At 35.4% G+C, this 59491-nt stretch overlaps 6 protein-coding genes across 7 annotated transcripts; 2 read left to right on the forward strand and 4 right to left on the reverse strand.

The window, feature by feature from the left end:
• Positions 1-4781: 4781 nt before the first annotated feature.
• Positions 4782-9832, reverse strand: LOC133860954 (probable alkaline/neutral invertase F). The gene is made up of 4 exons (XM_062296639.1): positions 9095-9832; positions 7597-8028; positions 6519-7077; positions 4782-5074 (listed from the first exon to the last, which is right to left on the reverse strand). The coding sequence occupies exons 1-4, from the start codon at positions 9830-9832 to the stop codon at positions 4785-4787; spliced, it is 2019 nt and encodes a 672-aa protein (XP_062152623.1). The 3' UTR covers positions 4782-4784.
• A 7289-nt stretch (positions 9833-17121) lies between these two features.
• LOC133879476 (uncharacterized) lies at positions 17122-17966 on the reverse strand. The gene is made up of 2 exons (XM_062318078.1): positions 17890-17966; positions 17122-17783 (listed from the first exon to the last, which is right to left on the reverse strand). The coding sequence occupies exon 2, from the start codon at positions 17780-17782 to the stop codon at positions 17192-17194; it is 591 nt and encodes a 196-aa protein (XP_062174062.1). The 5' UTR covers position 17783; positions 17890-17966; the 3' UTR covers positions 17122-17191.
• A 7787-nt stretch (positions 17967-25753) lies between these two features.
• On the reverse strand, positions 25754-29193 carry LOC133879838 (uncharacterized). Its single transcript, XM_062318646.1, has 3 exons — positions 28847-29193; positions 26802-27085; positions 25754-26164 (listed from the first exon to the last, which is right to left on the reverse strand). The coding sequence occupies exons 2-3, from the start codon at positions 27052-27054 to the stop codon at positions 26130-26132; spliced, it is 288 nt and encodes a 95-aa protein (XP_062174630.1). The 5' UTR covers positions 27055-27085; positions 28847-29193; the 3' UTR covers positions 25754-26129.
• Positions 29194-31701: 2508 nt separating this feature from the next.
• LOC133854246 (uncharacterized) lies at positions 31702-37088 on the forward strand. Its single transcript, XM_062290345.1, has 3 exons — positions 31702-31952; positions 34495-35455; positions 36483-37088. The coding sequence occupies exons 2-3, from the start codon at positions 34524-34526 to the stop codon at positions 37006-37008; spliced, it is 1458 nt and encodes a 485-aa protein (XP_062146329.1). The 5' UTR covers positions 31702-31952; positions 34495-34523; the 3' UTR covers positions 37009-37088.
• Positions 37089-37655: 567 nt separating this feature from the next.
• Positions 37656-38210, forward strand: LOC133860962 (uncharacterized). Its single transcript, XM_062296650.1, has one exon. It carries the CDS (start codon positions 37656-37658, stop codon positions 38208-38210), a length of 555 nt encoding a protein of 184 aa, XP_062152634.1.
• Positions 38211-38771: 561 nt separating this feature from the next.
• On the reverse strand, positions 38772-52467 carry LOC133854233 (oxysterol-binding protein-related protein 1C). 2 transcript variants are annotated; one of them, XM_062290333.1, is made up of 10 exons: positions 51354-52467; positions 50601-50957; positions 47367-47463; positions 46171-46616; positions 44809-44964; positions 43556-43723; positions 43342-43482; positions 40974-41204; positions 40424-40537; positions 38772-39220 (listed from the first exon to the last, which is right to left on the reverse strand). In XM_062290333.1, the coding sequence occupies exons 1-10, from the start codon at positions 51840-51842 to the stop codon at positions 39053-39055; spliced, it is 2367 nt and encodes a 788-aa protein (XP_062146317.1). In that variant the 5' UTR covers positions 51843-52467; the 3' UTR covers positions 38772-39052. The 2 variants fall into 2 exon arrangements, with proteins under 2 accessions (XP_062146317.1, XP_062146310.1); XM_062290326.1 differs by having other exon boundaries at positions 46171-46619.
• Between the last annotated feature and the right edge of the window lie 7024 nt (positions 52468-59491).

Consider the following 59491-nt stretch of genomic DNA (forward strand, 5'->3'; position numbering starts at 1 on the left):
TTTGGAGGGCATCTGGACAGTACACAGAAGTGAAATTATACCGTTTCCATTTCATAACTCTTAACAACTTTAGGATTTCAAGGAATGATCACTATACTTTTACATTATTATAAGCCATTCTAGGAATCTCTTTACCATGTACCCAATAAAAATGCAATGCAAACTTAAATCAAATAACTCTTTTAGTGCAGTTTTTCCATAACACCTAATTAAACAAAGAAAGTTGGTGTCAAATTGTAAACTCTCACTGAACTCATCAAAAAATACCTTCAGTCCAGGGGTGAGATCATTCAACGTGATGGCAAGATATCCCTTGCACTTCTCAGAAGAGTCTTCATTCATAGTACATGCTTTTATCCCACTCCATAAAGAGTTTCCGCCAGTGTTCTGTTCTGGTCTTGAACTATACCATGTATCTGAAAAATCAATCATGTTTGTATTAGCTAATAGTGCTCTTGACAATAGTTCTAGTAGGCACAAACACCAGAACGACAGCAATGAACTTGAAATTACATCATCCAGTAATATCCTACAACGCACCAATTCTATGATGCTATCATCTTGCGCTTAAAGAAGACTAAAAGTAAGTTGGAATCCAGTTTATCAGACGCAATGGTCAATGCTACAGAATGAACACGAGTAATGGCCACAAAATGCAACATAAGCAGCGAGGGACAAAAAAAAAAATACCATCTTTAGCGACCACCTCCCTTAGACAGATGGCAGATGCAGGTGGTGTGTGTACTCCACCTTATACAACCTAATATTTAGAGAACTAAGCCTTTGGCCATGGCATACTCAAAATGCTTTCCTTTGAAGAAGCTACTATCAAGGTTGTGATAAATACAGAAGATTACAGCATGGAATAAGATGTATTAGATTGTTACTAGCGAATCCCATCACATCCTTGGCAATTTGGAGTTTATATCCTGTAAGGATTTGGATTTGATTCAAAATCATTAGATTTATCAGGATTTAACTCTGATCATATTTTAAAATACTTGAGTTTACCTTTTAGTTTATCTATATACTATTTTATTATTGGATGAGATTGTTACTAGCGAATCCCATCACATCCATGGCAATTTGGAGTATATATCCTGTAAGGATTTGGATTTGATTCAAAATCATTAGATTTATCAGGATTTAACTTTGATCATATTTCAAAATACTTGAGCTTACCTTTTAGTTTATCTATATACTATTATATTATTGGATGAGTTAATGCAATCAATCATAAACTACCTTTTAGTTTATATTTTACTTTTATTTGCATCATAGCTTTAGCATCTTAGGCTTAATGGCACATGAAATGCAGTCAACTAGCAGAATCTGGCACTTTGAGGGTCTTTCCTATCAAATTACAAATGATTTTAGATAATACAGGAAAATATACCAAGGATTTGATGAAACTTACAAGCATATCCAGCAAATCTGAGCCCTTCATATTATAAACTTCTCTATCATCTTCCAAAAGGTATATATATATATATATAGAAAATATGACTCTAGGTTTTTGTCATTCCCTTCTATTTCCTCTTCTGCACTTCTTTTAATTTAATACCATCTTCTTAACATTACACCCTTTTCTTACCCACAAAAAAGAAAAAGAAAAAAAATACACGCTTCTGTTTTAAGTCCAAAATATTCCTATGTACTCGACAAGTAGTAGACCAGCTGAAAACACACATATTAGAAAGAAAACCAATTTGATTCAATGGATTATACTAAAATAAAGGTTCTGATAGCAAAATTGTGTATACTTGCTCTTCTCTAACTAATTAAACAATGTAAATGTTCAAACAACACTTCTTTTCCATTTTCATTAGCCATGATGTTGAACAACGTCTGCAACAATGGCAAAGCAACATGGAAAATCATCCTACATTCTCATATAAAAGATCTAAATGTTTAATCTTTCTATGAGAGTGGCAAATAAGCAGTCACTCCTCCAAATTTTTTTTGATAGGCAGGCGGCATCAACTCGGTGTCCTAGGATTGCTACTGCCCCCCGTAAGAAAAGATCAAAAGGAGAAACATCGAGAGATTCTAAACCTGCCATCAGAGACACCTCGCATTTTATGAGTGATAAAAAGATCAGAATTTCAATCAAATAAACCATTAAAGAAGGCAGATTCCGTACCTCAGAGTATGGAAACACACAGAAAAAGAACAAATCAAAAAACACAATGAAATTAAACATAGGAAGACAAGAAATACTCGATAAAACTATCCATTTGGAACACATTTAATTAACTTTAACCTGACATTATCCACAAACCAAAAGGAAACAGAGAAAAAAAATACACAATCTTGAAGAAATTAAATTCAGGCCCTACCTGAAATCGATTGAATATACAAAAATAATGCGATTCAACCCACAGATATCGCCACGATCAACGTCTTATTCTAATGAAACGTTATCATGAAAAATTTACCAAACAAAATTCAAATACAGCTCGAAATTTCTATGCAATTATACAGAATCAAGCATAATTTTCTTATATCATCATCACAAAGTGCGTACGGACGGTAATCCAAACAAAACCCTAGTTTCAGGGAGCAACAACGAAACCCCCCAAGACGCGGAATTACATGAGCGAAACAGAGAAAAATTACAAAGCCAAAAGAAACCCTAGACAGAAGATGAGAATCGGATGAACGGTGAATGAACACGGAATTTGGCAGGGGGCTAATCGGATTGGGAAGCGGGCGTGGTGGCGGGCTTGGCCTTGGGCTCGGGCTCCGTTTCGGGGAGGGAGATGGCCTTGGAGAGCATGAGAGGGCGGTCATCGTTTTCGTTGTCGAAATCGTCGTCGAGGTCGGTGGTGCTGAGGTTAATGCAGGAGCAGCGTTCCAGGGACGCGAAGAAGGCGGTGGCCACGTTGGAACCCACCCAGTATGCCACGCGGTCCAGCATCTCGCACGACAAGGAGCTCTGTTTGTTCTCCATCGTCCGATTTTCCTGACGATTTTATCAGAGACAGAGGAAGGAACGGGAACTTAAGCAAAGTTCGTTTCGACTGAAGCGCGCGGGGGGTTCCCAAATGTGGGATTGGAGTTATTTTATTTATTTTGTCATGGGGTTGGAGTTATTTAGTTCTAACAGTATTGTTGTTTGCAACTACATTTTTATAACAAATTTATTTCATAATGCTCATATTGCAACTACCGGCCACGTCAGTTTGTTGTGAGGCTGTTGTGAGAAATGAGTGTAAGGATCATTTCTCTTTTTAGAAAAAACAAAATAAAATTGTTTATTAGATATTGCGTGATAGAAATGTAGTTCTAACATTAATTTTAGTCCTAATCATTTCTCTAATTAAGTAATGCTATAAATAACACATCAATATCCCACAAATATTTTGCTATACTAATTATTGGATAGGTATATGTTTTAACAAAGGCTACCATTTAAATATTAGTACGGTATATTGCATTTCTCTCATTCAAAATATGCCTCGATACAAATTATATCAGAGTTTGTAAACAAAAATTAAAAAGAAATGCGCCAGGGACTTATGGATTTTTGGCACTTGGTAGTTGGCACAAAACCGATTAAGACGATTGACCGCCAGTTAAGGTGGTTAGAGATAATGTAACAGAGACGACACATCCAAAAGGTACGAGAAATGGCAAAACTTCAAAAGGTCCTTTAACTTTTCTCGAACTCCTACTAAGAAACAGTGGTAGCAGTGCATCGAAAAAATAACCGCAACGACAAGAAGGGCACTAAAGGAAGTTGGATTGAAGCCACCAGCGAGAGGCACCGGTGCGTTGTTTCCTTATCAGTTGCATTGCTAGGTTTTGGTGATTGATTGATTTCTATGTAAAGAAGATTTTGAGAGTACGTTGGTGAGTGAGTTTTCTTGTGAGAGTGATTATGATTACTCATTACCCTATATGCTTGACACATGATGGGCTAGCAACTCTCTGATTATTTTCCACTTAGTGGGTTGATTGGGTGAGCTTGGGGTAGTTTATATCCACTCTATTAGTATTAACTATGTGATCTAAAGGCAACTAAGTACTGATATTATGTTTAAAAAAATTTGGTGGGGCTTCAGAAAAGACAAAAAGAAGAACCTCACTCTCATATCCAGGAAAGTCCACTTTTGGATCTTCCTTTAGGCAGTGGCAATTGGCAAAGATCCTCCATAGTCCCTTTCAGTTTGGTTTGTAGCGGGTTTCCTCTTAGTTCTTTTCCCTTGTATTTTCCTCACGTTGTTTCCTGGGTGGTTGTTTCAGTTTGGTTGTTTGTCTGATAAAGTAGTTGTTATGGCTTGGGTTGTTTACGTTGGTTACTAGTGTACGTGCTGGTGTGGTATTCTAGTATAGGGCCTGCGTGGCTGTCCCCCTTTATATATCAGTTTTGTCTTCACTCCCAAAGTCATCATAATCATTGAAATGCACATATTGGGGCTAACCTGAATCAAGCAAACATTCACGTACAGAACGAATTCTTCATTCCTAAATCCTAAGTATGTTTAGCTAACGGAATAACCAAAATTATAAAATCAAATTAAAATGAAGACAAAATTTCTCCCAAAACTTTGAGATCATATCTCAACAACATAGAGCAACTAATCACCAAAACTGTTTCTCAATTGTAGATTGACAGTCTCAAAAACCAATCAGAAAAAAGAAAAGATAATAACCGGCTACTGAGATGCTAGCCACCCATGACATGACTAAGCAAGGCATCTGTAATAACCGAATGGCTGCTATTGCAATTCAACCTCTACCCCTAGCTTGGCCCTTGTCTCTGCGGTAGTGCCGCTTACTTAATATGAAGCAGAACGGGTATGCGTGCTGTTAGCTATCCTCTTGTCCTCTTCAAGAGATATAAGGAGATTGGCAGGATTCTCAATCATCATCTTAGCCACCAGGTAGCCGGAAATGCTCCATGTCTGGTACTTCCTAGCTTGCTTTCCAATGTAACGCCCAGTCTTACCATCATAATACTCAGGCCAGCCATCCTTGGAAAGGCGTTGCTCTGCCAGCTCAATCGCCCGCTTTGCAATTTGAGGCCTTCCAGTCTTGATGCATGCTGCTGTAAGTAGCCATAGCAAAACTACAAAAACACCCCAGACAACCAGATGATTAGTAATCATCAGTGGCACGAATTAAACATGATAAGCTACGTGAACAGGTATTTACTCGGCTATCAAAGGGCATGCTCATTTCCTAGTCATGGTTCCAGATTAATGGATTGTCTTCGAAGTGCCTAGGCAACATGGAAACCATGCCCCCAAAATGTTAGGGAATCACATGCTCACATATATGAAATGCTATTCTATGTCACGAGCATTGGATATGGGGAGGAGTCAGGTGGGCAAAAACAAAATTAATGTAAAATTTTCAAATAAAAATTGATATATTAAAATTAGGTTGAATATGTGTAATATGATTTCAATAAATTACAATCTGTGTGAGACTATATAATGTAAATTTAGTCTAAATGTAGTAAAGACACTGTTAATATGATAAAATAAAAGATGGATTCCTATATGATACAAAAAGTAATATAAACAAGAAGAAAACTTTTATCTTGTATTTTTTTTTTTTTTTAAACCTCTCAAGGTAGTTTCTAGAAAAAGAGAGAGCAAAAAGCTAATAGAACTGGTGAAGAATAAACAAAGAGACAACATTTAATTTATATAGTATTACAAGTCTAACGATATCTAGGAGAAATAAAATCACTAGTAAATTAGAAAGAGATCGAGAAGTTAGAAATTCAAAACCTAGTTTTTAAAAGAGTATATTTTGAATGAAAACTTATTCTTTAAAATGCTTGAATGTTTTGGTAAATTTTGACAAATAATATATATTGTGTATTTGACATCTAGCAAATTTATGAGATTATGCTTGAATAAAAATATTGGACATCTATGAGCATACATAGTTTTCTAAATATAAAGAGTAATGCTATAGGTTACCCCATGTCTTCATTATGTCTCTTCCAAAACTGATGTCTTCTAAAACCACAATTGAATTTGTGATAGGTCATTATTGATTAATTTTGATCAAATAGTAATTTGAAAAGCCACATTAGTTTTGTGAGGATATAAGGAAGACATGGTGTGACATTTAGAATTATTCAAATGTAAAACCTAATATATAACAAAATATAATCAAATATATGAGTTTAATATAACAAAATTCACAAAATATTTTTGAGTATTTAGAGGAGAAGGAAAGGAGGAATATTAATTCACTTTTTTCATGATGAAGGGTGAAGGCGACATTCTGGCTCGGCCCGATTTCGCTATCAATTAGAAAGTCTCGGTACCGGAACACTTGTTGTATGATTTTTGTGATGAGTGGTTAACTAAAATCCATTTCATGTTTTACTTACTTGAAATGCTACAAAGTTAAAACACAAGCATGAGGCAAGAAGCCCGGAATCACAGATGTAGTAAGGCTCCAAAGAGTCGGAAAATTTGACAGTAATCATTTAACACAAATAAGGTGCAGCAATGGAATTTCATTCTGAGATTTGTGTTCATGATATTCACCTGGCCAGGATCCTCCGTTATGGTAACTCCACCGTGTGTTCTTTGGATCAAAACCTGTGACAGATCTCCATTCATGTCCTTCCAATGCTGGGTAAACTATCTTCAAAGGCATCTCCCCAACCAAGTCCTCCCATCGCTCCTCAACAAGATCCATTATTGCAGTAGCTTGTGCACTTGTGGCTAGACAACTCAAAATGGCAATGCAATTTCCAACTAAAAACCATCGAAAGTCCATTCGAGCTGGGCTGACATTGCCAATCAAATACCCTCCTCGCAAGGGCATAAAATCAAACACCCAATCTGGAATAGACTCTGGGATGACATTAAATTTATTGACAGCAGTGTGTGAGTACTCCTCAGTTTTGTACCGGTATATGTTATTCAATTGTGTAAAGTCGAGCCAATAGTACTTCTGGATGTGAAAGCTGAGAGCTTTGATCCGCTTATCAATTCTCTCAATCAATTCCTTACCATCACGCTCTGCTTTCAGCATCTGCCTCGCACACCTTAGTGCAAAATAAAATAGGGCCTGTATCTCAATTGGATACCCATATATTCCCTGTTCCAAAAGCAAGGAAATGTGTTACCATTCAGAGTGAAAATTTCAAAACCTTCAAGCACAAGAACATCGCCACTTCTCTTGGAACCTCAACTATTGCCACTACTAATTGTTGAACATCAAGTTACAGAAATTTACACAGCCAATTAGCCATAAAAGTGAAATACATAGCTAAGATACCGTTGCTTCTCAGCCATAAAAGTGAAATATACACAACCAATTAGGTATATATAAAACTTCCTCTTTCCTGATGGTCAGGCTTTACTGGTGATGATACTTCATTGGTACAAAAAGGAGGAAAAAACTCTATCCCTCTTGAGGCACCAAGAAGCAATTTCAAATCAAACCCTTAGAATATAATAGGAATTTAGAAATACCATCCAATCCAAACAGGCATTCATATAAGGTTTCCTAACGCCTGGAACTTTGCCATTTTGTTTTAATCAATACCTGCAAACAAATTATAAATAAATACTGCCCTCAACACTACAGAAAACAACTAACAAACAAAAGACTTACCATCCTCCTGTCAATCATGCTACAGCCATCTGCACATAGAAGTGTTGGGAAAGTATCAAAGCCATCCGACAGGCAAAGATTGAGTATTAATTTCATTCCCCTCTGTACCTCAGGACGATCTGCCAATGTATGATCATGCGTGCACTTGGTATATGATCTTAGAAGTATAATCCACCAGAACCCTGAATCAACTGGTGCAACCCTTCCAATTGCACTGCCACCAAAATCTGCGACCAAAATTTCCTTTTGACGGTGAGGGTCAAAGAGAACTTTGAAACTTGCAGGCATCACCCCTTCTCCAAGAGTAAAGTTGTCAATCCTCTTCTCCCAACCTTGGAGGTGGAGGGTCTTCAAAAGGAAATGTTTTACAATATCATGTTCGTTTCTCATCAGGCAAGCTAAGCCACTAGGAACAAAATCTCTCACGAAAACCTGCAAGTTCAGGTGAAAAATATTTTTGGAACAAGTTCAGGTGAAGTGTCATGCAGAAGAAATGATGAACAAAATCAGCATTGAAGAATGTAAATAGGTAGAAAATGGCACGTTTTATGTCATGGTATATATCATATATGAGTAAGCCCACACATATTTTACTCATTCAAAGAGGGTCTTGGCACTTGGTTACTTTCACTCCATCACCACAGACTAATCCTCTAGTGAATCAAGTATTCAAAAGTTTTAAAAAAAATCTGATTTATTTTCAACAGTCCATTTAGTTTTATCAGAACTGTGGTTGAAACAAACAAATCAAGCTACTAATTAACACCTTTGATCCAGTGAAAATGAGCCATCAAAATGTTTGATCATAAATAATTTGCGTTCTCTTCTTAGCCCTTGTTTTCATGTAAGTATGACATGATAATCTGTACACCCTTATGATATTCTCTCAGTTATGTAGAGACCAGAGAACTGTGAGATGTCCAAGCAAAACCACATAAATTGACAAAGACACCGGAACTTGAAAATCACAGAGAATCAATCAAAATAAGCACATAACAAACCAAGTCTTGTCCACAAATTTATTTGTGCAATAATAGCTTGACGCCTAGTGGACAAATTGCATGGCAATGCCAAAATTCCTAACACATTCTAATACACAATATATCTTACACCACTCAATGAAAAGAAAGCACAGAAATGCCAAAATTCAAATGTCATATACAGATCAGAATAGACAAACTAGAGCAAACAGCCTCTGAGATAATTCAAGAACAAGCAGATTCAATGGCATCGAGATGATCCTTTGAAACGCGCATGCAAACTTATTATCATCAATAAATCAATGAATTGTTCACACAACGACAAAAAGGCTCTTAAGAATTTCAAAAGAAAAGTCATTATTTTAGTGGCGCCAAAAGCATCATTTCAAGAACATTACACCTATATAAGTAGTATCACCAAGAAACAGAGGGAACTACTGCATTGCTCACATGTAACGTAAAACCAAGATAATGCCTCAAATTCTCAAGAAAATCCAAGAAAGCACATTATTTAGTACCTGATTGTAGTTCAAATCCTCAGCGCTTGGATCCATAGCCGCGAGCGTCCCCACGGGCTGTCCTTTGAAGTACACGTAGGATTTCTTGAGCCTCTCCCAGGCCTCCTCCATCATAGCACAACCGTTCGGCGAATTGTCTATCAAATCCAAAAAGTCAAGGTTCGTGCTAACACTCGGATACGGCCTCAGCGTCGCGATCTTCGTCAAACTCGGATTCTCGGAAAATGCCACGTCCTCGTCGCTCATTGTCACACTCTTCTTCCCCTTAGATTTTGATAACTCTACATTCTCTGAAGAATCCGATGGTTTCATTGGTTTCTCTTTTAATTCATCCGAATCAGAAATTAGAGATTTCTCATCGGATTTCGAAGATGGACTAAAGACTATATAGTCGAACGATTTTTCGATCAATTGCAGACCGTCTTTTTCCAGAGAATCCAACTCTTCCTCAGGCGACGTTGACTCCTTTTCAGTTTCCGAAAGCGAATTTGATGGCTCAGCTTCAGAGATTGAACTGACCATAGGATCGAGGAACGATTCCGCGAGCTTATTCTCTCCGTTCGGTGACTCTGATTGCGACATTTCATTTTCAGACCGGCCATTCGAACTTTCCGGCAAATCTTGGAGATACGTAGGAGTTCCGGTGTCGGAGGTACCGCTCACCGTTGCAGGCCGCGGAGACAGAGATGCCTCTTCTTCCCTAGCAGCGGCGAGAAGTTGTAGCAGAGTTTGAGTCATTCTATAGAGAGAAAATGGCAGAGTACGACTTTAGAGAGAGAATATACATTCTAGAGAGAGAATAGAGAAAGTTACCTTTAGAGACGTTCGTCGGTGTCGAACCAAAAGAGTGTGCCCGTACAGATTAGAGAGAGACTTCTGAGCGAGAGTGTCCGTACAGTGTACAGAGAGAGGAATTCGCAGCAAAAAGAGAGGGAAGGAGAGTGGGAGCGAAGGCTATTTATTGGCCCAGCTAGGATTTTCAGAGGATCGGAAGGCATGGTGCAGTTTGTTGCAGTTTCAGTTTTGGCGGTTGGGGAGAGAAATTCAAGAAGTCTGAGCGTATACTGTGGTGAATTAGGCCTGTTTCTATAAATATTTACGAAGATGCCAAGAGAATCATAGATTGGAAACGGATGCTCTCCCTTTCCCTTGAAATGGGCCTGTTAATGTATTTAGAAGGGTAAAGTGGTTATTTAGAAGAGCCGGTTAATGCATTTTTGACCTGTGGGGGAGCCGGTAGGGCTGTAGATGAACAGAATCACTCGTTAATAGACTTGGGCTTAGCTCAGGATCTTCATTTAATAAACAAGCAGAACTTAAACAAAAATTTATGGTGATTTTTTAAATGAGCTGAAAACTTATATAAATTTGACTAGACTTATATAACTTTGTTTTTATTATTTTTAATTTTGTAACGAAAACATATTAAGTACTTAAAAAATTATCTTTGTAATGTAATAAATATTGCTTGAATTATTATAATTGTGAGCCTTAATATATATATATATATATATATATATATATATAAAATGTGTGTGTACGAGTAAATTTATGTGTGTATGTATGTATGTATATATGTACGTATATAATGAATATATATAAATATATACTATAAGACAAACATATAAATTCGAGATTAGATTGTTTAAGAATGGAGTTAATTTATCTAATTAATTAAATAATAAATATTAAAAAATAATTCAATAACTAATAATTAGTATGATATTTTAAAAAAAATAAATAAAAAAAATTAAACAATCACCGCATTTACTTTATGAGATTATATTAATATTTAAGATAAGAGTTAACTTATCTAATTACTCAAATAATAAAATTTTCTTAATAAACAATGATCTCATTGTGTAATTTTCTTATTTTAAATTTTAAAATTTTAATATATATATATATATATATATATATATATATATATATATATATATATATATATATACCCGGTTACCGGTTATAATTGAATATATATAATTGTTAAAACCAATAACCGCTCCGATAGAGCCGGTTATCGATTTTTTCTAACTGGATACCAAATCGATTTTCTGGTTAGTATCCAAACTACTGGTTACTGGCTGAATATAATCGGTTGGATTTACACCCCTAGTCACTCATGCTTTGTCTTTTAGTTTCAAAGGCGAGACTATAAATGTACAGACGAACGGTTATATTTATACGTAGGGAAGTACCTTATTTTTACCACTTGTACTCCTTTGGAAATCTTACTGGTATCACATTAATTCTGTGAGATACTAAACTAATTTGGGGACGAGTTACATACTATTTGGATTGGTGTTTAATGTTTATGCTCATTTTCTCGAGTCAGTTAGGATGGGTAAAATTGATCAGTTATATAATTAACTAATTTCTAAAAATCTAATAGGATTTTAATAAAAAATAATTAAAATCCACCTAGGAGCTATAGACGTACAGCTAATGCGTCAATTTGGTGATGATAATAATTCTAGCAATTATGAGATAATTAACGTGAGCTTACTTTAATTTATATCCTCTTAGTACGGAATTTGGGGTTCAGCTTAATTAGAACTTGGAGAACTCATGAGGAATTGAGGTTGAAGCTGGATTGAAACAAATTAATCAACTTATACTAGATTTGTCACGTAATGTCAAGGAGTCATAAAAAAAAAAAAAACAAAACAAAACAAAACAAATTAAAACAAAACAAAACAAACACTACAAAAAAAAAAGCATATTCTAGACGGTTTAAAACCGTCTAGAAATGCAGAAAAACCGTCCGGAATCAATTCCGGGCGGTTTTTTCTAGACGGTTTAAAACCGTCTGGGAAGATATGTCGCTAATTAAGGTTCGGGAAGGTTTGGGTCAAACCGTCCGCAATTCCAGACGGTTTGGTCAAACCGTCTAGAACTGGTTCTGGACGGTTTTGGGTAAAACCGTCCATAAAATTTTGGACGGTTTTGCCCAAAACCGTCCATAAAATTTTGGACGGTTTTGCCCAAAATCGTCCAGAATTTGTCTTTTTTTTTTTTTTTTTTTTCTTTTTTAAATTATAATTATAATTATTATTTTAATATAATTATTGTTCTTATTTTTATGTCCGGTGCAGTGGAGCTTCGTCTACCGGCGTAAATCAGCTCCGGTTCCACCGGAAATCCATCGGAAAGACAGGCTTCCACTGGTCCTTCTTCGACTTCTTCGGTCACTGCCGGAAATCCATCGGTCAAACCCAAGAATCACAAAACAAAGGAAAATTAATTCCCAAAAAAATCCCAAAAATCCCACCGCCACCGTTCCATCAGCTTCTTCTCCAATCCACCACACCCATGCTCTCGTACTACCCATCAGACATTAATTCCAAACCCAAAACAAACACAATCCAAAAAAAAAGAAAAAACAAAGAGGGGAAGAGAGAACTGGGCGGAAATCCATGTATTCCGGCCGGATCTCTCTCTGCATTCCGGCCCCAGATCCGGCCTAGCGTGGATTTTGGTTGGATCCGGCCGGATCTGTCAAACCCACGCACATAAACCGGCGTCGGTTTGACAGATCCGACCGGATCTGGCTGAAAACTAATTCTCTCCAGCCGCACATCCAGTCACCGACTCCGGCCATGTCCAGATCCTGTCGTCCCGCTCCCATCGCCTGTCTCAGTCGCCGGACGGAGAGAGAAGAAGAAGAACGAGAGGGAGAGAGAGATTTTTTATTTTTTTTTTATATGAAGGGCCGGATCTGATCGAGTCTTTCTTTTAAAATAAAGAAAAAGAACAAAAAAAAAAAAAAAAAAACAGAACCAAAAAAGAAGTTCAGAGACGGTTTTAGGAAAACGTCTAGAAATTTCCATAGTTTAAGAGACGGTTTTCCTAAAACCGTCTCAAAATTTTAAGACGGTTTTTTTAAAACCGTTTGAAAAATAAAAAAATAAAAAAATTCAGACGGTTGTTTTTAAAAACCGTCTGGAAAAAAAAAAACAAAGAAAAAAATTCAGACCTTTTTTTTAAAACCGTCGGTAAATTTACAGACGGTTTTTTTAAAACCGTCTGAAAATTTAAATTTCTAGACGGTTTTTCCAAACCGTCTAAAAATTTACAGACGGTTTAATTAAAACCGCCGTAATTTTTTAGTTTACGGACGGTTTCCAAAAAACCGTCAGTAAATTTTATTAAAACCGTCTAGAAAAAAACCGTCAATAAATGTTAATTTTTTAGTAGTGAAAAATTTCTTACAAATAAATTTGTAGGAAATTTTAGACAACCCACATATAAAAGTGACATGTGTCATTTAAACATGTGAAAAATACATGTTTTTTTTATTAATGCTATTAAAAAAGCATGTGAGAAACACATGCTATTAAAACAACATGTTATTCCCACATGCCATGGAACACATGTCAATCTTATACGTAGGTTGTATGAAATTTTCTACAAATCAGTTTGTAGGAAATTTCTGTCAAAAAAAAATAAAGCATGGAAAGAAAAGAGGAGAGAACGGAATAGAATCTTCTCAATTTCTAATGAAATGGAAATTATCCATAAATAAGATTTTGTTTTAATGTATATAACAGTATATATGGTGTCATGTTATTTAAAAAAAAATTTATATTGTAAAAATATATTCATTATGTGGCAATATCTAATACATATGAATCATAAAATAAATCATCTCAATTTCATCGCTTGATCCGAGAAGAACAAGTTTTGATCTAATTCTTCTCATGTCTATGGGCCGAATTGGGTCAACTGTGGTCCAAAAGACAATTATCCAAGTTGTATTAATTGTGTTAACAGATCGGTGAAACAATTAACCCTCCTTTTTTCTTTTCTTCTTCTTCTTCTTCTTCTTTTTTTTTTTTTTTTTTTTTTTTTTTTTTAATTTTTTTAATTTTTTTAATTTTTTTTTAAAAAAAATTATTTGTGGGAGAAATGTGCTATTAGGAGTGAAAATGTAGGCAAATAATAATCGTCCGCATCTGTTATCCGTCATTCGCATATGCGGACACAGATAGTAGTTTTAAAAAATGTAGGCAAATATAGGTGTAGTTAAATATATATATATATTTAATTAAATTCATTAAAACGTCGTTTTAGATTTGATAAGTTTATGACTTTTAGGTTATGTTAAGTTTTTTTTTTTCACTATCATCTCAAAGTCATACCTCATTACATTTACTTTTTTTTTTTTTTTTTTTTTTTTTTTTTTGTTTTTTGTGTAATCTGAATTCCGATTACTCTATGAAACAACGACCATCTATGACTGATAATCGTGAATTGTGTAAAAAATAAAATATTAATTTATTTAAGCTTGTATATAATCTTAACCTTATTATTTAATATTAAATAAAGATTTAGATAATAATTTAAAACGCTCATTACCTCATATGCGGATAGCGGATAACAATCACATTCAAACATCGTAATAACCATGCGAATGCGGATACCCGAAACTGATAACTGCATTACGCGGATGTGGATGCACATATTGCTAATATTGGCATCCATATTTTCACCCGTAGGTGCTACTACGATTTGGCGAGATGATTCTGGCCGGGGTAGCATGATTGTGACCAAAAAAAAAAAAAACTGATGGCTGTGTTTGTTCACTTTGTTGAGACTTGGCTATTGTTTTGTTGAGAGACAGTTGATTAATTTGGCATGGTGTGGGAGAGATGTACTGGTGCAGAGAAGGGAGACTGAGGTTTTTTTCGAAAAAAGTCGCAGAGAGGCAGCAGACCAAAGAAGTAGTGGCATTGGTTGTTTTAGGTTTGATACCATGTAAACAATTATAATAAGTGAAAAAAATAAATAAATAGACTCCAAAATAACTACAACTGAAAAATTAACAAAATATGTACGTAAAACAGTTGACATAAATATTTGGTTACGAAGTGTAAACTCTTTGAACTCAAAGAAGAAAATCACTTTGGAGTAGCCAAACTTAGAAAATCAATTAACCACGAAAAATAACGAATTACAAAATGTTAATACTCACAAAATCTTTATAGTTGTCACACTCTTGAATTACAACAAAGGACCCACTTATCTCATTCTCTCTCAAAATCTCTTAAAAGTTCTTATTTTTTATCTCCTTAACTGGACTTCAGTTAACTTCAATTGTTAAGGATGATGGTAAACCAAAAACCAAAACTATAAGAGAGATGTTAACACTTCAGGTTTAAAACCATCTCTTAACACACTAAATTCTATAGTAGCTGTCTAGACATGCACGAATAAAGGAATTCTAGCTTGGAAGATTTAACCATCCGAACACCGTCTAGTTGTCTAGACACGGCTTTTGGCTGTTCAGATACAAAGGTTGTTTGAGTATTTTATCAGTTCAATATTCATACTATTGATATGTCTTCTTTTAGTATAATCTTTATACTGAGCTTAGACTTGAGACTTACAACAAAATATATTTTGATACTGAATTAGTCAGCCACACTAAAAAGCTAACATAAGGTGTAAATAGAAGATAGTAAAGCAAAAAGATATTTTGGTGGTTCGGCCATAGAGGCGAACATCCACCACTAAGTAATTGCTCTAAAGATTAGATTTTGCTCTTATTATCATGAATATTCTTACAATACAAATGACCCATTTTAATTAATACAGGAAATATATAAGTTAGATGAAGTGGAACAAGAAAGGTAATCAATATTCCCTAGAATTTGTCCTAAGAGCATGAGAATGGAGGTTATATATGTAACTAGATTTTTAGGAAGCATTCCCCACTCAGGGATGGAACTAAGAATTGAACTTGAGGAGGGCTGGATTGTATTAAATTTTTTTAAATTAAACAATAATGTTTTGTGAAGATTCGGTCACTACGTACGTGTAATATTCAATTAATTCTCCAGATTTCAGATACTAAACCTCAAACCGCCTAAAAAGATCAAGCTTATACAGATACAATGTATGTGCAACATAGATGCCAAGCTTAATTAACTCTTTAGCACTAAAACAATTTTCAGCTTTCTTTGCAGCCTTGGTATCGATCATTAAGTAACCTTTCAAGAGTACGGGGAGAAATTGAGAGTACGTACAAACAGGTCAAGCTGCTAATTATTAACATATTTGATGTTTTGATCCACCAGAAATGAACCATCGAACTCTCTCAGAGTCTCAGTTATGTAGGACCAAACGTAACGCAACTTATTTGATTATCGGTAAACATCAAAGAAGAATCGACAATCATTTTTTATGAAAATATGTTTTTGTGTTTTTTTTTTAATCTAAGTGCATAATTATATATATTTCCACACTCTTTTTTATTAGCTAATTGACAAAAAATAAATGATAATTTAATAAAAGTCTCTATTTACAAACTTTCAAAGCATAGATCTTAAAATAATCAGATTATAAATTAGATATTTTCCCTTTATTTAGCCCTTGCTTTCCTTTCCCTGATTGCATCTTTAAGATACTCTCTCAGTTATGTAGCGAAGAACTCTTCTTCGTATATAAAACCATATAATTGCAAATAAATTTATGTATATATATACTAATCAAGTTGTGAATTCAATTGACCACGTAATCATAATATGCAAATAACAAACCAAGTAGTACTGTCCAGTGTCGACAGATTTGTTCATCCATATATGCAAGCAAACAAAATATCATATAATTTCTTTTACAACAATCAATAAAGAGCTGGCCGGCATAGTGGCCAGGAGAAACGCTGAGAGGAATCTGAAGAAATCGTAAATTCTTTACACATTTTAATACACAATATATCTTACACCAATCAATATTTAAAAGAAATGCCAATAGGTTGATCGATCAGACGTTCAGTGATGAAAAAGAGTATTAGAGTATATATTCAAAGGTAATAAACCGAGTGAATCTGTTTTAATTGTTATCGTCAAGAAATCAACGAGAAACAGGATCCGTGATCGACTTAAGAATTGCAAAAACAAATTCATCATCTCAGTGGCGCCAAAATCATCGTTTCAAGAACATATTAATACGCCCAAAAAAAAAAAAAAAAGAAGGAAAAAAAAGAACAATACACCTATCATTAAGAAACAGGAAAATTACTGTATTGCTCAATGTCCATGAAGAGCGCATTGTTTTTACCTTTAATGTACGTACGTAGTTGAAAATTCAAGAAATTCAGATAATATTTTTCTCGGATCCATCGCTGTGAGCGCCCTCGCCGGCCTCTTCCGTCATCGCACTGCTCTCTTCCTCATTCACCTGATGGCCATGACCACCAGCCGGTGAACTCTCTATCATACCAATGTTCAAAAGGCTCAAATCAAAGTCAAAAATGGCCACGTTCTCCTTGTTCTTTTCCTCAGATTTTGAAGCCTGATCTCCTTTCTTCGGAGAATCTTGACATTTCACAGCCGAACTTGCGCTTCCTTTCTCCGAATCAGATATTAGAAATTTCTCATCGGTTTCGGAAGCTTTACCCCAAGCATCGTTTGATCTGAATGCCGCCAAATTGTCACGCTTATAAAAGCACTGAACCTCCAGATCAATTTCGCAAACGCTCAGGTCCAAATTCAGATCCCTGGACACGACCACACTGTGATCATTTCTCTCCATCGTGACCGGTTCCCGCGCTTGAGGAAGATTAGTCTCCGTTGTGGCGGGTGCCTGCGGCTCTGGAGGAAGATCAGTATCCGTTGTGGCCGGTGCCGGTTCTTTAGTCCGAGAGAGCTCTTCTTCCTCCGCATCGAGGAAATTAGGTGGATTCATTCTAGAGAGAGAGAAAGATACTAAAGAGAGTGAAATATACACATTCTAAAGAGAGGACGAAATACAATATGCATCCGAGAGAGAGAGAGAGAGAGAGAGAGAGAAACCTGGAGTTCGAAGTGTTTCCGTACAGATAAGAGAGAGAAAGTTCTCAGCGAGAGTGTCCGTACAGTTTACACAGAGAAGCTCGCAGAAAAGAGAGGGAGAAGGAGAGAGAGGGAGTACGGTATTTATAGGCGAGTGGATAGAGTTGCCAGCTGGGATTTCGAGAGCATTCGGAAGCATGGTAGTTTGTTGCGGATAGATTCAGTTTTGGCAGTTAAGAAGTTTGACTTGTAGTATACAGATCTGGCGTCTGGAAAGGAAATTCAAGAAGTCTGAGTAGGGATGTAATCGAGCCGAGTTGAGTTCTAAGATTTCAAGACTGGCTCGTTTATGAGTCGAGCCTAAATAGTCGAGCTCGAATTCGAGCCGAGCTATAAATTACATGTTCAAGCTCGGCTCATTTAAAATTCGGGCGAGCTCGAGTTCAAGCTCGAGTTCGTTGAAAATGACATTCGAGCCGAGCCGGGTTACTGGACAAGCTCGGCTCAACTAGAGCTCGATGTAAACTATTAAATTTTTCAATGAGTGATCAAAGCAGATTCAAGCCCAAATTTATGAACAACCTCTATGCATTTATTAATAACATAAATATATAATATGTAAGTATATAAGGCATATTATAAAATATATTACATAACTATAGTTTATAAGTAACAAATTAATAATATGTTATTATATATAACTACATAGTATAAACAATGGTATATGTATAATGTGAACAAATAGTAAATCTAATATATTCTATATAACTAAGTAACTATAATATAAGTATAATATATAACTATTGTTAACCATGTGTGATGTGATATATGTGTTTATATATATATATATGCTAACTATTTAATATTGTTATATTGTTATACTAACTATTAATAACTTAATATGTTAATTTAACATACTCAATATTGTTATCAAAGTATTATAATTAATATGTAATACTATATATATTATACTATGTTTACTATTTACTAATATATATGTAAGATATGAACGAGCTAACGAGTCGAACTAACGAGTCGGGCGAGCGATCCGGTCGAGCTTTAAACGAGTTGAGCTCGCGAGCCCCCATCGAGTTTTGTCGAGCGAGTCGGGTATGTATCACTTACTAATCGAGCGGGTTTCAACAGTAACGATCGAGTTTCTACAGTATCGAGCTCGAGTTCGGATCGGGCTAAACCGAGCGGGTATCGAGCGGGCTGTCGAACGGACTGGCTTATTTACATCCCTAAGTCTGAGCGTGCAACTTTGGTGAATGAGGCACGTTTTTTTATTGTTAGACGTTACGAAGATGCTTCAACTAATCGGATTGACTCTTTATTCTTTTTTACAATTATATCTTATATAAAATTATATTCATAATTTATTTTAAAGTAATATTATTTAATAGACTATTATACGACTTATACAATTAATACGATGTGATAGTGAGAATTATTCATTAAATCAATACTTACAAAAAAAAAAAAAAAAAAATGAATAATTGACTCTCACTGCAATGTTATCTCACTTCTATGAAAATTGTATAGCAGTATATTAAATAGGAGAAATGATTCCTATACTCATTTTTCACAACAGCCCCACAACAAGCTGATGTGGCTGGTAATATTTTATTATTTTTTTACAAAAAGAAAAAAAAATAAAACAAAAAAAATAATAAAATATTACCAGCCACGTCAGCTTGTTGTGAGGCTGTTGTGAAAAATGAGTGTAGAGATCATTTCTCATTAAATAGTGTTAGTATAAAATAAGTCGTTGTGCTTTCCATGCTTGCCAATTGCACATATCACGGTATCACCCATATATGGATCTATACTATGGATCCCCTATACTAAACTATATAAAATAATTGAGATTATATGACCCTAGTTAACATACGCATTATCAAATTAATATCAGGTTCAAGTAACTTCATATATAAGACGTAACTTTCTGTTAATACTAAAAACCTAGCACGCGTTTGTTGAGAAAATTATGTACTCCACACGTATTATTTAGTTGTTTGCTTGCTTTATTCAGAAGTACTTAATTAGAGATAAAAAATTTTTACAAACTGATTTATAAAAAATTTCATACAAATCAACTTTTAATAATGACATGTACGTGTCATCTGCATGTGAGAAAAACATATTTTTTAATTACATATAAGTACTTCTTACATATTTTTAATAGCTTAAATAACACGTGTCGTTTTTAATTATTGGTTTGTATGAATTTTCTATAAATATTTCTTGCTTTATTCGAAAGTACCCAACTAGCCGAATCAAATGGCAGTTGATTTGATTTGACCCTGATTGGTTTTTTACGTTGATTGGCTCGGTTTTGGTGGCCAAAATTAGTCACAAGAGTATGTACGATAGAATAACTTATTTGTCAACAGACCAAAATATGCCATGATTTTTATTTTGATAATTATTGTCTCAAAAGTCTCTAAATGTGATAAATACATATACGATGAATATATATATATATATATATATTTTTTTTGTTTTAAAAAAAGATTATATATTTTTTATAATGTCAATATAGCATTGTGATGTGATCAATTTAGATACATGTACACATTTTTATTGGTACGATGTAGACAATATGGCAGCTGTCAAGTCTTGTACGTGTTAGAAATTAGATGGAAAACATATATAAGAGATAATTTATTTGTCACAACAGTAAAACTCGGACCATTTAATTGTCAAAATTAAAATTTTGGTCATTATTACAAAGGCAAAATTTATGGACTTTTTGAACAACTTCCTCTGTTTTTTTTTTTTCAAAAATAAAATAAAAATTCAGATCATTATTTTCACGAGTGCATTAATTATCTCCATTGCACATGATCAAATTGAACCATCTTAAATGACCTAAATTATCTTTTGCTCAGTAGAAACCATCTTTCTTTATCTTATCTTTCCCTGTATTTCTACATACATTTATCTTTTTTCTTGTATTCCTAGCTACATGCCCATGCTCTTAACATCCCTTAAAAGATCCATCCATAAAAATTGAGTAAATTTGATGCACGTTAGCGTCAACCTACTGCAACCCCTCCCTCCTATATATTTTCAGGCTTAATGGAGCTGACAGTATAGAAAACAAAATACTAACACGTACGTTCAGGGATATTTAAGGAGCATAATAATGATTATAGTATTAATTATGTGATGGTTACTTAGTAGATGTCCTAGTTGTGGTACGTAACGTGTTGGTAGTTTTACAAAAAAATATATACCCACTTTATTGCTGCTTATTTTACGTTTAAGGTATTAGCAATAACACTCTAGGTTAATTAATTATTACCAAAAAAAAAAAATCAATTTAATTAAAGAAGTTTTGACATGAACTAAACCCATAATTTACGAGTTGATTGTTCAAGTTTAAAGTTTAGGAAAAATATTACAATTAATTGACCTCATAGTTTACTCAAAATATAACTAGAAATGAGAGTGGGTCTCATAATCCGTGATCACCACGGGCAGGTGCGGGCAACCAAGTGTTCATATCAACAATATCTTACTGACCCAGCCACAGCGGAGGCATTTGCAGCTAGACTGGGGGCTGATTTCTGTAGAAATTTGGGATTCCAGTCGGTTTGGATGGAAGGAGATGCTCAGGCTATCGTATCAGCAATTCGTTCAGACGGGGACTGTCCAGAGAGTTACAGGAGTTTGAAAGTTTCATTATAGACACAAGGGGAATGCTTTGTCAATTTACCTCTTGGAAGATCAGCTACGTCAGGAGAATAGACAACGGAGCAGCCCATAAATTGGCCGGCAAGAATGGCAGTAACTCAGAAGGTAAACCAGGTCTGTATTGAGACGGCCTATCCATCCGGACTCAATCTCAGCTATTGTACGACATGATCGAGAACTTTCCCGTATTGTTTAATGAAATTTAAGACAATTCTCAAAAAAAAAAAAAAATTGAGACGTAAATATAAATTTAGTTGTAATTTTGATGAGAATTCTACCCAATATATTATTTATTATGATCACATAGTTCAGACTTGAGACTCACGAGTCACGACAGTATTAAAAAAATATACAAAACAAGACACTAGCTAGCACAGGCATATATAGTTAAAGAATACGTTCATGCAGATCGAGACGCATGCCACTCACATGAGTCCATCGTCATCTTTTGATTTTGCTGTCGTTTGAATCGATCATGTGAGTTATCGGTGACCGGCGCGTGGTTATCACACGTCAGGGAGGTCTTCCTCTTGAGCAACGTATGATGGTCACTCTCCGCCTTTTTTCACTGTGCAAAGGTGGCACCTAGGACAAGGAGGCCGATCCGCTGTTTGGTAGCTCCGAGGGCGGCGCATGCCGTACACGCGCGGGCCTTCGGCAATGACAGTGCCCCTACAGCCTAATCTGTTTTTTTTTGTTAGTTGTGTTTGTGTATTCATTTGTTTTTATGTATGGTTCAATTTTTATTGGAATTTTTATTGTAAGAGGAGCTTAAATGTAATTCTAATGAGATTTGTGATTCTGCTTAGGCAGTTGTTTTTTAAGTCAGATCTTTCTGGCTTAGAGTGTGGAAGGTCTTATCGACGTCCCTCATTTTTCAAGTTGTATACCTTCGGGCTTTCTAGTATCAATAATAGCACATGCTATTTGTTCAAAAAAGAAAAAGAAAAGAATATGTTCATGCTACATGCAAAAATGATATAAGTATATACCGTCAAATATTCAAGCATAGTAGAGAAGGCTACTAATTAGGATTCGTTTGAGTTTACAATTTTTAAAAGTGATTTTTAAAAGTGTAATTAAACGTTTGATAAAATTGTAGTTTGACATTTAAAATCGTATATTAGTCTTTAAAATTTACGTTTTTAAAAAAATATCCGCTTATTTACAATTTGAAAAAGTAAATTTTGTGTTTTTAAATCATAATTTTTTTAAAGCACAATTTTTAAATAATTCTTTTTTTGCTAGTAAGTTTAAAAACACATTTTTTTTTACGTAATCGCAAGATCGATAAGAAATACCGAACAGAAACAAATCTTTTCCAGTACTGAATGCACAAAGAAAACATGCAAGTCCTCAAAACGATCGATATTCCTTCGTACTCTTTAAGGAAAACAACTTTAGAACAGATCGATGCAAACGTGTGCAACATAAATGATATTTTCAGCTTTCTTTACAGCATTGGTATCATCAAGTAATCGCCCAAAAGATGGGGGAGAAATTGAAAAGATATGCTACCCAGGCTTGCACCAGTAGTACTTGTCGATCGATCGAACTGAATTCGCATATGATGCCTCCATCCTCTGCAATAGAATAGGAATTGTAGCTATTTTCCAATTTATTATTATTATTCTTAATTATAACGTAAAAAAGAAAAAGAATGAGAAAAGGTTTACCGGGAACGGGGTAGGGACAAGTAGCAACTAGCAAGGGTTTTATAGTAATCTTCGCTATTATTTAGACCCAAACTGATCTCTCTCATGATCTTCTTCGTCCCCACAATACCCTCCATTGTTGTTCTCCACTTCTTCACTATTCTCATTGTTGTTTTCCTTCGATTTAGAACACTCTCCTTTCTCCCAAAAAACTCGAAATTTCACAAGCAGATTTGGAAGACTCTCCGAATCAGATGTTGCAGAATATTTCTCATCGGATATGCAAGCTTTATCCACGTTCTTATTTTTCTCCGTTGTGACCGGTGCTGCCTCTGTAAGAAGATTAGTCTCTCCTTTCTCCCAAAAAGCTCGGCATTTCACGAGCAGACTTGGAAGACTCTCCGAATCAGATGTTAGAGAATATTCCTCGTCGGATTCGCAAGCCTTAGCCGCGTCTTTATTTTTCTCCGTTGTGATCAGTGCCGCCTTTGGAGGAAGATTAGTCTCCGTCACCGTTGCCGGCTGTGAAGCAAGATTATTCTCCATTGTGGCCAGTGCCGGCTCTGGAGGAAGATTAGTCTCGGCCGTAGTGATCACCAGTGCCGGTTGTGAAGGAAGATTACTTTCCGTTGTGGCCAGTGCCGCCGGCTCTGGAGGAAGATTTCTCGCCGTTGTGGCCGGTGCCGGTTCTTGAGGCCGAGAGGCCTCTTCTTCCTCCGCATCGAGGCAAGGTGGATTCTTTCTAAAGATCCTAAAAAGACACATTCTAGTCTCTAGAGAGAGAGCTTTAGAGTTCGAAGCGATCGAGGGAGTGTTTCCGTACACAGAGAGAGATCAGGGACAGTGTCCGTACAGTTTATTCAGAAAGAAATTCGCAGCAAAGTGATTGGAGAGAGAAATGGTTCATGTGCGGCGTGCCAGCTGGGATTTCCAGAGTATCGGAAAGTATGGTAGTTTGTTGCAGTTTCAGTTTTGGCGGTTGGAGAGGAAATTCGACGAGTTTGAGCGGGCAATTGTGATAAAATCAGGCATTTTTTGGGTATTTACGAAGATGCCATTGTGTGCTTCAATTGAGTTGTGACAGACGGCCTTTGCGCTCCTGCCCCCTCTTGAGAATTTGGATCCTCTATTTAGTGTAAAAATAGGGTATAATTGTTTTTTCATATGAAAAGATAATTATATCTTTCCTATTTAACTAAAATGAGAGAATTTCATTTATTTGAAATCGAGACAATTCTTGTCCACCTCTTGGCAAGTAGGCTGATGACTTGATAAATAGAGCGAAGCTCTTACCCTTGCCATGTATGCTTCGCCATATCACAAGCCACATCACTTAACACGTTATGAGAAAAGAGGTCCACACATTTCTTAGCGCAAGCAAAGCACCAAGTATAAGGACAGGCTTAGAAATTCGAGTTGGCGGGTTGGGTTCGTGTCAACCCACCGAGTCGGAGTGCGGCCCGATTAACAACCTGATTAATAATCGGGTTGGAATGGGTCAACCCGATTGTGATTTTTTTTTTTTTTTTTTTTAAATAATAATAATAATTCAAAAAAAATGCCATAGACGGGTTAGCGGATCGTAAACGGGTTGGTGGGTTAGAAAAATTTTAATCGGGTCACGATCGAGTTGACCCGCCAGCCACGATCCTAATCGGGTCATAATCAAGTTGACCCGATTATGACCCGAACTCAATTAGCCCAAACTTAAACCTTATATTTTCGTGTTGTGTTCGTGTCGAGTTCGCGGATCGTGTCAAAAATTGTCAACCCTATATAAAGAGTTCCCTATTAATATAAAAAGAGGATGGATGAAAGAAAGGTCGTTCTTAAAATGTGTCTAGACGTAACGTAATCATCCAAAAAGTATGAGCTTCAAAAAAAAAAATAGCGTCATTCATCTATTCGCACCTTTATAATCAATCATTTCACGGGATATGCGTGATATTTCTGAAGGTATTTTCCTCTTAAATAAAACATCATTGTTGCCTGTATTTTAAGGGACATAAATCAATTCAAATTTGCCTGTATTTTAAGTAAAATACAAATGACCCAATCAATTAATTAATCAGAATGGACTACCTATATTTATTTATTTTTAATCATTTTATCTTATCCAAAATCATTCTCTTATGGTTCGTTTAGTACACACAAAATACAACATAAAATAAAATAGTTATTTCATTAGTGGGTTGCATCTTTTTTTGCGAGACATCTATTCAAGGGTTCAGAATCCCATGGAATTCCTCTCTCTCGAGAGAGAGGGGGTCTCGAGCTCGAAGTGCCTCAAAGCAGATAAGCCCCGCACCCTAGGCTGACGGGAGCTACTGAGCACTCCAAACCCTGCACTCCCCTCTCTCATTCCATGCTCAAATTCGCTAGAATCAGGCAAAGAATTCTAGGGGATCGGAATCCCTTTTCAAGAGCGGGTAAATTTAACATTGTTGTCAACCTATCACAACCCTCCTTTTTTGGGGGGCTGAGACTATATACAAAATATAGAACACAAAGTACCAACACATGCGGAGTTAAGGAATATAATTATGCCACAAAAATTATTTATAAATCCAAAGAATATTCCACTATAGAGAAAGAGAGGAAGAATTGGTTGGTGACCAATAAACTAGTTAAACTGAATGCACAAAGAAATAAAGTCCCCAAAACAATCAAGGCAAACCTGTAATTCAATTTTCCGAATTTAAATCAAGCTTCAAGCTGAATAAAAGGGCAAACTTAGGATAGATAGGAAGTGTGTGCAATATAAATGCTAAGACCAACTCTTTAGCACTAAAACCATTCTCAGCTTTCTTTACAGCCGTCATATCATGAAGTAACCCTCCAGAAGGAGGAGAAATTAAAAAGAAAAGATGGTCTAGAGGGGACTCTTGGAATGCTATCCAGGCTCTACTTGTCGAACTCCCATATGATGCCTCCATCCTCTACAATAGAAGAACAATAATACGTTGCCATAAGATCTATCTCAAAGCACAAATGTAGAATAAGGTAATGACAAAATTTCCAACAATGAAAAAAATACAGGCCGATTTATACAACAGATAATTAAATCTGAGGAATATTTCCAGAATTTCCCACGTTAAACTGAAATTTTTGTTTGAGAAAAGAAAATATAAGAGTTTTCATGCATAAAAGGATGTAGCTTCCGTGATTCTATGAATAAAGCTATTTTCCAAATTGTACAATTCCTGTCAATTTAGTATCATGCATAACGAAAATAGCAGACAATATCATCATTCTTATAGTAGGAATATGTCTCTATTTGTTACAATTCAGAAGAAGACTGTAATTCTAAGCAATACAATGTGAAGATTTACACTGCCTGTCATCTTTTCTTTTTCTACTTTCTTTAATTCTCAAAATTTCAAGTTAGCATTTATGAGCTACCAAGTGCAGCAATACCCTCTCACTAGTTCTCAACAGATTGGTTTCTAATGCTAGAAATGCAGAGAATAAGTTGTCTTGATCAGAAAGTGAATCTCTGACCACTGCTTGGAAGACAAGATGGGTTCAATCCTACATTAAAAGGAAGGAATTAAGAATCAGAAGTCAGGGGCATACCTTTAACTTTCTTATTTATCCAGATCTCCAACAGCATACCAGCACCAACTCCACTCGCAATACATGCTCCATAGAAGGCAATGGCAGATGGTAGGGACCTTCGAGGAAGGAAATAGCATTCTGGAATCTGTCTAATCTTTTTTGGCAGCCGCTTCTTTATAACTGGTTTAGCACCAGGATCCTTCTGCAAGTCATTACCGACGGCTTTCCAGTCAACCCCTTTGAATGGGTCTTTTGCCTCTTCAGTTCCCATGGTATCCTGTAGTTTGCCTTACAGCTCAAGTCTGCAAAACCAAAGAATCGTATGTGAAGTCCAGAAACTGAGGTGGGACAGAAACACAGCAGAAAAAGAACCAGAAATTATGACAGTGACAAAAGAAACTCAAAGTTAACATTCACACACAAATGAGCAGGTGCTGGCAGCATAAGTGCCCAATAACTGCAACTTTATAAGGCAATATCTGTAAAAGCTGAAGGATTTCTTTTTGGATAAGTGTTAGAAAATTAATTAAATGATCAAATTAATTATTTTTTATTAGCTTAAACTTTTGGGACAAGTAATAATTTAACATGATACAAGAGCAACATTATAAGGCAATATCTGTAATAGCTGAGGATTTCTTTTTAGGATAAGTGTGAGAATATTAATTAAATGGTCAAATTTACCATTTCCTATCAACTTAAGTTTTTAGAACAAGTGTTGATTAACATGGTATAAGAGTAGTAGTCATGAGTTCAAGCTCCAACTCTGTAATGTATATCTTATTTCAATTAAATATCAATCGTAATCTATGGTTCCGCACATGAAGAAGAGTAATATAATATTAATTAAATGATTAACTCACAATTTCTTCTCAGCTTAAATTTTGGGATAATTAGTAATTTAATAAGTAACAAATTTTATTAGAAGAGCACAAGAAAGGTGTGCCACCCTAGTATATAGGAAGCATCCCAGAGTAATAAGAAAAACATAATTCAAATTAGAAATGAAGTTTAGGGACTCCAAAAGATCTAATGTATTAGAAAAGGGGGGGAAAAAACCCCGTTTTTGCATTCCAATCATATAGTTTTCCAAGAAAGGGAAGCTTCATATCCAAAATTGAACTTTCATATCCCTCAAATGTACAAAGTTTTTAATCTAATTTACTGTCTTTATTTTCAACAAATGAAATGCCTTCTCCAGAAGGTCATAGACATTTTAATTTTACCGTGAGAAAGTATCATGTAGAATTAATCTCTCAAGGTCTTGCTGGCTGGCAACATGGGTACCCGACACGACCCGTTAAGACCGGCAACCCATTTAAGCTAGACCCAAACACGACTTGTTTATGTTTACGGGTCGGAACTCCAAACACGACACGAACACGATAATTTAAATTGAACTTTCAATCATATAGTTTTCCAAGAAAGGGAAGCTTCATATCCAAAATTGAACTTTCATATCCCTCAAATGTACAAAGTTTTTAATCTAATTTACTGTCTTTATTTTCAACAAATGAAATGCCTTCTCCAGAAGGTCATAGACATTTTAATTTTACCGTGAGAAAGTATCATGTAGAATTAATCTCTCAAGGTCTTGCTGGCTGGCAACATGGGTACCCGACACGACCCGTTAAGACCGGCAACCCATTTAAGCTAGACCCAAACACGACTTGTTTATGTTTACGGGTCGGAACTCCAAACACGACACGAACACGATAATTTCACAGGTCACCCGACACCCCGTGAAACTCGGTTAACATAATATGTCGAATCGGGTCACCACGGCCCGTTTGACCTGTTTAGATTAAAAATGCTATCCATGTTCCTTTTAATGGTGAGAAAAATCAGAAAATCACTCTCTCTCTCAGTCTCTCTTTACAGTTTACACAAACCATTTCATAGATTAAAATGGCAATCACTTTTCTTTTTTCTTTTCTTTTTTCTGTTCTATGCATAAAAAAAATGAGATCACTTAATTACAAAAGAAAATTACTATAAAATCAAATAATCAAATCATTTCATGTCAAAATGCTATAAAAATGGAAATCCAACTATTAACATACCGGCAGTACCGACATCGGTGGAAGAGAGAGAGAGAGAGAGCGGCAGAGAGACGGGGAGAGCGATGGCAGTCGGCAGCGAGCGCCGAGCGGAGAGCAGAGACTAGAGAGGCTGCGAGAGAGAGCGTCGACTCGAGCGGGTCCAGCCTCCAGGCGTCCAGCGGGACTGAGGGAGGAAGAAGAAGGGGCGGCGGCGGCGCGGCACGGAGCTGAAGATGAAGAAAATGGAAGAAGAAGAGAAGGGCGGCGGGCTCCGGGTCTCGGGCGGAGCTGATTTTGTTGAACTGCTGAAGGAAAAAGTGAAAAACCGAAAAAGAAAAAGTTTAGGGCTTTTAGTTTTGATTCTTTTGATTTTTGAATGTTTTGTCACTTTTGTGAGTTCACTGAGTTTGTGTTTTCGAATTTTGGGCCAACTCAGAAAATGGTATTCGGCTATGGCCCATTTGCCGCTATTCCCAATTTCCCCCACCCTCTCCAAAAAAAAATAAATAAATAAATAAATAATCGTGTCTGACGGGTCACTCACGTTAAACAGGTCATAAACAGAACTCATTAATTTTATATCGAATTATCGAGTCGTATCAAAATTACCGGCCTTAAAAATTCTTACTTGACAATATGAAAAAGTGTCCGTAGAGATACATCAATTTTGCAGCCTTAAAATGTGGAAGACATAGCAAATATTGCTAGTACTCATCATAAATTTTCATCCCTGATCACCCTAAACCTGCTTCACATGAAGAAGACAAACGAAGCAATCCAAAACTACATAGCAATCGGTTGGATCCTTTATACTCAGATCTCCCAATAAGGAAAAGCCCGGGACAATTGTACATCACATGTGAACCCTTTCAACATATTTTTTCAAGATTCAAGTTCCATAAGGGAACCCAAAAGCATTCTCAATTAGCTCAAGTTATTTAGAAAGCTACGAAGTGAGTGACTGCGTCAATAAAAATACTGCCACTAAAAAGTAGAAGGCAACCTGTGCCCATTTGTGCAACCATGTTTGGCCACAACATGATTGTAGGCTAATAGCCCTAAGACACCAAAAGGACACTTTAAATAATGAAAGAATTTCACTTAAAAAAAAAAAAGTAAGAATTTGACGGACTCCAAAAGTATTCATTAAGAATTTACCAGAGCATTAAAATGGTACCGCAATCTTTACTAACTTTTGATAAAACATCGAGAATCAGATAATTTTGAAGTTGCCAACCAGCGTTCTATTAACGATCTTAGTGATAGCAAGGTTGAGATGAAACACATATATTTTATGGAAACAAATGTGTGCTTTGTTTTTCTCTTCAAATAATGGGACTTCAAATGAGAAATCTAAAGATGATTTAAACTCAATCTATGTTCGTCAAAACGGCGAGTCAGAGTCTTCAAGTGGCGTAGTGAACTCTTGGTCTTTGCAGTATTCAAATTGCTTATATATATAGTTTTTTTTTCCGTTTATATTTCATGTTTCATCTTCTTCTACAGAACTGTGAAGTGTTCTCTGCGCTACAATGGGCATTGACTAGAAATATCCCAAAAACCCAAGAACCAACGAACTGGGTAATGTTAGATAGCATAGAGTTTTCGTTATTCTACCATTTACATGTCAAAACAAACAACCTCAAAATAATCAAGAACGTGGCATTTACCTCAAAATAAGGTGGCTGAAGGAAGGTTTGTGGTGGCTCGAACCGGCGGCTGGTGGTGAGCGTTGGCTTTACTTTTTCTTTTGGATTTACTGATTTTTATTTTGCATTCTAAGACATTAAACCCTTTTTTTTTTTTTTTTTTTTTTTTTTTAATGTAAGGCTTCTTCTAAAATGTGTTTGGGCATCGTTGAGCTTACGGGTCAGATCTCATGGCTTAAGCATGTGTTGAAAATTACAATTTCGCAAGGAAAAGTAGTAGGATTTTAAATTAAATGGTAGAAAATAAATTGATTGAAAATTATATTTTTAAAAATATTGATTTAAGAAAATATTTTTTTATTTTTATTTTTTCAAATTGCAAGCAAAGTAGTGTTTTTTTAAAAATGCAAAATTTTAAAGATTAACTTACGATTTTAAAGGTCAAACTGCGATTTTGCCAAACGTTTAACTGCATTTTTAAAAATAAAATTTTCAAAGTAGGGAGTGAATAAAAGTCGATACCGAAATCCTAGACTCAAAAGCCACATTTTTTGATCCTTTAGGCCGTAATCACCCAATCAAAGGGAATTCGTATTGACTCATTCTATCTTGATAGAGACATTTCAAATTCGTCGAAATTAAGCACGGAGTGCCCGCTACTTATGAAAAATCGTACATTTTAAAATCGCAAACTCAAACGGACTATAAATCATTTCATTTTTACTTAAAATTTTAAAAATAAATGGGCTTATATTGGGCTGAGCTGAGCATGGCCAAGTTAAATCAGCTAAGTCCAGTCAGCTCGGGCCGTGCTGAACTTTGGGCTGCAGATCCTGAGAAAGCTCATCCGTGCCCAAATGAGAGAGAGAGAGAGAGAGAGAGAGAGAGAGAGAGAGAGATTTCTATGGGCATAAAAAAATAATAAAAAATAAAAAAAAAATAAATTGGAACATGAAAGAGCATATGATAAATACGAGGAAGAGCCGAAAATAGTGGTTGAACAGCTGATCGTGACCCCATATTTGTAAAGTTGCTGTAGTTAAATTATCTCTTATCACTTATCAGCAACCTACTGGTACCACATTTGCCAGATGCAGCAGGTAGCCCCACCATTAGAAAACGACAAGGTGAATAATGTCGAATGCGGAAACGACGCCGTATTCTAGCTCTCTCTCGCCGTATTTAAGTGTAGGAGAAATATAAAACGCTGTCCATGCAACTGCAAACTGACACAACGGAGAACGGAATGATAACTGACAAGTGACAAACAAAAAAGGAGAGCCAAAGCCAAGGCCTGGTCTGACGATTGACATGCCTCATCTTCACCTTACTCCTGGAATTGGATCTCTAAACCTCCGAAACGTTGCTGTTTTATACTTCCTATAGGTTCAAATTGATCCTATCTATGCTTACCCACCTGCCCATCTTCATCAAACTTTATCCAATCCAATTCAATCTCACTCACTATCTCTCTCTTGGTTTGTTCTCCGTCTTTCTCTGTCTTCCATCTGTTGATTTTTTTTTTTTTTTTTTTTTTTTTAAAGTATGCATTTATTTCTTAGCTTTTGTGGGATTATTTTAGTTTATCATGAGTTTTTTTTTTTTTTCCTTGGGTTATTTGAGTCTGTTTTTTGTAGATAGCAACAATAATTATAACATCAATTGGGTTCTTTCTTTGACACAAAGATCTGGATGCATTTAGGAAATTTGATTCTTTTTTTTCTTTTTTTTTTTGGGTTTTTGCTTTTGTTTCAATTTCTAATTCTGTATTTGGTGGTCATGCTTCGAATGGTGATGTGTTGTGTCATTAAGCTCTTAGCTTGCAGTCTTATATGACCTTGTTGGTCATTTCCAAATTTATTTGTAGTCCGAGCTGTCTTACTTGGGATGGTGGTTTCTTAAAGAAGAAAGTTTTATGCTTTCTGTGCAGAAGATAGAAGGGATCCTTTCCTGTAGAAAATTTAAACTTTAGCCCACTGTTATGAACATAAAAAGTCATTTGCTTTCATTACAAGATCTATGAACTGTGTGTGTTAGGTGGGGTTATCATGCGATTTAGTAATTGCATTGGGGTTTCTCATAACAATACGTGAATTGAAGATTTGAAGATTTGAAGTTTTCTTCCTAGGAAATATACTTCTTTTTCTTTATATCTGATTGGTTGGTCAAACTTTTTGATATCATGTTTTTCTCTCAAGCAAACAGTTTCCCGTTTTGAAGGGTTGGCTAATTCTTTGGCGGCTCATTTTCTTCTCAGACAAAAACTTGTTTAGTCCTATTTTGAACTCCTTAAATTGTATAGTTACTGCTCGGGCTAATATTTTCAATGTCAATTTTCAACCCTCAGTTATTTCTTGATATCTAATTAACAGTATATTATACAGTCTGCGTGTACTTCAGGGGAAATACCAGTTCTCTGTGAATTTTCATGCATCTTTTGGTCTGCGTGTGTGTGTGTGAATTACATGCATCTAAAGTCCTGATAATGATTCTCTTTCTTTTTCGCAATGCCCATTAGAGCTGGTTTTAATAATATACTAGCCTGTGCTGTGCACTTGACCATGTTGTTAACCATTCTGGATCTTTTAAGTTTTTTAATATATGTTTTTTTTCTATTTGCTTTGGTTCTTTTAAGCTTGTCTTCTACTTATGCTGCTCTCCAATTTGTTGGCAGATCCATTTGATGTTTGCTTTAATCATATCTCGTTTTGATTTCTATGTCCATTTAGTAACTGGAGATAGCATGTCTGTCACTTATATAGCAAAGATAAACTTTTCTAAACAGGGTTTCCTCTATGAGAGATAGCATATAAGTGAAGTATGCACCTGGCTCTCCTTTATGAGAGATAGGGGCTTGTGTGGTAAAGGTTACGGATTAGATTTTCTTATTCACTGCTTTTGCATAAGACTTATAACAAGGGTGTGGTGGGGTTGCAGATCCTTGACTAAAGAAACATTTTGGCTGTAGTTAAAGTGATTGGCTTGTCCCTGGTTGGCCAGAAAAGCCAGCCTTACCAGGATGCCAAAAGATTGCCAGCTTCATAAGGCCGAGCATTGTAAGCCACTGGTTGGGAGAGCTTAGCTCCTTTAAACTTCTATCTAATCACACTCATCAATCTCTTTACACTCGATTTCTTTTTTTGAGATTTTCTTTTAACAGTTCAGAATTTGATAAGCACATATTCTGATGAAGCATCATCTGTAAATTTGTAATGAAGGATGCCGTCTGGTTAATTTAAACGAGTTAGTAGTTTGTTTACCAATTTCTAGGCCTTATACTATTTCCACGACCATTAAGTCTTGCTTATGAAGTCAACATGATGACTTGCTGGGAAACATAAAGGAGGGTTGGAATTAGAGTTACTGGAAGTATAGTGAATGGTTTCGTTATGTTGAAATATCTTGAGTGCTAGATCATTAGGGAATAGGAACAGAAAACTGGAGAACTCGTGCTTGACGGTGATTAAAAAATTTCCAGATTTCATTCTAATTTCTCAATTTCACCCGTCACCACTTAGACTTATATCCACTCTGAGAGAGCAAGAAGTTGTAGAAAAGGTGGAAAATTGTTACATCTTATTCTTAGTTACTCATCAAATATGTTTAAATGATAGTAGACACGGTCAAAAGCATTTAAAAAACAATTTGTTCTGGCGTGGTCTGACAATGGTCCTAACTAGTAAGCTAAAGACTTCCCCCATGTGCTAAAACCTCTACTTCTTTTTTCACCGAAGTTTAGAACCTCACCTTTCATACTTTCTTTTCCATTTTGATTGTTTTTTTTTTCTTCTTCTTTGTTAATTCTTCTGGGATTAGCGATATTGGAGGAGTAGGATCATTTTTGTCCTCTACTACTGAAGACATATTTCCTAGTGCAAGTTTTGTCTAAATGTTCAGTCGACAAGTAACTTTCTACTTTGTTCTGATCAAGGAAGAAACTTTTACATGTTTTGTACTTGGAGGGATTATATTCCTATTTGGATTATAGTTATCAAATCTTAACAAATTCTAGTTTTACAGAGTAAAATGTGTCAAAGAAAAGGAGAGTGATGGCGGCAGCAGAACTGAGAGCAGCATGGCAGAGAACAGCTAATCGGTGCTTTGTCCAAGAAGATGCCAAAAGAGCTCCCAAGTTTGCTTGCTGCCAGTCATCATCTTCAGCATTTAAACAGGTTGATGCTGAACCTACCAATGCAGTAGGTGGGCCAGATCATCCTGCCATAGGTTTTATGCCTCTTAATAGGAATCCTTCGTTTTCTAAACTACTCCCTGACACACGATGGTACCAAAAGGATGTAACATATGAACAGGTTAATGAATTGGAGGCAAAAGTGGAAATCTTAAGAGGAGCTGGCACTGTAAATTCAACAACTAAGTTTGATGAGGTCCAGCAGCTAAAAGGAGACATTGTTCATGTTGATGATCACAAGAACTGTGAGTCTTCTCTTGATATGCAGTGTGGTTTCTCTGGTTCTTGTATGAAAAAGGCCCCTGAAGCCAGAAAACAAGAGGTGAAGGCTCTGTATAGTAAGAAATCCGAGGAATATCTTGAACTAATGGACATGAGGGAGAAATATGAACTTAGGCATTTGGACCCTGTTGGTTGTCCAGTTTCCAAACAAGGCAATGAGTTTTGCGAAGATCCAGAGTGGTTAAGGGTTGATAAGACAGAGCCATGGTGGCGAGCAACGAATAAAGACGAATTGGCCTCATTGGTCACGAAGAAGTCACATAACCATATTGAGAATTGTGATCTTCCCCCACCACAGAAAATGTATGTTAGGAGACACCCATATGCTCATATTGGGTGCTTTGACGACGATGATGCATTGGCGTCATCTTTTGATCAGAAGGCCCAAAGTGGTGGTATTTCCAATAGGACTCATGCACAGGGTTGTCATGTTTCTGAGAAAACACATGGAGACCAGGGGGCTTCATGTGAAGAAGGGTGTTCACAATATGGTTCTGAGAAGTCATTCAGGTATTGGTTTAGATTAACGTCAATTTACTCTGGCATGACATCATTTTGTATATTAGTAATCGTACCATGTTCAGTTTTTTAGTCAAGCTTATATACCTTGATATATTGTCTGCATCAGCGCCGGCTCGCCGGCTCGCTCAAATCTTAGGCGAGTTAGGCGTTCTTCTAAGGCCCCCAAAAATCCAAATGGTAGTAGACTAGTAGTAATGACGGAAAAAAAATCTTAGTGTTAGTCCATAAAAAAAAAAATTAAAGAAATCCAAAAATGCGAGTTAAATCTACTCATCTTTAATTGACAACACCATATACGAAGAGATTTGTTGTTATTCTCTTCTCTCTGTTTGTGACTTTCCATAAAAAAACAATTAGAGAAATCTAAAGAGATGAACTAAAAGGCGGCTCAGGCAACACCTTTCTACAAAGAGATTTGGAGTAAATCCACTGCAGTTATTCCCTCTCTCTCTTTATAACTTTCCATATTTCTCTTTTTCCTCTCTTAAAATCTCAATCTCTCATTGAATTCTTTTTCAACTTCATGTTTTTCTTTTGTTTCACGTTTTAGGTCCCTCTACTTTGAAAAGTGAAAACCAGTCATGACTCATTCGTATCTGATAAAAAGGTTAAGGGTTAGTAAATGCACTCTAATTATCAAAATCACACTCATAATCAGCCACTTGCATTAGTTTCTTTTTTGTTTGATTATCATGAATTTTTGGATTTCTTTATGTATTCGTTGCTGCTAATTGATGTTATGTTAGGGAAATGTCTTTCCTTGTGCAAGTTGGAAAAACTTGAGTATTAGTAATTTTGGGAGCATCCCGAAAACAGAGAAAATTAATTTTTAAACAGAAAAATATAATATAGAAATTAAAAAAAAAAAAAATCATTTAATTAATATTTAAATATAATAAAAATGCCTCATCTAAATTTATTGCATTAGGCCTCAAAACTTATCAAGCCAGCCTGGTGTGCATGTTATGTATATATTGTTATATTCATTAGCTTAGATTTTTCATGGTACTTGCAGTTCTAGAACAAACAGCAAGGATATGACAGGGATGCCGCAAGTCTCTGAAGGTGGCAGTAGCAAAGCTCAGCTGATGGAAGCACTCCGCCATTGTCAAACTCGTGCAAGGGAAGCCGAGAAGACAGCAAAGCAGGTTTACGCTGAGAAGGAGCACATTCTTAAACTCTTCTTCAGACAAACCGCACAAATTTTTGCCTATAAGAAGTGCTTCCAACTTCTGCAGCTAGAAACCCTTTATATCCGGATTAAGAATAATGAGAAGTCAATTTCCACTCTCATCCCTGTGGTCCTTCCATGGATGCTGTACAAAGGTCGAAAACAGCGGAAGAGCTGGCACAAGGCTACCGGGGGGAAAAGAGTAAAGCGAGGACGACCGAGACATGAAATCGCTAAATTTGCTGTTGCTTTTTCATTGGGATTGAGTCTTGTTGGAGCTGGCTTGCTCGTGGGATGGACTGTAGGATATAGTGTACATAGGTGGCAAAACCCTGCATCTTGTGGAAGATTGATTTACCGGGGGAAGTAGCTGCTATGATTTTGTATTCTATGCATGTATTCACTTTGATTCTTAGAAGGGGAAATGTTCTACGCCACAGCACTCACAAATCAACGTACCAAATCTTGCGAGCGAACCCCATCAAATTTCTAAAGTGCCAACTCAAAATCGGCCGAAAAGAAAGCTGGAAATCAATGAAAAGAACACCTGAAAGCGATGATATATCCAAATTTGGGAGCTTTATCAAGAGGACGATGACGACATTTTCAGGACCCGGAAATCAGGAGTAAATAGCATTCGAGGGGACGCATGCGATGATTTATTCACATTGAACTGCTAATTATGCTAGCTTTTACCAAAGTTAATAAACAGAATAGCTTTCCAAAAGAAGGGAAGAAGAAACTCTTTTGCATGCTTTGTGGTCTTGTCCGGCTTCCCAAGATGTTTGGGGTGATAACCTTTCATGCTTCCATAAATGTAACTCCAATTTGACAAGTTTTGTTCATCTTCTGGAATACAGCCTCCAAAGATTCAGCTGTGAAAAAGTGGAGCTTTTGACAGTTGTAGCTAGAAAAGTTTGGCTCCGTAGGAACTCTTTGATTTTTGAAGGGTTTTTTTAACCTCCTAGGAAGATTTGGGAAGAAGCTCTCTCCTCTTTAGAAGATTTCAAGTCCAGTATGATTTCTGATAGAAGCCCTTTATTTTGTCTAGAAGCTGGCTCTCCTTCCAGGTTCTCTTCTTGGAAGCCCCCTCCACATGGTAAAGTTAAAGTGAATTGGGATGCTTCTATTAATCCCAAGGAGAAATGTATTGGGGTGGGAATTGTTGCAAGGGATAGTAGAGGGGAGTTTATGGGTGCTCAATGTTACTGGCTTCTTTTGGATACTGATCCTAGAACTGCAGAATCCTTAGCAGCCTTATATGCAGCCTTGTTTAGTAAGAGTTTTGGTTTCTTGGAGGTTGTTTTTGAAGGGGATGCTTCTCAGGTAATTTCTGATATCAACTCCCCCCCTCCTCATTTTTCCAAGGCTGGTCAGTTCACGAAAAGTGTTTTATCGGAATCAAAAAGCTTGCGGTTTGTTTCCTTTGTTCATGCTCCGAGAGAGTTAAATGTAGTTGCTCATGTGTTAGCAAAGACTGCAATAGGGCGTAAGTTAAATTTCTGTTGGAGGGAAGAAGTCCCAGATTGTATTTCCAATTTGATTCTTATGGAGAAAGAGTTTCATCCCTAGATCCCTGTTATTGGGATCATGATTTGTATTTTCTTTGAGCAGTTAGCAATGAAGTTGTTCTTCTTTGTTTCAAAAAAAAAAAAAGAAAAAGAATAGCTTTCCAAAAATACAAAACCCCCCTCTGAGTTACCATTTTGGGAGGAATCGAACAGATATGCTAGTGTTATGATTTTAATCCATTATCCATCAATATTACCAGCATCAAGATGAGAATGTTTCAAATAAGCGAGAAAACTAAAGAATTAATCAAATGAGGGACAAAAATGGTCTCATAGCCTTTTAAATTAAACCATATAAACAAAAGGATTAAATGTGAGCACTTCATCCCCAAATCCTACTACTCGTCAATATTTATGGGGGGGAAAAAGCACCCTCTCATACGGCAATTCCTGGCCATCTGAAAATCTTTAAAAACCAAAGGAATGCCTACCAAACATATCTTCACATTCATGCGTGATGTAACAGTTGGAGCTGCTCCATTAGACATGATGGGCGGCACAACATTGTATGTTCGTTCCACATTTAATCTCCAACTGGAGTTCTGGAAATATTGCCTATGAATTGTATCAACAGTTCTATGAATTCTCATTCTGGGTGGTTGTTTGCTAAATCAACCCAACTGTAGCAACATTCATGTTACACCAGGATCGTGCCCATATCTTGAATACTCAATACAATGTAAAGACAGATTGGGGAAAAAAATTCTATTATTACCTTGAACTACCTTTTGTCTAATTTACATGCCCGACATGGGACAGCTAAACTGCTCGGGTCGCAATCATTTGCCACCCATCGGATAAAAATGAGAAAGAATCGACAAACCAAAAGAACAACAATTGAACTTACTCAGACAGCTGATCAGATGGGATTTGGCCAAAGATATCAGGACATGAGTCCCAATTTCCCCGTTCTCTGGCTTCCCAATACCCACCAATATAGCGGTATGAATCACTTTCTTTATCTTTTGCAAACCACTGCGGTTTCCAACCCTGCTCTTGCATCTTTCGGGCCTGAATCCCAATTGAAACAATACCCCATCAATAACCATCAATGTCAAATTACTTATTTTGGAAGCATTTAAAATATTGAACATAATATCCTAACCTAAAAACCTAGCGACCTAATTTAACAGACTTAAGAATTGCCTAACTGGCTGGGCAATGGAAATTTTGTCACATACCATCCATGATACGGTCAGCATTGCATTTTCCATACATTCAATAAAACAATGTAAGAATACAAAGCTAAAGTATTCAAATTACACAACTTATCGATACCATGATTTAAGGCATTAAAATCCAGAAGAACTATCTAAATTCAATTGAACTGTTGAAACCAACCACTTGAAACAAGCAATGAACCATATATATATGATTCCCTCTAGAAAGATTTAGAACAAACTCAAGTAACTGCACCTATACATTCCCGTCAAGGGGCAACTCATTCCACCAATAAAACAAAAGGAAAAGGCGAAAGAGGGAGAGGGAGAGAGAGTCCACTTCTGGGCATTTTAGTAGCATTAATTATTCATCCACAATGTCAGTTAGGCTTTTATTTGAATTCCAGATTAAGAAAATTGAAAATCCCACACAAATTGCCCATCTACAATACTAGATTCACCTTTCCTTGGATACTGGATTACAAGATGAACAACTTTGTGAAAGTAATTTATCCAACCTCACCTAGTCGAGGTCATTGGCCAGAAATAGCAAGTTCCACATGAAGATTCTATCTTCATGGTTAAACATTTATACTGGATCCTATCAGTCAACAGGGGATCTTATCAAGTTCCGTATGCTCTTGCACTTAGCAAGTAATGAGAGAGGACAATCTTCAATTTGCCAGTGTCTTCACTGCTGGAGGCAGTGGACATCTTTCCCAGATCACCATTGACAACTTTCTATTGCAAGGGTATCTAGAAACATGCCAAACGCAAGCCAGACTCGGAAAGATGTCATGTAAGGAAATGGTTTTCTTAATGATTTACCAACAGATAATAGATTGGGTGTCTAAAATTCACCATGATAAGCACAGCCTTTTAGCTCAATTTATCCAATTTAAAGAGAAGGGTATGACGGGTGGCCTATGGAAGTGATGTGTTACCCACATACATAATTTTACCCAAGTACTAATATCTATTCGTGGAGTTGACGTAATTACTAATATCTATTCCTGGAGTTCACAACGCAATAAAAATGCAACATAAAGTTTACCTGCCGTTGCCGCTGCTCTAAACGCAACTTTTCTGCATTTGCCATTTCGTACTCTCCATTTTCCAAATATCTTTGGTCAGGTCTTAGCCTTGAATCCGTAGGTGGCAATTTTTCCTGATTATATATGTATTGTATATATGTAAGATAGAGAAATAAATATGCCCATAAAAAAAAAAAAAAAAAAAAAAAAAAAAAAAAAAAAAAAAAAAAAAACAAAGAAAGAAAGAAAGAAGAAGAAGAAGAAGAAAGAAAAAGTGGGAGGGCTTCTGAGCAGTAGACCAAAGAAAAATTGCCCCACTTCCATTTCATGAGTTTTAACAGAAGCTAAATTTTATCATTACCATATCATATGTCCTTTAGGATTCCAGGAATCAATATTAGTTTTAAGTTATTATAAAGCATTCCAGAAATCTCTTTTGCACGTATCCACAAAAATGCAATGGAAACTATACCAAATAACGTTCCTTCAGTGCAGTGTTTCTATACCACCAAATTAAACAAATAAGGTTGGAATCAAATTGGAAACTTCAGTGAACTCATCGAAAAGTACCTTCAATCCAGGGGAGAGCTCATTCAAAGTGATGGCAAAGCGTGTTAAGTTATATCTGGTGATAAATTTGGGAGGTTTGCTTCGCTTCCAGAGCAGACGGGCATCTGACAAAGGCTCGTATCCTTTTCCCTTCCCAGAAGAGTCTCCATTTACAAAATACATGCTTTCATCCCATTTTCCATAAAGAGTCGCCATTGTTTTTCCATTCCTGTCTTGAACTATACCATGTACCTGAAAGAACAATCATTTTTGTATCAGCCAATAATGCTCCTGACAACAGTTCTAGTAGGTACAAATACCACGACAATAGCAGGAACTTGAAATTATACCATCCAATAACATACTAAAGTCACCAATTCTATGATGCTATCATCTATTACTTGAATAAAAAGTCTTTGAACAAGAGTAATATTGAAATCCAGTTGATCAGCCAAAGGGGTCAACTACATGCTCAGAAATAGCATGAACAATAACCACAAAATGAAAGGAGGTTACTTCCCAGCAGAGATAAATATTACATCTTTAGTGAAAATTTGTCTCTTTGTTCATAATAAAAATATAAAACATCAACATAAAAATGTGATATTCTATGAATCCTCAAAAAACTAACCCTGGGTAAATACTCCCTTTTTTCCACCAAGACATTTTACAATAGCAAGCAACATAAACCAGAAAGATAAGAAAAGGAGTTCTGTGCAGAAAAATATATTTGAGTAGGTAGCACTCAGAAGATGCAGATGGGGTCTATGCTCACCTTAGACAACCTACTACCTCAGAGAAAGAGGCAACAAATTAGCAATATCTAGTATTTAGGGAACCAAGACTTTGGCCATTGCATATGCAAGCTACTTTCTCTTAAGAAACTTCTGCTGAGTCTGTCATAACTACGAAGATTACAGCATGGAATAAGATGCACTAGATCGTTACTAACTAATCACATCACATCCTTGACAATGTAGGTATTATAATTTGATTTGAGATGATTAGATACTTATTAGGATTTGACTAGGAAAGTATTTCAAGATACTTTAGCTTACCTCTTATGGCTTATTTATGTCTTCGTTTAATACATATTTGAATGGGTCAACAAAATCAACATAACCTAATCTTACTTTTTACTGTATTTTCCTTTGGTATAAGAGCTTTAGGGTCCTAGGTTCTATGGCACAATCATGCAGTCACTCAGCGGAACCTGAAATTTGAGGGTCTTTCCTCTCAGGTTACCGTTGATTTCAAAAAGATGTAGGACAATATATCAAGGATGTGATGAAATTCACAAGAAACATCCAGAAAATCTCAGTCCACGTTATAAAGTTCTCCTGTATTTTACAACAGGTTGGATGACAATGATTACATCAATCCAAGCTTGTATTATAATGATAACTTATAACCCAGGTCCAAACGAGATGGAACTTTCTTTCATTTAAGAATGAGCCAAAAATAAACCGGACTTTTTATACTTGCAAGATAACTTATAGCTTTCAGCTAGATGGTGCTCGTAACAAGGGAAACTGAAAAATTTTGGGGCATAGATTCTGCAGATATGGGCATGTGATTTAATTTGGCCAACTTGGAGGGGATTCACTAAAGGTGAGATTTATCCACAAATTGATCTCATTCACAATCACTTTGGTACTCCCACAGCAGAGGTTATTTTCGTTTGTGTTTGTGTGTGTGTGTGTGTGTGTATAGACACGTGCACATATATAAATGCACTCACAAAGACAGACATATGGATTAGGCTTAGGTGTTGTAAAAAAACTACAACATAGGAGCATAGTTGCTGTAGTTTTTTCAATGGTCAAGATCTAACTTCATTTTCTCTTTTTTTTCTTATAAAACACTTAAAACTAGACCCTGACCGTTGAAAAAACTACAACACCTATGCTATAGTTTTTTTACAATACCAAAGCCAAATCCTATATGTATACATGTGCTATACAATTTTATTTAAAAAAAAAAAAAAAAAAAAAAAAAAAAAAAAAAAAAAAAAACTTATTTCTCCTTTTTTCATTCATTTTAATTTATTTCCTTCTTAAATCCGTACACTTGCATTGAAGTCCAAAATGTTCCAATATACTACACGAGTACTACTCTTAAGTGATGGCACTGATATCAGTAACAGAACCAAGATGATGCAATTAGATGTTAGGTACAGATGACCAAATTGCGGATACAGCTTCCTCCCCTCTGCCTATCTTAGCAGCATACATAGATGTTATAAGATACAGTTCTCTTCCAATTTTCAGTAGCCATAATGTTGCAAAATATTTTGCAATAATGGCAAAGCCATATAGAATATCATCGCACTCTTTAAATAAAAGACTTAAATGTTTACATCATCTATCAAAAGAGACTGCAAGATCACCTGGTGAGGATTTCGGTCAATGATAGACTGTTCCTTGAATTTCAGCTTACATGAATACTCGTGATTTCCACGTATACGCATTGTACCATAGTGATCGCAGTACAGCTTTCCCAATATGAGATTGTATATTGATGTTGTGACCTGAAAAGAGAAAGCCAATTTCAAACTGGAACTAAGAATAGAATGAATATCACTTTAACCATTGGAGATATACCTTACTCCACTGAAAAACTTCCCCATCATCAAATTCCAGAGTCAAAATACCAACGGGATCAACCTGAATTGATCGACCCCAAAATTTGCTCTTTAAATTGCTGTCTCCCCAGAATTTCCATCCTGTGCCCTCACAGTGACATGCAACAATCATAGGATGATGACTGACCTGACACCAAATGTGAGAGAAACTTAGCAAGAAAATTCAAAGCAACCCACCCCCCGCCAAAAAAAAGAAAGAAAGAAAGAAAAAATTGTACACGTGTGAAAGGTAAGATCATCTTGTATGGAACATGCAACAGTATGTGAAATGCAGCTATTCATATATCAGAGCCACTTCTCACCTCATAATGTGATAATGGTAATGCCAATTTCTCCAAAAAGGGAGCCGTTACCAAAAATTTCAAATTTAAGACTCTTTTTTTTTGATAAGTAACTTCGTTTTTTTTTTTTTTTTTGATAAGTAAGACATTCGTATTCTGCTTTTGTCATAATTGTGCTAAGTTCTTTCTTTTACTTTCTCTTTTTTCTTTTTCTCAAAGGTATCATCTTTGTGGTACATCCTCTTTTCTACATCATATACAGAAAGAATTCATATTAGGGAAATAATGTTCAACAGCTTCTAATTAAATCAGTAGTCAGTCCAATTAAATTTCACCATATGTCAGATCGAAGTTATTGTCAGACAACCTCATCTTCCCTTCCTCCCCCAAAAAATAGAAGACCAGTATAATTTATCAGAAAAAGTCTATCCCCAATATACTGCATCCACCCCCACTCGTGTCTTTCTTTCTTTCTTTCTTTTTGATTGATAAGTTACACACACGCCCGATGGGGACTTGAACCCACGACCTCACCCTCCACCTTGCAACAAAAGGACGAAGTAGCAGTTGAGTTAAAGCTCATTATATTCACAAATAGAAGGGTAAAGTTATATTTTGCTATATTATATATTAACTCAGTGAAAAATCTCTATGATCAATTGATCATGTTAGGTGACACCACAATTTAAACAACAACAACAACAACAACAAAAAAAAAAAAAAAACCCTGATAGTTTTAATAGGTTAATCAAATTGTTGCCAAACTGGGTTGAACAGCAGGGATCACCAAATAAAACCAGTCCATTTTAAGTTGGGTTCGGATTGTCTTTACTATCTTAAGGTAATGAAAACAAACATTATTGTATAAAATACAGAAATGAAAAAATTATAAAAGGAGAGAACATAAATTGATAATATATTTTAATAAAACCTTCTCTGAGAAAAAGCGGAGGCCTTTATCTGGATAGTCAGCTTCGTAGGTTTCTCCTAATAATGGATTAAATGGTTTGCATATTCTTCCTTCAGTTGAAGTATATCCAGATACAGCAAAAGCAGCCACATTAAGAATCCTCATGAGACTATTGCCCTGCAAAATCTCAAAGAGGAAACTGAAAGTTAAGAAAAGGAATAGCTGAACAAATTACGCAATACATCAAAAGAAACTTATAATGGGAGTGTATACATCTTGTGTACTTTGGGTTGCGCCCCTCTAAACAAATTAAAGACAAAAAAAAAAAAAAATTAAACATAAACTTCCTCCTAATGCTCTAAAAATCACATGCAAACAAACAACTGTTCACAAATTTATCACATCTTCGTAAGCATCTTTAACATACAGCTCAAAGGCATCCCAATGGCTAAACCGCGGTATTAATAATCTTTACAGGACACTAGTAGAGAAGCCTTTAGTGCTAGATGCCTCACATAAAATTTGACCATGCAAAAATGCTTATTCTGGAGACATCAGTCAAATCGTCATGATCGCCAAGACTATAAATTCAGATTTAAACAGTTTTAGAAACACATAGAAGTTGTTTGGTAACCAAGCCTAAAATTTCCAATTTCCATTTCACTTCTCCCAAAAAAATCAAATCAAAAACATTCTAACTTTTTTACACTTTTTACATCACATCAATAATTTTTTATTACTATTCAAATAAAAAAACCAACTACAAAACAAAACTTTTCCACTTTTCTATAAAACATTCTCAAATTTTATATCACATCAATCATTTCTTACTACTATTCAAATAAATATTCCAATTCACAATTACTTACCAAACAGCTTCGACCCACTCCAAAGGTTGAGAGAGAGAGAGAGAGAGACTCATTTCAAACCAATATTACCATAAACTAAATAGATGGACATTCCATGTATAAAAACCTCATATCCATGAGTTATTAAAAAGCTTTCTCTCTATCTTTCTTTTATTCTTTTCTTCTATTTACTTATTTATTCTTTAGCTGCTGGAAACACAGTACACATCATTAAATACAAAAGTATTCCTTGCATTTCCATGATTTTATAAAATTTGAAGAAATAGCCAAAGAAGTAAAATGAACAAATCACTTAATACTAAGATACCCAGTAATACCACCAAGGATGAATGGGATGTAGGACAAGTAAAACTACGTGAAAACTAAACCCATGATTTACGAGGGTACCTTCAAAAGCAAGTGAGCTGTCTAGTAATCCAGAAATGACATTAGAAATATGAAAGCATGTATTGCAAACAATGCTTGCCTTTTGGAAATCAAAAGAATACCATAAAGTCCTAACTCACATACGTACCCTTTTTCCCCACTCATATGCTCTATCGAGGAGATATGAATACTCCAAATCTTCGAAACATTTTTGCAGGGAAGAGAGAGGCTCATTAAAGTAAACAGGAAGACATATTTTCGTGAGATCTTTTCCAATGTTATCTTTAATCATTGACCAAAGGCTAACACCTTTCTCTCTTTCAACAGGGTCAGGCAATTTCTTTCGTCGCTTAACATACGGATAGTTTTTTCCAGCAGATTTAATTGAAGGATCAATGTCATCTTCAGATTCAACTGCACAAAGACCTTCATCGTCTGAAGAGAAAGATGATGCCCGAAAATCAGAACTATTACTTTTGAAAGAGCTGGATGACAGAAAGTCGCGAGTGTCAAAAAATGTATTTTCTTCTTCATCTGTTTCTTCCTCTGCAGCATCAACTCTTTCATTATCATCTTCAGATTCACTACCACTTCCTTCTGGGAAAAAAAAATCAACAATTAAATCACTATAACAAAGCACAGAAGAGAGAAAACAAGAGAAGATAATAAGAGAAGAAAAATATCACAAAATCAACAGTAATGAAGAACGGACTAAGGGCATAAATAAGAAATGTAATGATGAGGACAAACAGACTACTCACTGCACACTTTCTATATATCTGTGTTCAGCAGTAACATACATACATTAATACAGGTCACAAACATCACAACTGTAGAAACATGAAAGTGGTATTTTACATATCAACCCCCCCCCCCCCCCCCCCCCCCCCCCCCCCGGTGCAGTGGGGGAAAAAAAGGAACAAATCTAGTGCAGAAACATGGTGTGTAATGTTTTGGGTATTAAAGTTAGTAGGCAAGTTAATTTGTGATCTGTACTTGTCCTAACACAAGATCCCCTTTAGCAGACTAAAAAAAACCCAAAGTAAGAAATCGTGGACTCTCCAAAAAAAGGCAGGTCTTGATAAAGATGCTTGGCTTATATTAGTTAAGAATAAAAAAGGCAGGCACATCGTGTCTTCTGACTCTCAATGACAAATCCACTATAAGATTTTGACACATCTCATTATCTTTTAAAATAATCCAGAAATGCCCTGGATAAGACAAAGCTCTTTAAAGTGTCAATTCCAAACATCAACCAAAAGACATCACTATGTAATTGTACAATTACCAGACGGTCCAGGTCATGTTGGTCTTTAAAACTAATAAACAGGCACAACAACTTACCACTGAATTTGTCTTTTGATCTAGAAGAGGACCCTTGATCATTGAACTGTCTTTGGCTCTCATCAACCACCGTATTCTCCAGATCAACCTTTTCTGTCTACATCATACAGTACAATAGCACTTTCTTAGCAGAATAAAAATTAAGAATTTAAAAGTTGAACCAGAAGGTAAAATCTCATTTTAACAAGGACAGTCAGATCCAATAAGCCCTTCAGATGGACACAGGATATGCTTCTTAAAATAACAAGTCAAGAACTCTTGCTCGCTTCAGAGTTTTTCATACTTATTTAATATTCGTCTCCTAAAATCTATGAAAAAATTCCTAGATAGATAAAATCTTTCAACTTTTAGTGTTAAAGTAACTGTCAACCCAACACTAACCAAAACTTCAATGCAAGTCACTACACCAGCAAAATACACCAATTTTCATAAAGAACAAAGCAAGTAGAAAAAAAAAATGTAAAATACTGAGATCAATGTATGAGCCTGACAGTTGTCTGAAATCTAAGTGCTCAAACCCTCGTATAATTATGATGTGATTAAAAAAATTAGGAAGATAGAAGATACTGTAAGTGCTAAAAAGACATGTATGGTTACTCAAAGCAATGAAGTATCAAGTACAGCTTCCAAGTATAAAATACTACCGCCAAGCCTTGTGGCTTAGTGGCATCAGGAGCCTGTTTAAGGGTCGTCCTGAGACCCCAGAGGATTATATCCAGAGTTCAATCCACAGGACCTTCTCCTGATGCTACTAAAGGTTTGGTGGGGTTGAGAATTTATTTTCAGGGAGTACCTGCGAACCACCATCCAGACCTCACTTAACTGATTTCCCAATGGGTAAAGCTCCTATGATCACACCCAGATATGAATGCCACATTTGGTTGCCCCCTATACCCTTCTTGCTCGAAAAAGAAAGTAAAGAATAACCTAGTTCCACTCTTCACTTGAAGCATATACCACAAATGCTAGAATACCATCTACCTCTAATTGACCATATTACATTTCATTGTTATTGCTCGCCACATTGGAATAAACAAGACTTGAAATCAAGCAAAGTTTCCCTAGGATATGATTCTCTCTCCAGTCAGGAGGGTTTTTCATTACATGAAATAAACATAACTATGCCTAACTATCTGCTTCTGTACTGGGGAGACTGTCAAGTCTCAGACTCGTAAATATTGAAGAGCTCTCTAATCATATCCTAAGTCTTAAAAAGCTCCATCAAGTGTCCATCACTACAATCCATACTTGAAGCATCTAAACATAACATGTTGCATTACAGTTTTCGGGGACAAAAAATCTATTTCATTCTTTCCCGTGAATGCAATAAAGTAAGCAATTCTCTTTTAAATTAACTAATGTCTATAAAATCAGAAGAATTAGCAATATAAGAATTGGCAAAAATAAGGAGTGATAATGCCGGATGCACCAGCTGATTACTATTACAAGATAAGCATAAGGACTTTTGGTGATAACCATATTCGAATAAAATACCATAATAGCAAAAAGACAATAACCAGAAGACCTAGTTTAGTGGGAGAGACCACTTGATTGACAAACACTAAATAAAAATTGGAAAAACAAGTAGTGTATTGCTGGACGCACAAACTGATTTTTTTTATAAGTAAATTTAGTCTTATTGAAAGCGTAAGGCGATTCTGAGTACATTAGAAGTATACAATAGGAAAAACCTAACTAGAAAATGAAAAAGAAACAAGAAAATCAGCAAAGCTGATAAATAAAGGGTACAAAAAAGCCATTGACAAGTATTCACATGAATTTTGTGAAAACCCTCTAATATTAAATAACTCCATAACAGTAACAAGACAACTATCAGCAAACCAAGCTTAATGTGAGAGAGGTAAGTGACTGACAAGCACTGCAACAAACTACATAAGGTACCATGTCCCACATATCTCATGTGGTGAATACAGATCGCTTATGATTAGACAATATCTGTTTCATAATTACTGAGAATGCATGCATGCAACATTGCTACACAAGTATACACTGATCTCAAAAAATCCTCAAACCAATCAACTTGCCTATTTCTGGGAATTATATGTTATGAGAGTGACTCACAAAACTTATTCTTTGCAAAGAGCAAAACTCAAAACACCCAAACATTAAATCAAGCATCTTAATTCTCACTCTCAATACAACAACCAGTACACAGTCATCAACGTTTACAAGCAGGCAGCACAACAACCATTAAACACATCCGTTGCTACCAAAGTGATCACAGTGCTATCAACTTCTTTTCCCTCAAAACCCTGAGATACTAGAAGACAGCTATACTGTTGAAAGTTTCCATCCAAATGCTTCAATGTACTGGCTGAGGGTATACATATGAGAACATGCTACATAAAGACATCCTTATGGAAGTGCCTACTAGTTGTATCGTGTTTCCTAATTCAGAAAAAGGACGTATCTGTCAAGAAAATATTAACTAATATTGATTCTTTTTATGGAAGCCAGAGAGAGAATGAAGAACATCGTGAACATTACATTCTGAGTATAAATGAGAAAGGACTTTGCTACTATCTGCTTTAACAGCATTTCAGCAACCTAGAATACAAGAGCACCAACCCGTTTACAAGAAAATGCTCGAGAGTAAACTACAATCTACAGGAAACTCGCTGGCTATATCATTTCTTACATGAACCTGTAAGATAAATCTATTGGGTTTACAATTGTAAAACAAAGGAAGTAAACAGGAGAGACTTGAACTCAGTAACGCCTACATTCCATAGTAATTCTATAATCATCTAATGGCCTTACTATTAATGAATAAAGAGGAATGCTAGATCTATCATTTTGGAAAGTATGTCATAATCCTATGAGATTATGACACATCAAGTTGAAACCAAAATCTATAAAAAAATGTTGGGATCTCTAGCATTTCTCATGAATAAAACATAGTCCAAATGTTGCCCAACATCAAATTAGAAAGTAAAAGAATCATTAATAAATATTCTAATTAGTTCAAAATAGATACACAGTTGTTCAGAAAACCTGACTCAATCTGATACTCAATACAAAAGAATCACAAAATAAAGATAAATTACAACTCTGCCAATCGTTACAAAAGCATAGCATGACAAACCCCCAGCCTCTTAGCAAATTATTTGAGAGGCTATGAGGCACAGAATTCTATGCAGTAGTAGTAGCAGAAACCGAAGAAGAATTCTGAATTCGATTGGCATGGAGTTTTTTATATTTCATTATATGTACCTCTAACTGGCGCAACTTATCGATGAGGCCCCACTGCTTCTGCTTTAGAGCCACGAGTTGGTTCTGCAGCGTCGCAAACTCACTCCTCATGATCTGCTCGCTTTCCTGGATGACTGCCTCCCTGACACGCTCATCCAACAGCCGCTGCCTCAGCTTCTCAGTCGACACAGTGACATTGTGTAAGGGAGCCATTAGCTCGCTATTGGACATCCGCGGGAACATGTCCTTCACAGCTTGCAATGCCTCCATCCACGTCGTCCGATCCTCGCGGGTCTCGGCCCTTAGGTGCAGCCTCTTTGTGCCGGTGAAAATCGAGAATCTTTTGTCGTCTGATCTGCTTTCACGAATTGAGGAAACCTGCAATACCAATCAAATATAATTTATCGAAAAAAAATTAAAATTTTCTTCCTACTTACTAGATTGTAAAAGACGGCTATACAAATTGAACTTGCAATGGAAAAACTTGTAGCTTAAATAGCAAGTAAAAAAAAAAATGAAAAAGTTTAATATAAAAGGGAAGAAATAATTTATCCCAGCCAATATCGACCACGAAATGGATCTGCAAATTTAAACCGAATCAGATTACGACCTAAAATTGTTTCTAATATATACATATACATATATCTGGCCAATCGAAATGAGAAATGAACACCAAAATTTAAACAAAGTGCAAATAAATTACTGAGTAGTTTACTCATCCACCGAAAAAAAAAAAAAGAATTACTGTGTGGTTGGTTGATTAAGATTTAAGACCTTGAGATGAATTTCACCGAAGGGTTTGCGGGGAAGGAGTTGTTGTGACGAGAGCGAGGTCCCATTATTTTGCCTCGAGATCCTCCGGTTCGATTCCTCGCCGATGACCTTCGATCCCTTCTCGGTCTCCCTGTTCACCACGATCTTATCGGGTCCATGAATCTTGTAGTACGACAAAACGCCGTCCTGCAACCCGAACCACCGCGGCCTCCACCCCTTCCCGTAATTCACCCACTTATACAGTATCCCCGAGATCCCGTTCCCCATTATGTCAATGATCCTCACCTCCACCTGCTGCTCCCGCGCCGAATGAGCCGCCACCGGCTGGCTCAGCCGCCCGTGCTCGCCGTTGTTTTGGCTGTGCACGTGGTTGATGGCGGGCCGGGCTATCGGATCGGATCTGGCTGGCGTGGCGGCCTGTAGAGGCGCCATGTGGTGGAGCACCGGGGATTGGTCGGACACGGTGGACACGCAGCAGAAGGGATGCATATGGAATTAATATAAAAGTCCGGTCAGATCGTGGAATCGGAGAGCCATGATTCCGGTGCTAGAGAGGGATTTCATAGTCGTAACGATGAGTATACCACGGAAACTGAAAGAGCGAGGTTTGCGTGGGCAAAGGATAAACTCTAAAAAAAAAAAAACCGTTAATATTCAAAGCGGAATGAAGGTTCTCGATTTGGTTTTAAAGAGATAGATAGAGAGTTTTAAAAAAATTTAGCGGCAGAGTGGCCGGAGAGGGAAGGAATCCGGTGCGATGATGTGGCAGAGCGGTCAAGAAGCAAAAGTTGATTTCGAAGGAACTGCCAGTAGAATACGTCAGGTTTTTTAAATATGAGGCGGTTGGTTGGAGTTTATGATTGGGTGGGTTTGTGACTCTGTGTCCCTGTCCTGCGTCTGCGTGAACGTTGTTGGCTTTTCAACTTTTCCCTAGAAGAGCGTGGTTTGGGTGCGGAGAGGACGCAGGAGAAAACGCGTGAGCGTGACACGTGGACGAGTGACGATGAGGAAACGTGGCGGCGTGAGTGAGTGACGTCGGGTCCTTGACGGGAACTGAGCAAAAGTCCTAGAGGAGCGAGGGAATATGGGTTTCACGTTGGGGACTGGCCGGGAGAACAAAAAAGAGCGACTCCACAAGGTAATGCCGTAGTGGCCCAGCACTCGAACTCGATTTGTTCCTTTTATATTAGATAAGACATTTCTTCGCCTCGATCAAAATCGTGTCCTAAATGCGCTCGTTTTGTACCAAAAGCTAAATTTATTCCAAGTTGTGTGTTGGTATAAATTGGATGGCCGAAAGCTATTATATTATTCCTATCTTTTTTTTCTTATGTTATTCGTGCTTAATTGGATTGGTATAAGAGCATTCCTAGTAGCCTCACCAAATTTTACTCACCAAAATAGCTAAAATTTTTAAACTCTTTTATATAAAATTTATGCCACGGTCACGCATGGGATCAGTAGAATTGGAATCATTTATTTTTTTTAAACTCTTTTATATTTGCTGACAATAATCATTTATGGGTGTATAATTGGAGTTAGCCAGTAACCAAACAAATTTTTATTATCTTTAAATTATATGTGTCATCATGTTGTTAAGGAGTTATAAATCTATCTAACATTTTTTTATTGAATTCTCACATTCATCTGACTCTTAGCTTATCAACTGATTAAATATTCAGAATTTACTTACAAGGTTCTTCGTTACCAAATAAAATAAGAATCGCGATCTTTACAACAAATTATACTTATACACCATAAATATAAGTGAATTATATGTGTAAATTTTGTTGTAAGCATAAATGATTTTTTTTTTTTTTTAAAAAAAAAAAAAATAGCAGAAATGAATTTAATACTCATTTTAAAATATTCATTAGAGTAATGATAGTACAATCTTGACTATATTTCTAAATCCAATCATGTAGGTCAATATTAAAGCATTTCAAGTCAGCATCCCGCCAACCTAACTTTTGAAAACTATTTTAGAGTGGGACAAACTTCTCACATTGCCCCTAATTGATGATTTCGATCAACAACTAGGCGTCTAGGCCCATCAATGTTTTTTTAAAAAAAAAAAAAAAAGAAAAGAAAAGGAATTACTAAATAATGTTAAAATATTTCTTTTAGACTTTCACTATTATGTATTTTATTGCTTCTTTCTTTATCAACTATGGCTTGCCTCCAAATCATGCCACTTTGTTCTTCACATTCATGATTAAGCAAATCAAGGACAGTCCCAAAAAGTTCCAAAAAGAATCTTAAGGATATCACACGAGTAGAAAAAAAAGAACAAAAAAGTTAATCAAATTTGACATTTTACTCCGGTGGGATCCATTCCAGCCCATCCTTCCTGTAAAGCAGACGATACAGATCGAGGTGAAAACCGAAACTCGCAAGAGGGATTACATACTGAGAGTAATACTACGTATGAGCGTGTATGTGTATGTGTATTGCTTTTGTACGCGTCGACTTGCAGCTGATTCGTGGACGAGTACGGTGCATCCCCATCCATTTGATTACAAGTTTTTCTGATGGAATATATATAGGATCTGTTTTTGGTTGGGACTGGAAAAAACGGTGTTGCATGCTCCAAGGTGTAACGTGTTTACCACGTGGCCGTATGATAGAGGTCCACATGGCTACGTCTCGGACACCTGTTAAACTTGCTAGACATGGATCTTAACTGTCCTTTCATTTTCTTTTTTCCTTCTAAGTTCGATATGTCCCCAACTTTTTTTTTCTTTTGGTACATGACATTTCATTGATAATCATATTTCATTACTTTGAAAGTTGGGTTGGATGTTTAAACAGTATTTTTGCTGTTGAAACACACCAAAAATAAATAAATAAATAAATAACAAGTTTTTGGATATGATTTTGAAAAAACGCTTTTTAGTTTTCATATTTTCCAAATACAAAATACTAATTAAAAAAAATGCATGAATGAATTGGATTTAAAATGATTATAAACTCAAGTCTTAATTTACAAAAATTAAATTAATTGTAGTCTAAAAGTCAAAATTGAGTAAAATACAATAAGCTTCTATAATATTTTTCCCAGGATAAAAATAGAGGAATTCACTAAACTTTCCTTTTTGTTTTTTTTTTATTATTATTATTTTCAATATTTCATGCAAATGCTTTTTTTTTTTCTTTTCTTCTAGAAACACTTTTCAAACATAATTATCCAAACAAGCATTCAAATATGACCCCACATAATTTTTTTCAATTTTCAAACACTAAAAAATGTTCTTCAAAACAAAAAACAAAAATACTCATAAAGAACTCATCCAAATGTACTAAATTTTTTGAGTAATACTATTTAGTAAATTGATATATGATTATCATACCATTGAGATGACGTGGCAGTTAAAATCAACTAGTGATTTTTTTTTTTTACAAGTTCTAATTTAATGATTGATTTTTACTGTCACTTCATCAAATTGTATGGCAATTGTTAATGATCAATATGAGATATCAGGGGAAAATGTGAGTTTTTTTAAACCACTTTAAAAGCACCTTGTTGTTTTTTACAAGTTCTAATTTAATGATTGATTTTTACCTGTCACTTCATCAAATTGTATGGCAATTGTTAATGATCAATATGAGATATCAGGGGAAAATGTGAGTTTTTTTAAACCACTTTAAAAGCACCTTGTTGTTTTAATCAACAAGCAACAAAAAATAACATAATATAGAAATGTTATATACTACATTTTTATTCCACAATGTTAATGTGGTAGTTTAAACTAACGGTTAGATTTTTTTTTAAAAAAAAAATGATCGATTCAATGATTAATTAAAACTATCACATTAGTATTGTGAGATAAAAATTTAGTTATAGCATTACTCAGAGGCTATGTATTCATGGTATATATAAGCAAATTATTTGCTTAACTTTTTCTTAATAATTAATTTATTTTTCGTCACCCGATAAGAAAGAAGGATAGCCTTTATTTAAGAAATTAATAATGGATTTGCTTATTTTATGATATATCTAACTAATATACGGGTAATATATATATATATATATATATATATATATATATATATATATATATATATGAGTAATAGAGCAGAAGAATATATAAAACTCACCCAACGTGCCAACGGTGTCATGCATAAGTGCCCACTCACGCGCAAACCCTCGAACTTATTCTGGCTCCGGGAGGATTAAAATTAATTATTTTTTTTTATAAATTTTAAAGATAAGTTGTGATTTAATATAATATGAAAGTAAAGATTATTTGTTCCAATTTTGACTCTTCATTATTTACCTTTCATTAAAATTAAATATTATTCGTGTTGAAATTAAATATTAAGAGTTTGAAGTGACACGTAATGAAGAGTGTTATAATATTATTTAAATTATTTAAAATAATTATTTTTTATAAATTTAAACTTTTAAATCATTCCACTTTCTATTCCACGACCAAATAAATAAACAAATTGCTGAGAATGAGATGATACATGAATACATCGATCATTTTGTAATCCCTCCCATTCAGTGTACAAGTGGCGTGTTCCACCCATGCACGTTTTGACAGTGAAATTTGAATATTTGGTCATGGTTGGCCACAACTAGCTGTAAAAAGTAACCAACTAGCAATAAAAAAAATAACGAATTTGAATATCAAGGGTTCGGATCAGCGTTATGTGTTAAAAGAACTTGTTCTTTCCACTTTATTAGATCGTGTTAATAATGCTTTCAGATTATTCTGCTTTGTTTGTGCGTGTTACTGTTTTAGGCATGTTGAATGGATTGAAATTTTCAACAATTTTCATAGTAATTGTAAAAGATTTTTTATATGATTCATATGATTAAGGGTCCGTTTGGGTTTGCGATTTCAAAAAGTGATTTTTAAAAACGCAGTTAAGCGTTTGACAAAATCGCATTTTGGCCTTTAAAATCGCAGGTTAGCCTTTTAAAATACTTCATTTTAAAAAAAACACCAAATTGCCTGCGATTTGAATAAACATTTTTTTTGTGTTTTCAAATCACAATTTTTTAAAAACGCAGTTTTTAAACGGTTCATTTTCTACTATTTGGTTTAAAATCGCACTTTTTCTCTACGAAATCGCAATCTCAAACGCACCCTAAATAAGTTTTAGGCTGTCTAATCACCTGTCTGAATATATGAGTTTTTTTTTTTCATACTTTTTAATTAAATTGCTGTTAATTTGGATGGTAAATTGTTGAGGATTCCAATTCCAATTAAATCTTCGAGATTAAGCCTCTTTCACTACATTTTGGGGTAATTAAGGAACGGCAGGATTCCTAGATGATTTAGTTGTGCGAGTTTTTCTTGTGCAGATGGCCTTATTTGCCCGAAGTGTAAATAATTTGAACATGTGATTGCGTGAAATCACTTATGGAACCTACCTGACCGAGTAAGTAGTTAGACAATCTAATTTTTATTTAGTTATATGAGTCTCATAAATAATTTCTCACAATCACGTGTCTGAATTTTTTAGCTTGATATATAATTGTTCACAATCTTGATACCATATATTATAATTCCCAATTTATTGGAAATGACAATGCAGGACAGATAGGGAGTGCTATTTACACTGAAATCAATACATGAAAAGTACTCTCATGTAGCTATCAAAGGCCAGGATTAGGCCAAAAAGACAAGAAAAATAACAAATAAAAACACACACACGAAGCTACATGGGAAGCAACGACAGGAAAGCATTTCGGATCTCTTCCTTGCGATATCCGAGAAACAATTTCAAAGAAAATCATATGTATTAAAATAATAACATTACTGAATAGATAACAATCATCTTACGTCATACTTTATTAAAAATAAATAGAACTAAAAAAAAAATTAATAGTTGTACCAATAATTATGTGTTTAGGAATAAGCGTTCGGCTCCTGGCTAATTTAGCTAGATGGGCAGTCTCTTTTAGCTGAAGTAGATGCATTCCAATTTCTTTTTGCTTCCTCTGTTGGATATAATTCTCATTGAGATTGGCTGCAATTCGTTGGCCAAATTGTAGAATATTGTCCAAACCCCAAATGCAATAAGGCCTTGATGTGCTCCACTTGCCTTGGCAACCCAAGCTGAGGGATTTACAGATAGATAAACTCTATTAAAACTCTTCCAGCCTCTTTCAATTAACTATATTGTTCGAATAGCCAATTGCAATAAATCCCAATTCTAATGAATCCCACCAATGGAAGAACCTATACAGGGCGAGATTATAAGAAACATTTTCAAACCTTGAAAAATAACATTTGTCAATTTTTTGTTTTCAATTTTATATCAGTTTACCTTTGTTAGTGTTCACATCAGGCAACTTAATTTATTCGTAGTATGGATAGCAATGAGCCAATTGTTAGAAAAAAATTAAATGAAAGCAGAAAAACGAAATGCTCATAAGGCGCGTTACAATGTCGCTTCCTTAAAAAATTATTTGCCTCTACCAGAAAGATATGCAAAGGGTTACAACAAATATTTATCTAGGATAAAATTGAACCAAGAATCTTCTGTTTGTTTATTGCATTTTGTACAAACGAAAATTAAACTATAACACTTTCAGATTTTTCTATTATAGCAAAAGACAGATAGAGACTTTAAATTTTAAAATACATAAGGTATCAGAAAAAGAAGATAAGATAAAATAAAAATTTATTATCTTTTGTTAATAACTGGATAGCAATTACTTATGTATTATATTAAATAATTGTTTTAACAGGCACTTAATTATGACAATTAGATCAAATAATTGTCAATGATTATTTAATAATAATAATTACATTGTTATTAATTAATCTTAACCGTTAGATCAAATGCGATTTAACCTTATAGTTTGCTTTAATGATGGTTTAGTAAATAACTACTGGATCTATCTAATAAGCATCCTATGGCATAAAATAAACCACTAGATCGAATGATCATGACCATTTAAATTTGAATAGACATGATTAGATCGCTTCGAGCTCCCGTGCTTCGTGCCAAGTGCACCATCAAAGCACCTTACAGCCCACTGCCCAACGCACACGCGCGTTCGGTGCTTTGCACTGTACTATAGTATACACGTAATTGTATACACCCAAGCATTACTTTAAATGCTTAAAGTGTGTTGGACTTTATAAATGTCAACTGCACTTTTTATTTTTTCTTTGTGAAATCATCTTTATTTAATGTTATTTAATGCCTCCTTTTAAAATATTATCAAGACACAAAATAAATATAGACAATGCTTTAACATCAATGACAATAGTCAATAAAGAATTTGGAATCTTCCCAAGAGAAGATCCGCATGCCTCAACTTTAGCAACGTTTTCAATTTTATTTTATTGTTCGATATATTTTATAATAATTTGTAAGTTCTTCTTTCTAGGGAGTGGCCATGGGAGGAGGGATTGATCAAATCAACCAATGGGAAACTTTGATAAATTGAGATTGTTTTTGGATTCAAATTCTACCAATTATATTCTCAAAATTCATCTAAGCTCACAAGCTTCTGATGATAGCTGCATTTGGGCTGCCTCCCACTCAGGGTTGTTTTCAGTGAGCATCATCTAATGCAACTATGCAAGTACCAATTAAGAAATTGTTCCTATTCTTTTATATATGGTCACTAAAAAAGTATAATATTTTGTTGGAGAACTTTATTTATAATTCTTTATCTTTCATCACTTTTACAAAAATGTACCAAAACTTTAAAAAGTTTCAATTTAGGATATCCATTTTTTTTTTCTATTCAGTTTCAGGCATCCGTTAATTTTATTTATTTTTCGTTAAATTCTATCAAAATTCTCAAAATATTCATTATTTATTTTTTTGGGAAAAAAGTTGATAGGATTTAGGTGTTGGTCAAAATTGAATGGAATTTGTAAAAATACTCATACTTGAATCTTTGAAAAAAAATATATATATATATATATATATATATATATATATATATATATATTATAAAAAAAAACACGGGTATTTTGAAAATTTTGATAGGATTTAACGGAAAATTCTAACGGAGAGTTTAAATTAAAAGGATTGAAAGATGAATACCCTATATTGACAGTTTTTAAAATTTGAGTATTTTTTTTTTTATAAAAGTAATAAAAAAACAAGAATTATAAGTAAAGTTTTCTCTATTTTATTTTATGGTTGAAAAAAGCAAAAAG

The sequence above is a fragment of the Alnus glutinosa genome, chromosome 1, assembly GCF_958979055.1.
Source record: "Alnus glutinosa chromosome 1, dhAlnGlut1.1, whole genome shotgun sequence".
In the NCBI taxonomy this organism is placed as follows: domain Eukaryota; kingdom Viridiplantae; phylum Streptophyta; class Magnoliopsida; order Fagales; family Betulaceae; genus Alnus; species Alnus glutinosa.

Excerpts from the sequence above, each read along its gene's own strand:
- LOC133860954 (XM_062296639.1), bottom strand. The coding sequence starts at position 9,832 with ATGACTCAAACTCTGCTACAACTTCTCGCCGCTGCTAGGGAAGAAGAG. Across the intron at positions 8,029-9,094 it reads AGGATTTGAACTACAATCAG|GTTTTCGTGAGAGATTTTGT; the intron begins GTACTAAATAAT and ends CTGAACTTGCAG. Across the intron at positions 5,075-6,518 it reads TAACGGAGGATCCTGGCCAG|TTTTGCTATGGCTACTTACA; the intron begins GTGAATATCATG and ends GTGTTTTTGTAG.
- LOC133879476 (XM_062318078.1), bottom strand. The coding sequence starts at position 17,782 with ATGAATCCACCTAATTTCCTCGATGCGGAGGAAGAAGAGCTCTCTCGG.
- LOC133879838 (XM_062318646.1), bottom strand. The coding sequence starts at position 27,054 with ATGGGAACTGAAGAGGCAAAAGACCCATTCAAAGGGGTTGACTGGAAA. Across the intron at positions 26,165-26,801 it reads GATAAATAAGAAAGTTAAAG|AGGATGGAGGCATCATATGG; the intron begins GTATGCCCCTGA and ends CTTCTATTGTAG.
- LOC133854246 (XM_062290345.1), top strand. The coding sequence starts at position 34,524 with ATGGCGGCAGCAGAACTGAGAGCAGCATGGCAGAGAACAGCTAATCGG. Across the intron at positions 35,456-36,482 it reads GGTTCTGAGAAGTCATTCAG|TTCTAGAACAAACAGCAAGG; the intron begins GTATTGGTTTAG and ends TGGTACTTGCAG.
- LOC133860962 (XM_062296650.1), top strand. The coding sequence starts at position 37,656 with ATGATTTCTGATAGAAGCCCTTTATTTTGTCTAGAAGCTGGCTCTCCT.
- LOC133854233 (XM_062290326.1), bottom strand. The coding sequence starts at position 51,842 with ATGCATCCCTTCTGCTGCGTGTCCACCGTGTCCGACCAATCCCCGGTG. Across the intron at positions 43,483-43,555 it reads AAGTTTTTCAGTGGAGTAAG|GTCACAACATCAATATACAA; the intron begins GTATATCTCCAA and ends TTCTCTTTTCAG. Across the intron at positions 39,221-40,423 it reads TAGAGCAGCGGCAACGGCAG|GCCCGAAAGATGCAAGAGCA; the intron begins GTAAACTTTATG and ends ATTGGGATTCAG.